The sequence below is a fragment of the Macaca mulatta genome, chromosome 10, assembly GCF_049350105.2.
Source record: "Macaca mulatta isolate MMU2019108-1 chromosome 10, T2T-MMU8v2.0, whole genome shotgun sequence".
Classification (NCBI taxonomy): domain Eukaryota; kingdom Metazoa; phylum Chordata; class Mammalia; order Primates; family Cercopithecidae; genus Macaca; species Macaca mulatta.
Window position 1 is genome coordinate 76,279,879 of NC_133415.1, and position 72,089 is coordinate 76,351,967.

At 37.2% G+C, this 72,089-nt stretch overlaps 1 long non-coding RNA gene across 1 annotated transcript; it reads left to right on the plus strand.

The window, feature by feature from the left end:
* The first annotated feature begins 1,262 nt into the window (after positions 1 to 1,262).
* LOC144331555 (uncharacterized) lies at positions 1,263 to 31,434 on the plus strand. Its single transcript, XR_013398841.1, has 3 exons — positions 1,263 to 1,336; positions 22,721 to 22,892; positions 31,313 to 31,434. It is a non-coding gene; the product is annotated as an uncharacterized LOC144331555 (long non-coding RNA).
* The last annotated feature ends 40,655 nt before the right edge of the window (positions 31,435 to 72,089 follow it).

Below are 72,089 nucleotides of genomic sequence, written 5' to 3' on the forward strand. Positions count from 1 at the left end.
AATTAGCAACAAGATCAGTTCAAAACATTTATAAAGTTTGTGTACTGGGCTTAGCATCTCATTCTTCTGAGTCAAGGGACCCAGTCATTCACTACATAAGAGCTCTCTCAAGCCTTCAGATTTCTAGTCAATATAGTGGGGACAAAACGTAAATATGCACCACTTAACTAAGAATTTAACCCATGTATGCCTAAGGTTGCAATTTTTTGAATTTTTGCAATCAGACCTTGACTATGACCTTGCGCAGTAGGATATAAATAACTCCCACATGCTTAGAGTTCCAATAATGGAACACTAGGCATAAATAGACTGTCATAGGTTAGTCCTTTAAAAATTATATCAAGAGTAGAATCATTACTTTCCTTGTCTTACTTAAGGGAGTTGCTGAAAGTTGTAGTGTTCCTTCAATTATAGAACTATAATGTTTTAGAACTTTGGGCAGTTTATCAACGATAACCGTCCAATCTAGTAGTTAAGGTTACACAAGTACACAAGTGTTAGTTAAGAATTGTGAGAGTGCAGTGAATTGGTTGCTGAGCTAAGGAGCAGAGTACTAACCAGTACTTGTAAGAGAAACTTTCAAATCTATTTCACACCCATATCTGATTATAACAGAATTCCTATTCTGTTTATTCCTGATACTAAAATTTAGTGGTCCCTAATAGTTGTTTAAAGGTTTTCAACAAAATATATTAGCTCAGAAATGGCATTGAAAGGCATAGCTTAATACTTTTTTTAAAAAACTAATCAACAGAATATATTGGCTAATTTGGTATCCTTATCAAGGAACAATTTTATCTCCTCCCTACTTCCCTCCTTCCCTTCGTCCCTCCCTCCCTGCCTCCCTCCACCCATCTATCCATCCACCCATCATTAGGTACTTGTACATTCAGTATATGTGCAGTGGTGTGTTTGCACTAGATAGCAAGAGCTAATTCTGTGCATCTTGTCCCAATTTTACATTCAGTAGCCTCAAGGTGGTAGCGTGAAATTGAACGTAACGAGACTCTTTTTACACCACAGAAAGTAGCAAATGCTCTAAATCAGCAGTGCCCTCTACCCACCACACACACCTCCTCACCCCCAACACACAGTGTCCTGGCTGTTAAACATTTACTAGCCGAGCACTGTCATGCCACTAAGTCCATTTGGGATTGGTTTAAAAATTAAACACAGTGCAAAATAGATGATTAACCTGAGGTTAATGGGGTGTAAACTAAAGTAAGCTGTGAATTGCACATAAAATTTAAAGACAAATTTGGTTTAAAAATCATAAACCAACAAATTTGAGGAAAAGAAAAACTATTTCCCTGAAACTGACCTGAGAAATAACCACGTATGTTTTTTCTTTAATGTTATAAAAGCCACTATTGAAATGGGCAATTCTTTGGGTAATGATATACAAAGTTATAATATTTTGATAAAAAGTTATAATATTTAAAAAGACATAATTATTTTTAAAGATTGTAATTGTACTACATTTCAGTATATCAAATTTTTATTTTTCCAGCTCTTTGAATCAAATTTATATTAATATTTATATTAATATTGTTAAAATATTATTTTCTATTGAGTATAGGTTTACAAAACGTTTCATAAATTTTTATATATATTCCTTAACAATTATCATTATTGTTATTTTCTAAATTCTCTAAAGCTTTAGCTTTAATTTTTTTATTTGGCCAAATATTTACTTAGGAGATTCATTTGTTAACGTTCTAAGTAGTTTGAGTCTTAACCGTGATTCTTCTCTTTTTAAGTTCTAGTTTTATTTTGGTATGATCAAAGTATGTGGCTAAGTTCTACACTTTAGAATATAATAAGATTTTTTTAAACTACAGTAGAATTGGTTTTTACATATGTTTCATGAATATGTGTATGATGTGTGTGTATGTAGCTACTTAATCAGCTCATTTTTAAAATCATGAAATTTATATGATGTTTTAAATATAATTTTTATCTGTTGTATCTAGCATTGATGAAGATATAGCAATGTCAGATCATTTTAATTATATATAGGTATAATTTTAATTTACTTAAGTGTAATTATTTGTGTTTTACATATATTTTGAATGTTATCTGATGCCTAACAGTTTATTACTTCTTCACTGTGAACTATACCTTTATCAATGTAAAACGTTCCTCTTTTTTAAATTTAGTAATTTTGCCTAGACTTCTACTTTTTCTTGTACTGCTTCACTGTCTTTGTTTTTTTTTGTCTACAGTTTCCTGTCATAGTTTGCCCATTCATCTATTTTGCTGAAAATATTGTCATCACATTTTATTAGTGTCTCCTGTTTACATCTAGAAATAGTTTAATGTAATCTAAAAATCACTTTCTTTTAACAAATGTCAAATCTATACAAGTTTACTGAAATTTCTCATGAACTTCGTTTCATGATTTTTGCATTTATTGCTTCCTTGTTTCCCATCTGATCTTTATTTCTGTTTTTTGAGATATTGCTTAAACTTACTTAACCCTTTACTCCCTATAGTGATTTTAAGTTATATATACTATCTTTACCGTCTTTATTTTCACATTAAAAACAATCTAATTTGTTAATTAAATTGTATGCACTGTGAATAGAGAGCCAGTCCTGCTTGTTAATCTCTGCCACACCAACTTTGAGCCAGATCTTTGCACAGGAAAATGCTAAACAAGTATTTGCTAAATGGGTAAATAAATCAATAAACATTATTGATAAAACATAATTCATTTACTATATCAGAATAAGAAGTTTAGAATACTTCTATTTCTTCCCTCTTCCTCAGTCCTGTTACTATTCTTATTTTATTGAAATAAAACTGGATATTGCTGTTAATTTGTTTTTAACAATATGTTCTTTTCCATCCATGATTTAGTTTTTGACATCTGTCAAGTTTCATAACTATGTTTATAACAATTACTCAGACACCAACTCTGTGTTGAGTTCATTACTCACTGCCTTTTCCTTTGAACCACACATACCCTCAAATTGAGTTAATTTATTGGTTTTGATTCATTTCTTGGTTGAATGAAGCACTTCCTTGAGTAATCTTTTCAAGACAGATAAATGGGTAGCATACTTCCTGAGTCATTTTGTGTCTGAGAAGGTTGTTCTGCTCTCACTAATGAATGTTGATTTGGCGGAGGTTAGAAATCTTAGGTCACAAACTTTTCTCCTGAAACTCTAAAAATACTTCTCCAATGCCCCATTTTATACAGTGCTGTGGAAGAAAAGTCTGATGGTATCTCAATAGCTCTCACTTTATTCTGCATGGAAGCTTTTATTAATATCTTCGTATTCAAAGTAACACAAAATAAGTCACCATTCATCTAATTGTAGGTTGATTTTTATTACTATCTGGCATTCTTAGGTCCTTGAACTAAATGTTGAACTTTTATATTAAACTGCTGTATTTTTTCACATATCATTGAATTTTCTGCACACACAGGATTATAGAGTATAATGTGTAGTAGTACAATATGTGATTTGAAGTCCATTCTGTTAGATACTGTATGGGTCATTAACACATGCACAAACATAATTCCTAAGAAGAAAATATGTCTCTGTTATTTTCTATATAGTTTCTTAAAAACACTGCTTTAGGATTTAATAGGCCATGAAACACAGTGGAAAAGCTCTTGAAGTTCAGTGTGCTGTGGGGAAATTCACAGGGGACCTATTTGCTTTCTACTCAGCTGCTCTGCTAATGGACATGTGGGTGTCTTTCTCAAAGTTCTACATGAAATTTTTGTGCCTTGTATTGACTGAGCCTTGTCTATATTTAATTTCATCTCTTGTGAATAATTTTAAGACATTAGCTGTGTGTGACAGAAATCCCAAATAACAGTAGCTTCCATGAATTGGCTTCTATTTTTTTCTTTCATTGTTAAATGAATGAACAGTCAATGGGAGCATAGTAAGGTATTTTGAGAAAGGGAGAAAGAAGCAGGATCAGGCACTCAGTTATGGTTTCTGAGCTAGAATGAAGGAAAACTGGAGGCCTTAGAAAAGAAATTTAAGTCAAAATAGCCTCAATGATTGATTTTACAAGAACACTTGACTATTAGCTGTGCAGCTCACTCCTACTTGAAACTATTTTATCATTATCATCCACAGATATGGAAGTCGTATTAGGCAGTGTGGTGATCAGGAATATGGGCAAGACATTCTGGCAGATTAGATCTGAATCTTGTCTTTGCCACTCTGCTAGCCCTGGGGCCTTTAGCAAGCTACAGCACCAGTCTGTGCCTCAGGCTCCCCACATGTGAAAGGAGTAAATAGACACTCTTACAGCATTATGAACACATGAAAAGTCACATGTAAAGTCAAGTCTGGCACAGAGGAAGTACTCATCAAATTTAGACGTTATTGTGACCATATATGCTTACAAAGCTATGTAGTAGGCATGTAGGTGATCACTAAGCCAGAAGGAAAAGAATCTTGTGAAAGTGTGAGATTGAGAATAGTAGTCCTGTATCCTCAGTTTTTAGACTGTTCTGATAAATACCCCAGATTACATTTAATGGAATGTAGAACATGAATAATTTCTAAGAACTTCCACATAAAAGAGTACATGATTCTCGCTTGTGACCAAGGGTTTTCCGAATTTATCTTTACAGTGGAGTCAGTTAGGAATCTCTTAATTCCAAAGCCCAGGTTACACTCTGGACCAAATAAACCATAATTTGTGGGGCTAGGATGGAGGCGTCAATATTTTTGAAGCTCTCCAGGTGATTCTAATATGCATGTAACTGTGGAAAACCACTATTCTAACATATATCTTTAGTTTCCTTATTTGTAAAATGGAAGTAATAACACATCTACAAAAAGGTGGACTTTAGGATTAAATGAGAGATGTGAAAACAAATTTCTAAGTATCACGTAACAGTTGGCTCAATGAAAAATGGTTGAATTCTACAAACTTAATTTTCTTTCAGTAAATACTTTAAACAATTTGAAGCCATTTAGATAGGCTTGAGTTTTATATCTTTCGATATAAAAATAATTTATATCCTCTTCTTAAAATCTTCAATGAATGAAAAATGTTAGTGCCCATAATCATGTTGAAAATTCCAATTTTTAAGTTTGCTCACATGTCCTTTTGTCTGTAAGAACAGTAAAAATGTTTACCAACTCTGACTGAAGAGTGAGCAAGATGTTGAGTACTCTTTACAAGAGAAATATCGCATCATCCAGCGCACCATACTTTACTGACGTCAATGTCCTGAAACAATTTGTTTGCTGAAAGTCTCGCCAAATCAATGACAGTAAAAGTCGCAAGAATTTTCTTTAAATGTGGTTTGTGGCCAGTGGCAAAACCACAAAATATCTACGGATGTCTAGAACTGTAATTGTTTTTTTTTTTTTTTTTTTGTAAAACGATCTGCCCACAAAACAGGTAAAAGTACATTTGAAAAATGGCAGGCACTATTATTTATTTTCAAAATGAGAGCATCTGTCATCTTTGTTTTCTTAACATTATGAATTTCCATCTGTAATATCTACATTCGTGACACATGGCATGGACAAGAGTATAAAGAGGAAAAAGTAGACCACCTAGGACCACTGAGGAGTTCCTCTATTGTAGGTAATAGCAAGGATTTAGTACATAATATCTTTACAAAACATTTTAGTCTTTTGTAGGACAAGAACCTGAGATCAAGTAACATCTCTGGGGATTAATTTGTTAAATATATTTTTGGCATTATCCCCAGTGTCACTTCTCTAATTTCACTTAACTAAATGGAACTGATGTGTATTTAGTTAGAATCAAATTAAACTACCCTCAAACATTATATCTACTACAAACTTTGAAGAAAACAAATATGGAGTCAGAATGTGTTGCTGATTTGGGACAAGTTAAAATAAATATCCTGGCTGGGCACGGTGGCTCATGCCTGTAATCTCAGCACTTTGGGAAGCCGAGGCGGGTGGATCACCCGAGGTCAGGAGTTCAAGAATAGCCTGGCCAACATAGCGAAACTCCGTCTCTACTAAAAATACAAAAAATTAGCCTGGCATTGTGGTGGGCACCTGTAATCCTAGCTACTTGGGAGGCTGAGGCAGGAGAATTGCTTGAACCCAGGAGGCAGAAGTTGCAGTGAGCTGAGATTGTGCCATTGCACTCCAGTCTGGGTGACAGAGCAAGACTCCATCTCAAAATAAAATAAATAAATAAATTAACTAAATAAACAAATATCATTTCACTTAATAGTCTCAAATATGTCAAAGGCCCAGTAGGAAAATGAACCACTAGAAGGAATTATTTTATATTTAACAAGATAAATAAACTGTTGATAAACTCAAATTAAGTAGCCTGCAAATTCCAGTATGAAATTGTTTATCTGCATTTCTCTTAGGTCCAATATATAATTGTAACATTCTTAATTTTAATTTTGATAGAGAAATTTAGATTCCATAATTAGTGGGCATTTTATTATATGCCTGAGCTTTCTTTAAATTAAAGTAAAACTATTTAAAAAGGAATTAGAATTTCTAACATGGTTATAGGCTGTTCCTCAGGAAGGGGGACAGGCTTTTGAAATTTATCAGGGGTACAAGTTTCCTCCCACCACATTGACATTAGTTTTAACTGCCAGGTGGAGAGAATACTGAAAATAGATTGTGCTACACAATTTAGAGTATATGCAAACAAAGCATGGTAAAAAATGTTACCCCAACATCAAACATTTCTCTTGTAAGAAACTGCAATAATCCTTATTATTGCAGTATCTCCTTTGAAAGAAATATTTTGTCATATTGAGAAATACATTCCCACCCTTCTGAGACAACAATTATGTAGAAATGGCGCATTGCAGGAAATGGAGTTAGGCGTATTGGGAACTGTGGTGCTGGGCTGCACAGTCAGCAGAAATTCCTTCAGAAAATGGGCACTCAGAAAAATCTGCTTTCTTACTTACAGGTTTCTCTTCTTCCTTTTTTAATACTGGACATTCTCAGACCAGGTTATTCTTTACATTCTCATCTCACTGCACAGTGCAAAGCCATGGAAGGGCTCATTTTTCAGACAATGTGGGATGATGTTCAAGACTTGACACATAATCAACAGTAAGACCAGCGCTCTGGCCAACAGAGTGGAAATATTCACTTTGAAAAGGCAAATCATAAACCAGAGTATGAGAATCACATTAAAGTATGCATCTATAAAACACAACCTCTGTCCCCGAAGCTGACATTTGACCTGCAATACTTGCACATGAGAAATTATTTTCTGCCTCCCAAACATGTGTTTCAGAAATTGATCTGAGGAGAATTGGCGAACCTTTCATATATAGATAGAATTTCAGAAAGCCATGCTTCTCTCCCAGTTCAGTTTCATTTACTCTCACCTACGAAGCGGAAGAACTAGAAGCTTAGGTCTAATAGAAATATAATAAGACCTGCCCAGTGACGTTTATCTTCATGCTAAGAGAGTTGGTTTATGTACTTGTCCTCCACTTTCAGATGGTGTTGAATTCAACCGTATTAGACCCCTCTCCTTATCTTCCATTGTTTTCCATAATTAATATGCTTGCTTATCACTTAAAATCTGTTAAATATTGATGTAATAGAGAGGAAAGGTATACCTTTTATTTTTATTCTATTGTTATGTTTTATTCAAAATTTATTCTGATACATTTTAGAAATAGGAATACTAAGTAATGGGGACCCCTTTTTTTGTAGGGATCCTTAAGTCAATTGTATGGTTAAGGTTTAATCGAATTTGTAGACTCTCTTGTCATATGTCACTTGTGTCACCATAGTATGGTGGGAATAAAAATGACTGTGGAAACTGATGCCTTGGATTTGAATCATAGGTGCTTGTCCTTTAGATATATGGCCTTGAGCAGTTTGTCCTGCCTCAGTAATTTCCAATTTTCCAGTGTGTAAAATCGGAGTGATAACCCCTGCCTACTGCAGACAGGTGTAGTTGAGACTTTAGTACTTACACAAAGTGCAGTACCCTTATATAAATGTACAAGGGTGGGAAGAATATGATAAAAATGGAGATATAAATTCTGCTGCTTTCTGATGTTACTCATGCTGCTCTGTAAGCAGGAAGGAGAACACGAGAGTGGACCTGGCGTGATGCAGCTGATAACATGAGCGACCTGCTCAGGTCCCTTCCACCTCACCTGTGTGATGCTCAATGGCCCAGCTTCCCAGTGCCTGAGGGTTTTCTCTGGTGAGCTCTGAGCGTAGTCTGCTCAACTATAGGCATGCTGTTGTGAGGTGCTGGGAAATTAATGTTTCACCCTCCCCTAAACAATACCCTTCAATCCAAGAGTACTGAGAAATAATGAGTGAAGACACCGGCTGCTTTGCCCCTTGGGTGAGATACTTCCGAGGTATGTGCCCTTCACCGGATCCCCATTCCCTGGCAGCTGGAGGAAGCTCAGGTGCCCGCAGTGGTGACTTGCTTGGTAACCCATTCTTGCTCTTCCTTTCTCTATCACTTCTCTCTGGTGTTTCCTGGGATCACCTCCAAGTGGAACCTTTGTCTCATGGTCTGCTTCTGAGGAACCCAAACAAAGACAAGAGACTTCTACTGTCTCTCAGAGCCCTTCAGGCTTAAACCCCTCCAGGGTCCTTCTTCACCTTTGCTGAATTCCTTTCAGTCCCGTAAATTTCTTCCAATTCCTCTAGGATATTCAGCTTGATCCTTTCTCAGAGCCATTGCCCACACTGTTTCCCCTCACTGGTTTGAGTTCTACCCTGTATCACTTTCACAACAGTTAATGGCAACTCATTTTTTTCTGATATCAGTCTGAACATTTATTTTTCAGGGAAGTTTTTCTTGACATTCCAGCCTACACTGGTTTCTAGTTTTATATACTGCCTTATCCTTTAATCCACATAGAATTTGTTATAGTTCATAATTATATACATGTGGAGATATTTGACTCTCTCTCCCAAAGCAGCATAGAACTCTTAAGAGGACATAGATTATTTCTATTTTACTCACTAATTTTTCCCTAACTCCTGGCAGAGTGATGACTGTTTATTGAATGAAGTAGTAATATAATCAATAGGTTGAGTATATATGTGTGTACGTGTAACTATATACATTTATTTAATTTTAGTGCAAAGTCTGCTCCCAGTAGTTTCACTTAATAGCCTTACTTTTAGAACAAAAGACTCCTGGCTCTAAAATTGCCATAGGTCTGCCATGATAAAAGTGAACACCTTTATGGTCAGACCTTTGTCTACAGTAAAGTTGATTGGGCAGATTGTGTGCCAGGTTGTGTGGTATGGAGACAACGGCTGTCATAGTAGCTCTGATGGGCAGGTGGCTGGAAGGTGAAAAGAAAGTGGACAGTCTGATGGAGTTAGAGGCTTGCGTTTAGGGGCTTACTTTTTCTTCACTACCCCCACCACAGAATTACTCAGAGCATATTTTTTCTTTTTAATTTTTATTATTTATTTATTTATTTGAAACAGAGTCTCACTCTGTGACCCAGGCTTGAGAGCAGTGACACGATCGTGGCTCACTGCAGTTTTGACCTTGCAGGTTCAAGTGATCTTCCAGCCTCAGCCTCCTGAGGAGCTGGGACTATAGGCGCATGCCACCATGCCTGCCTAATTTCTTTTATTTTTTGTAAAGATGAGGTCTTGCTATGTTGCTCAGGCTTGTCTTGAAATCCTGGCCTTAAGCGAACCTCCCACCTTGGCCTCCCAAGGTGCTGGGATTACAGGTGTGAGCCATCGTGCTCAGCCCTCAGTGCATGTTTTAATTCGTGTATCAGAATTTGCACACATGAGACATGTGTTATCTTAGAGTTTCCTTGGCCCCTTAGACCCTTCCTGATTGCATGGTTTCAGGCTATGGGTACAAACTATGTTTAAAAGAAATTGTTTAAAACAAAGGAACATATGCTGGAATGTTCAACTATTCAAGTGAAATATCAGAATCCCAAATAAAATTATTCATTCTAAAATGTAAAACAAAATGTTATCATAAACAAAAAAATTTTTTAAAGTATACGAACAATGCTCAATATAATTCATTATCAGGGAAATGCCAATTAAAATAACAAAATATCATCTCACACCTGTCAGAATGGCTATTATCACAAAGACAAAGGCTGGGCATGGTGGCTCACAACTATAATGTTAGCACTTTGGGAGGCTGAGGTGGGAGGATCACTTGAGCCCAGTTGTTAGAGACCAGCAGCCTGAGCAACATGGTGAGATCACATCTTACTGCAGTCCTGGCTGCTCTGGAGGTTGAGGCTGGAGTACTGCTTGAGCCATGATTGAACCACTGCACTGTAGCCTGGGCAACAGAGCAAGACCGTGTCTTCAAAAGAAAACAACAAAAGATAAGTCTTGGCAAGAGGTGAGAAAAGGAAACCCTTGCACACTGCTGGTGGGAATGTAAGTTAGTACAGCCATTATAGAAAACCGTATGGAGATTCCCAAAGAGCTTAAAAATAAAATTATCATATGAGCCAGCCACCTCACTACTTGATACACATCCAAAGGAAAGAAAATTGGTATGCCCAAGAGACGTCTGCACTCCCATGTTTATTGCAGCACTATTCACAATAGCCAAAATGTGGAATCAGCCCAAGTGTCTATCAACAGATGACTGGATGAAGAAAATGTAGGATATATACGCAATGGAATACAATTCACTTATAAAAGAGAAAGAAATCCTGCCATTTGTGACAACATGGGTGAACCTAGAGGACATTATGTAAAATAGGCCAGGCATGTGACAAATACCACATGATCTCGCTCCCATGTGGAGTCTAAGAACGTTGATCTCATAGAAGCAGAGAGTGGAATGGTGGTTTCAAGGGGCTGGGGTGTTAGAGGAGGGTAATGGGGACCTGTTGGTAAAAAGTTACAAAACTTCAGTTACATAAGAAGAATATCTTTAAGAGCTCCATTCTATAACACAGAGGTTATAGCTCATCACAATGTATTATATTCTTGAAAAATGCTAAGAGAGTAGATTTTAAATATGCTTACTACAAAAATGACAACTATGTAAGGTAATGTGCCATATTAATTAGCTTAATTTAGCTATCCTACAATGTACATATATTTTAAAACATCCTGTTGTACATAGTAGGTATATACAGTTTTTTCTGTCAAATTTTAAAAAGAAAAAAGATGTTTCTAACTTTTCTACCAAATTAATCATGGAGGATTGTATGTAGACATCCTTTGAATAGATAAAGTATTAATTCCAGCAGTTCATCCTTCTGGAGGCTTCAGTAGGACAGCTTCTTATTGACTATGCAAATGAGAGGCAATGTCTGTCTTATTCAGTGTTTCTACATGTCAAATTTATATGGGAAAAAAATCTACTCAACTATTGGGATAATACAATTTACTCTCTCCAGCCCTTGTCCCAGAAATCTCCAGATATCTGAAACAAAATGACAAAAAATTGTTTTCTATTTTTCTATTTTGCTTGAACAATGGCCTCATTCTCGACTTTGTGTGTGTTGACACTGTCCTTCTGCTCTGAACAGTTGTGCATGATCAGCTGCACCAATTAAGAGAATCATTCCCCCAGCTTGGTAGTCAGAAATGCAGGGGAAGTTTAGAATGAGCCCTGGGGGAAGAACTCACATGTACAAATGAAATTATGGTAATATCAGTAGAGAGGATACCTGTTGTATTTTCTTTTTTTCTTAGTGCAAAAGGAATCTTAGGGGAACTGAACACCTGGTGAAATGGTTTGCTCAAATTCATTTAGCAATTTTTTTTCATTCCTATAGGGGAATTAGCAGAGTGCTAAAGGTTTTAAAGAATTCAGATGAAAAGCCATCTGTTCCCTGGGCTTTGTTCAATGTCAATTTAAGGATGGCTTTGGAGATTTCCTATTCCCTAATTAATTCCTCTAGATGAGCTCGTGGGGTTGGCTCAATTTATTTTTTGAAAGATGGAAAAAATGCTCCCATCAATTAGTCCTTTGTTATGTTGTGACTGAGATGGAAATAGCTTTTTGCCAAATGGAGCGAGGAGCTGAGAGATGCTTGTGTTTGCCGTGGCCAGGTGTCCTTTGTCATTAGGACTGGCTTTGATGTAAGTACCATTCTCTGGGCCTTTCAGATAATTGGTGAGAAAGCACCTGGCCTCGCAGAAATCTGAGTAATATTTAGCCTGAAGCACAAAGACAGGGAAACCAAAGCAGTGAATAGGAGTCGTATTTTAAATAGAATAACTGTTCTAATAATTTTTTGCATTACCACACGTAATGCATTTTAGTCGGAGGCTGTTTGAGTACTGTTCTCTAGAACCAGATTTCTCGTGTGGACAAGGACTAGGGGGCAGGGAAAGGGTTAACTGGGGTGTTTAGGGAAACAGAAAAGGGAAATAGAGGAAAAGAAGAGGGGGGAAAAAGAGACACATGAGAGGAGAGGTGATGGGTGTCATGTAAAAGTGTACAGATCTGCCTGCTTAAATTCTGTCTCCTCAAAGATTGGACCATTGAGCCAGTGGCGTGAGCAGGAATCTCCATCCAGGACAAGACACAAAGATGTTTGAGCCTCTCTGCTCTCACTCGTTGGGAGACTAGGCTCATTGGGAGTCTAAGATCATTCTACCTAGCACATTGAAAGAAATGATTTTCAAGGAAAAATGATGATGTGAGAGTATTATTTTTATAATATTAACTAACAGGCTATCATCCTCCAATGTCCTTATTCCCAAGGTGTCTGATAATTCTTTACTGAGGTCATGTCTGGTTTACCTAAATCATAGGTTGTTTCACTATTAGGTTAAGCCTTGAACTTTAGTATGCCAGTAGGAAGGAGGGTATGACAGGGGAAATGCCAGCCAGAAGGGAATAGGATGGGAATATCCCAGAACTTCTGCCTGTGTGGATTGTAGGAAAGAGAAGGGAATCAATGAGAAGGGAGAGCAGCAGGTCAGATTCATGCAGTGCCTTTACATTCCTGTCTGAAATCTTGTAGGGTGCCTTTCTCAATCAGTTAAAGGAAAGAAAACAAGTGCCGTTACTGTTTTTCCCATTTGGGATTTTGGGAAGACACTGCCTCTCAGGATGTCCCGGTAAGAGGGAGATGCATATTGTTAGCAATGTGACTTGCCCTGTGTGTGTGTGTGTGTGTGTGTGTGTGTGTGTGTGTGTGTGTGAGAACAGGCATGATGCAGTAGCAGCTGCAGTTTCCTGCTTGTGTCATTATGGAGTGGAAGCCATTGCCGATGACAGCTAGAGAGGAGGAACGTCATGGGGTAGAAATAGAAACCTCTGTCGTCGAGAGTTTCAGGGTTGACTGCCTGGCTAAGGTCGGGCAAGAGTCATGGTCAGGCATCTGTAGGAAGGTTGCCAGCAAAAGCCAAGAAAGATCTAAGTCAGCAGGAGGGAACATCATTCTTTGACTAGGATTAGAAAGCATGGATCACAGTCAGGAGCAGTAACTATCACAGTAATGCTAGCCAGGCAAGCAATGAAAAGGCAGATTCAAGACCTTATTGCCATAGTAGCTCCTGGATAGCCAGACGTCATCACAGCACCCTCCCCTGCCACCACACACATGTCCTCAAGTCAAGATGGAACACAAGAGCTCTCCCTGTGTGGGGAGAAGAGGGGGAGATAGAACACAGAATGGGCAAATAGGAGCAGCTGTAAAATTCGAGAAAAAGGAGATATGACATTTATATCTCGTTTAAGTTGACATTTGTACATAAGAAAGATCAAATCAATTGTAAAAACAATCACTTAAAATGCTCTGTTATCTCTGTTCATCTGTATGTAGTATACGAAAATGTGTGACTCTACACCACAGGATCATTTCAAATATGGAAGAAACAAGATTGAGGGAAAAAAAAAAGTTATTTGGAAAGAACATTTTAAAAAATTGAGGAATAAATAATTTTGAAAATTTTGCTTCAAAACTTTTTTTCACTACCCAGTGTCTTAAGATGAAATTTACATTCCTCTGCATGCGTCTTCAGAGCTTACAGGACCTGTTCCTCGCTTGTCTTGTGTCTATTAATCACATTGCTTCCCTCCATGCTCTTCCTCTCTGGCAGGATCCAGAGACTCAGGACATTTGTCTCTCCCAATGCTTGCTGCTCTGGTGTTGCACACTCTGTTCCCTCTGCCTGGAACACCATTTATTTGTTTCTCATAAACAAGCAACCTCTCTCTTCCCACCTCCACTTGCAATCCCGTGGGCTACCCGGTCCCCCGAGCATCTACCTACTGCTCTGAAGGGTTCTTCCTCTTTTGGAATCATAGACCCATGTGACATTTGGTCATGATGATGAATCCTTCCCAGTGTAGTGTTCTAAATGCATAAAATAAACTAGGCAAAGGGAACAGGTCCTATTGAAATAAACCTATCAAAATACTAGAGGAAATAAAATTTGATATATGTGCATCTTTATTAATGTTTTAAGTGACACCATGTAGTGGTGGAACTAATAACCTCTAATTTCAACGTGATAATAAGCGTAAATAATGTTTAGACGTATTTCCTATAGTTGTGATGTGATGTGAAAATAGCTATAATTTTTATTCTGTGATCACAGATTCTGCTGCTACTGTGGTTTGTTGCCTACAGGCATTACAGAAGGAAACGTTAAGTTTTAGTTAGTTATTGAAAATAAAGATGTAATATTTTTCTTAATGCAAGTGCATGGCTCTAGGTGAGGAGCCCCTGATTTTTTCACCTGCTCTTCCTGACCCCACATGTCTGGATTAAACTGTTTCTCTGTCCTCATGGCATGCAGGACCACTCCTTTCTTACCACATAGCACGCTAGGTTGGAACCATTTCTTTATTGTCTAAGAACTGTCACTAGATTTTAAGGTTTATGAAGGCAGCTTTATCTGGTCCTGATGTCGTTATGTTCATCAGTACTGAAATTCAGGAGAAGGTTCCCCATATAGAACTGTGGCATTAAATGGAGCCTTTATTTGATCTGATCATGTTTTAAAAGTATGCATAATCTTAGCCCTCAGTTCCACACATCGTGGCCTTTTAAAATAGTTTTTGACGTTTAAATCACAGATTCTGTTTGTAAAGACATGTTGAAAATATCTTAGACTGCCTTTAGAGGTTTATGTAAATAATGTAAAGGATGTCAGCTCATCGACATTATTATCAGCTCATTGATAATAACAATCTCGATTATATTCGCGAATTCATTTAATAACCTCAGTTTGGAATATTTGCCCCTTGGATGTGACATTACTGAAGGTGAGACTTTGGGTAAGTGACAATAGCACAAACCAGGGCAAAACCTCAGCAGTGCTTACATACAGGTCTGCAGGAGCAGCACTCACTGGACAAATTCACTGCCCTAGGATCAGTAGTAGGTGTTCATATCCCCTGGTAGCCTCATTGTGTTGAGGCAGTGACCTAGGATTTGGTAGAGCCTGATTTCTGACTTTGCAAGAGTGATTCCGACCCTTGGGCCATGGAGCTCTGAAGCTGCATGGTTAGAGAAACACTGGCCTTCTCGTGGTGTGATGAGGGACCAGGATATGATAGCAAAATGATGTGGCAGAAACTGTGCCCCTCTTTTACCAGCTCAGTAGTGGTGACTGGCAGTGGAGGGAGGCACAAGTTCCTGTCCTGCTGTCATTAAGATTCCAGAAGCTGAAATTGCAGATGGATTACATGGTGAACTAGGACAGAGGTGTTCTTGTTAGTAAGCTAGCAACAACACTGGTGTTATTGGTTCTTGAAGCATAAACCTCTCCTCTGGCATATTGAGGGTAGGAGGAGGGAGAGTTGGGGTTCAAGCTTCAGCATTGCTCAGCACCGATTGGCTTAAAGGTTGCTCAGAGTGGGTTTCCCATAGAACATTGCAGAAGGAAAATTCCCTTTCTGAGAAGCCAGGCTGCAGGGGTCAGTCTTGGACAAGTTAGCCCCTATCTCTCAACTACTAACTTATCACTTCCTAAATTTCATCTCCTTTAAAGACAGGAATGTAATGACACTCTTTTCTAGAACTGTTGGAAAAAGTAAATTAAATAATGCATATAAAACCCTTGGCATGACTCTTGGCAGGTAATCAGAACTCAAATTTTATTATTATTTTTCTAAAATAGTTCGTACAATATTGTTGAGGACTTGCTTATAATATTTAAGAAAATTACAATATTTAAGAAAATCAGACTTTCTTTAATACCAAGATTTTTTAGAATACTATATCCATCTTTTCTATTCTTTCTTGAGAGTCCAACTTCCTAAGTAGTATATTTAGGTTCCATATGTATTACTCTGTTCTCTATTGGTTTCCTATGTATGTTCTGATTTCCTAACTAGATTGTAGAACTTATACTTCTGCCATGCCTCTCGCCCCTGGATCCATACCTTTGTTTAGACCAGAGAGCAAAGAAGCTCAGCAAATATGTATTTATGGTTAGGATAGATATAAGTCTCTTAAAATAGATTCCTTGAAGAAAAGCCAAGGAGAAATTCTGCTATATAAATTTGGTATATTTCATTTGGGTTTTGGGATGCACTTTAATATATTTATACATTTGAAATTAAGTTTTTTCAACCTTTTGGTGTTTTAGTCCCTCGTACTACTACTACAAAATACTGTAGGCTGGGTAATTTACAAAGAAGAGGAATTTATATTCTCACAGTTCTCAAGGCTGGGAAGTCTAAGTTCAAGGTGGTGGCAGGTTTGGTTGTCTGGTGAGGGCTGATCCCTTGATCCCTGCTTCCTTGTTGACACCTTGTTGCTGCATCCTCCCAACAGGAGGAAGGCTCTATCCTCACATGGCAGAATAGCTGCAGGGTAAGCCAACAGAACACTGCGTGAAGCCTCTTTTATAAAGGTCATAATCCCATTCATGAGAGAAGGAGTCCTCATGACCGAATCACCTCTTAAGGGGGCCGCCTTTTTTTTTTTTTTATTATTATACTTTAAGTTCTAGGGTACATGTGCACAATGTGCAGGTTTGTTACATATGTATAAATGTGCCATGTTGGTGTGGTGCACTCATTAACTCGTCATTTACATTAGGTATATCTCCTAATGCTATCCTTCCCTCCTCTCCCCTCCCCACAGTAGGACCCGTGGGGGCCACCTCTTAATATCATCACATTAACTGTTAAGTTTCAACACCTAAATTTTGTAGGGGACACATTCAAACCATAGCATTTGGTCTTTTTACTAATCCCAGTGGCCACAGCTTAATTTGTTACATTTTTACAAATGTTTTTCTTTTAAATATGTAATGTCATGTTTAATACTTCTCCAGATATATATTTAACTTGCCAGACTTTAACAGATTCACATCAATGGCTTCTTCTTTTTTTAAATCTTATTCAAGGAATCTAGCAATTTTTTTTAAAGGTGCTGCATCCCACTTCTCTTTCCCCTTCCCTGTATGGGGGGATGCTGTCAACTCACATTAGTGATGGTCCTGAAATTGACAACCATGGATACCCTTCTTCTCTCATCAGTCCTTTTTCCAGGATGTGTCTACACTTCCGACCATGCCATTTCCATGCCACTATACCCCAATCTACTGAGGCAGATATGGCTCTCATGACATCTAGTCCTTCATTCTGCCAGCTCATCTGCAAATCTGTTCCTCCTGTGACATCTAAACTAATGGAATTGATTCACCTACCTGGAAATTTACCAAATACTTTCCATATGCATAATTGTTCATGCTTTCTTTCCTCTATCTTCTGAATAAAACTAGTAACTCCTTAAGAGATCTAGTTCCAAAATCCCAGTTCTTCCATTTATCAGCTTGATGGACATCAGCAGACTATTTAATTTTCCCACAGCTGAAAGCTCTCATCTTTAAATTTTTATAAACACCTACCTCATTTTTCTTATCTGGAGATGAAATGAGAACATGTATAAATTCTCCTAGATGAAATATTACAAAAAAATCACACTTACATGTCCTCTCCTCCACCCTCAGCCTTATCCCCACTAAATTTTTTTGTATCTTTGCTGCAAAATATGCCACTATGATTGGTGAGACACGTTAGCTGTTTTTTTTTTATAACTTTTATCATACTCTCGACATTACTTTATTCTTAGCAATATTAATGTAGCTTGCATATAAATGTTTCCATACTTTTCCCTCTCTTTACCCCCTTCACACTCTGTTTCTTAAGGATAGAGAAAGGGTTAGCAAATGAAATGGAAAATGGAAAGAGAAAGAAAGTGTGGGGAGAAAGAGGGAGAGAGGAAGGAAAAGAAAGAGAGAGAGCCAGCACATTATGGACACCATGGTACATAGAAAGAATGTGTGTATTTGTTAGTGGAGATTAGACATATGGGTTGGAGTCGACAGTGATAAAAGAGGAGGAGTATTCAGGGTGACCTAAAGTCTTGGTTTGCCTGGGACTGAGGGGCTTCTCGGGACGCAGGACATTTCAGTGGCAAGGATAATGAGTTGGTCACTTTAGGTGGAATGGAAGTGCAGTAGGCCAAATTCAATAACTAGAAACTAATTCAGAAGGCAATGTTGGTTGTTTTGGAGAGTGGATTCAGACACTCAAACCACTGGTTGTTAAAACATTTCTTAATACTAAAAGGAAAAATTATGGTAAATCCTTTAAGAATGGAAGCCAAAACTAATTTCCATAAAAGGGGACCTGAAGATGAAAGAGGGAGCTCTCCCTGACTTGTGGTCAAAGAACCACTGTCACCAAAGTGTGAGGAGTAAGCAGACAGAGGCCAGAGTGCCAGAATAATCAGGCCAGAGCAAGGTACAGTGGAGACCCAGAAAGTCAAGTCCAAGTCATTGCTCCATTTGTGAGTCAACCCCAAGGACCAATTACACACAGAGAAAACCTCAGGCGAGGCTATGAATGCTATTCTTCCTGATTTCTGGTGCTGCTTATTGGAAAAAAAACCAAATTAGTGTCAACCTTCTTCATCACCACTGATTTAGCCTTCTTGATTTACCTGGGGCATTATCACTGTCTCAGGCTTTGCCACAAACATTAATTTCTTAATATAAAACTGCTACAAACAAAATGGAAAATGTCTCTGGAGAAGAATTTTAATATTTCTGATCCAAAGACACAAGGAAAAGCATGGTACTTATGAATCTGAAGTCAGGGTTTAAAAGTCCTCAGATCCCTTGGAAAAGGATCATTTTCGGCTCTGTTTGTTTTTTTCCATGAAAGAATAATGGTAATTTTTAAAAGGATTTTCAAAGCATGCGGTGATATCATCAAGTGAACAAGCTAGAAGGCCTAACATTAAAAACCCATAGAATGATCTTGAACTATCATTAGTGCTGGAGGCAGGCCTGTGATCTGCTCAAACTGCTTGCCTTTGCTTCCAGTTCCGATACACATTTTAGTTTATTTTTTCAATATCAAGAGCTGATAGAACTGGGGAAGTCCAGATTCCTTTCTATAAGTCACTGGCCTCATGACAAGCTATATTAGACATGCCCTTGTGGTGAGGGGATTAAAATATTACTAGCTTTGTTTTGAAACAGTGACACAGAGTGTGTTTTTGGAATCTTTCTGAGGTGGTTTGGGCCATCAGCTTGCCTGGTAACCACAGCTTCTGGACTAATCCGACTCACAGTTTGGGAATTTCCAAAGTGACTATTAACAGGGGGCCTTGGTTTATGTAACTGTCTGTTCTAGTCTATAGCTTGCCTTCTAACAGGTGAGCAGACCCTTTCTTTAACCAGCAGGTGGGGGACTTACTTACATTTCACCTCCAGACAGCAGATTTGGAGTGCATTTCTTATGCCAAAGCTTCTCCAACTTTAATGGACACCCAGGTCACAGAATCTTCTGGAAACCTTGCTGAATAGTTAAGCAAAGCATTTCCAGTCCGGTGATGGTGCTGCTATGAGTCCATAAACGATTCTCTGCAAAATAAAGTGTGCTTGTGGCCGCAAGGACACTCAGAATTTATGAGTCTAATTTGCCCTTAGGGACCAGTGCAGCAACGTCAAATCAAGTAAATGTCTTTGGCTCTAATAAACTTGTCTGAATTTACGTATTATGAAAATGCCTCTGGAGATCATTTTCTTCATGACATTTACATTCTCTGTTAAAGTTTTGTGGTATCTCTCCTCTGCTACTCAATGTGATGGTGGGTGTTGCACATTTGATTTGCTGAGCTAAGGTTTGCTGTCCTTGCTGATTATTACACAGAGGAATTGGTAGTTCACAGTCTGACTCAACACATGGGCTTCCTAATCCTCTAGCTAGAGAGGAATAGGTACAAAATACCCATCCTCAGATTAAATGAAACAGATGGCTCTTATTCAAAGAAACTCTTACTCAAATGGAATGAACATTTAAATACATGTGGTTATCACTGTGAAGAGAATATAAAATGAAAATTAAAAAGTGGAAAGCATATATTCAAAGACAAAGCCAATGAGTTAAAACAGTGGTCCTGTTTCCTCTTTATTCTATCTGGCCTCATGAAGAAAGCACCCCAGAGAGCCACCCACCATGTCACCTACCCTGAGCCTTAAGGCATAGGAATTAGGTTGAAATACTTTTGGATCAGAAGCAGGAGACTTAAGTTGTAGAGTTAGAATTTACACACTTTATTCCGTGTGTGAACGGTGTGTTTCTGACAGCTGAATGTGGGCTGAACTTTGGCTAGTTTCTTTAAGTCACGTGATCACTTGGAGATCATTTCTTTTTTTTTCAATAATTTAGTTCACAGCTATTCTCAACAGCTGAGACCTGTCAAATATTACTGAATTTAAAGGAATCGCTTAATGCCAGCCTTCATCCTCTCCTAATTCACCGTGGTGGTTAGTAGCAGGCTTTCAGATTTGCCATTTTCCTTCAATATATAATGGAGTGGAAAGCTGTTTCCTAGCAAGTCTTATTACTCTATTTCTGTGTAGTTATTAATCAGAGGACAAATGAACACTCACTAGAGCCCTCTGTTTGCACATAAAATAAGAGTCTTGTGGTCATGAGTGTTTTTGTGCTAACCAAAATAGAAACCCAAATGGAACAGAGGGCACAGGGGTTATTTAATTGTATATAATTACATGATAAACCTATGTGAATATACCTCTTGAATATGCATTAATTTTTTATCTTCTTCATGCAAAGGTGATCAATTTCAGTTTCTAAGTTTTTCTCATCCACTCACCAGCCATTTCTCCCTTTTCCATGACTCCAACTTCTAGCTGAACAACAGAAGAGTTGAATCATAAAAGAAGAGTCCAAAAAAACTTTTATTTGTTTGAAGAAAATTCTTTCCATGTGTTCTGCTTCTTCTTTTGCTAATTTGGGTCATGTGCTTTGCTTTAGTCATCTATCCCAGGCAGAGAATGGCCTGGGTCCTCCTCTCCTCACCACAGAGAGGTCTGGAGGTCTACAAGTGGTAACTGAAGACTGCTGGACTCACCACATCCTACAAAAACTGTAATAGCTGCTTTAGGCTAAGAGGTTCCACTGGAATTTGAGGCTAAGAACACAAAGTAAGCCAAAAGACTAAAAGGACTGCAAGTCAGGATGTGTGTTGATTGAAGGAGAGAAGGAAAAGGAGGAGGGAAGAACAAGAAAGAACCAATATCAAGAGTATAGAGGATGGGCCAGGATAAAGCAAGAGAGCTTCATGTTTGCATAACAATTTGTGTTCTGCACACCTGGAGAAAAAGGATGTAGTTTCATATTAAGGATGAAAGTCAAACTATTAGTGCAGATTGCTGCTTCTGAAGATAACATTACATGTGTGTTAGGTAAACAGAAGGACTAACTTGCAAAAGTTTAGAATTCACCTAGGTTTGTACCTAACTTCTATATGACCTGCTCTTTAAAAGTTTGGGGGAAATAAAGGGTTTCTCTGTAATTTTCTAGTTTGCTTTAGGGAAACTGGATAATGCTTTTTGGAAGCCATGGTTAACTCTTTTCAGTGATTTTTCTCTGCAGATCTCATGAAAACATTCCTTGCCTTTGCTACTTTTTGGCCATAATTCAAGGTCCATTGTGATGTACATTGTTGTACTCTATTCTAGTATTTTTTTCTTAGTCCTTGCATTCTTATTTGAATTTTGTTCTAGTTTTTGAATTCTGGTTTTCTTTGTGCCTAGAGGAATTTGTTTTAAAATATGTCTATGCATTCTTTTATATCCTCATTTGGAGGCAGCCTACATTCTCCCTTACATTGAATCTAGGTAGGCTTGTGATTGCTTTGATTAACAGAATACAGCAAAAGTGATACTTACCACCAAAAACACAGAGCTGTAAAACCACGATCTACTTCCAACAGTGTATCTCAAAAGACCATGTAGACTTAGCCTTGTTTGCTGGTCAGATTCACTCTTGGTACCCTGAAATACTATATTTAAAATTTGGCCAACCTGACACCACAATGCTGTAGCAGCTACCTGCAGGTATTTCAGTTGATAGTCCTTGCTGTGTTGGTCCTTTAGTCATCACAATGCAGGCACAGATCTGTGCATGAAGATGTTATATTGAAAGACTATCCTCTAGCCACAGCCTTTACAATTAGCCTAGCTGAGGCCCCATACACCATGGAGCAGAGAAGCTATAGTTGCCACACCTCTCTGTGAGCATAATGCAATGGTTGTGGTTTTACAGCACTATGTATTTAGGTAGTTTGCTACATAGCAATAGATAACTGGAATGCAAGAGAAAAACTCATAAAAAGTACATTTTTCATTGACCTGAGGGTAGTTTCAGCCAGTAATTATTGGGTAGACTTGAGGGTGAGAGTAGGAGACAAACCAAGATATTTATCTCTCTCTCTGTGCATCAGGCAACGTCTTGTGTGACTGTGTCTCTTTTATGGTTCCAGCTCCTGGCAGGTTGTCCTTGAAGTGGTTTTGGCAACTACCTGGAGATGCCAGCTCCTGGTCTCTAGGAACAACCTCTTTCCTTTGACTACCTCATCCTAGTGTTACCAGAAAGGGATCCCAATCCAGACCCCAAGAGAGGGTTTTTGGACCTCACGCAAGAAAGAATTTGGGGTGAGTCCACAGAGTGAAGTGAAATCAAATTGATTTAAAAAGTAAAGGAATAATGAATGTCTACTCCCTATGCAGAGCAGGCGCAGTGGCATGGGCTGCTCAACTGAGTATACTCATAGTTATTTCTTTATTATACGCTAAACGAGTGTGGATTAGTCATGAGTTTTTTGGGAACAGAATGGTCAATTCCCAGAACTGAGGGTTCCTCCCCTTTTTAGACCATATAGGGTAACTTCCTGACATTGCCATGGCATTTGTAAACTGTCATGGCACTGATGGGAGTGTCTTTTAGCATGCTAATGCATTATAATTAATATATAATGAGCAGTGAGGAAGAACAGAAGTAACATTCATCAGCATCTTGGTTTTCGTGGGTTTTGGCTGGCTTCTTTACTGCATGCTGTTTTATCTGCAAGGTCTTTGTGACCTTTATCTTGTGCTCCTATCTCATGCTATGACTAAGAATTCCTAATCTCCTGGGAATTCAGCCCAGTAGGTCTCAGCCTTATTTTACCCAACCCTGATTCAAGGTGGAGTCACGCTGGTTCAAACTCCTCTGACAGTAGAGGCTGTCTGTTATTGTTCGTCTCTGAATTGTCCTCCTGTCCCCTCGCTTACCTTTCAACTCTCTTTTTAAGCTAGTTGCCAATATTTTTCTTTCTGTTAAACTACTTTTTTGCTTCACTGTCTCTAGTTGATACAGGCTGTGGAAGTTATATTTTTTTACATACTCAACTGAACACAGAAAATATGTAACTGATTTTAGTTGGTTGATTACATACATACCAGTTTGCAGAAAAGTCATCCTAATGAGGTGGGATTAGAGATTCCCTTGTAGTATCAAGCTGACTGTAATCCTTCCAGAAGTCTACCATTACACTTATACTTGAGTATGATTTTATAAGAACTCCTCTGCACTCAGTCAATTCCCTTGCAGAAGCAGATTGACAAAAGTTTTAATGAGTCTCTTTTTTGATATGGAAGGAGGTTACTTGAGCCACTGTTCTCTAACTGGTGCTTCCAGCTTAAATTTTGATTTTTTTGAAGGCAAGAGAATACACAGCACAGGTTTATAACTGCTCTGCTTGAGCTATAGGACTTACTCATCTCATTGGTATATATTTAAAAGAACTTAGCTCTTATACAAATTTATCTATATATTTATATTATATAAAATTGTGATTGAGGCAGATAAGATATCCATGGAAAGTTTGATTCCTTCTAACCTCAACAGATTAGCTAATATATGGAAAGTACTATGAAAGTAGCTTGAATGACCTGTTATAGTAACACAGAGTCAAGAGTAAATGTCCCCTTTTCCGTCCTGTAGTATTACATTTGCTGTAGAGGGCTGCAGTCATAGATCTGCAAGACCTGCTATGTAACCATGCTTGAATTACTTATTTTATTTTTGATCCATGAAGTTCGTATGTATAAAGTGAAAGGTTAGTGTATTGGGCCATTTTTGCATTGCTATAAAGAAATACCTGAGACTGAGTAACTTGTAAAGAAAGATGTTTAATGTCCTCATGACTCCATAGGCTGTACAGAAAGCATGATGCTGGTATCTGTTTGGCTTCTTGGAAGCCCTCAGGAAACTTACAATCATGGCAGAAGGTGAAGGGGGAGCAGCACTTCTCATAGTCAGAGAAGGAGCACAAGAGAGAGGGAGGAGGTGCTACACACTTTTAAACAACCAGATCTTGTAAGAACTCACTCACTATCGTGACAACAGCACCAAGAGGATGGTGCTAAACCATTCATGAAGGAGCTACCCCATGATCCAATCACCTCCAACCAGGTCTCACTTCCAACACTGGGGATTACAATTTGACATGAGATTTGGGTGGGAACATGGATCCAAACCATATCATTTGTACTCACCCCTCAGATCACTTTAACTTAAACATTCTGAATCATTCAGTCTTAGTACCTGATTTCATGCTCTTTCCCAGGTGGCTTCCTTCCTTATTGTTATTTTTTAACCATTATGAAAGCATTATTTCCTTATGCAAATAAAGCAATACATTCATTGCTATCTTAGTTCATTTTGTGCTGATACCAAAATACCAGAGACTAGGTAAAGTATAATGAACAGAAATTTATTTCTCACAATTCTGGAGGCTGGGGTTTCCAGGATCAGTGTGCCAGCATCTGGCAAGGGCTCTCTTCCTGCAGTCTCACGTGGTGGAAGGAAAAAGGGCAAGAGAGGACCAACTCCCTCTGTGAAGCCCCTTTGTAAGGGAACCTAATCCCATTCATGGAGGAAGTGTCACATTGACAACACATAGATATTGGACAGAAAACTTTCAAACCATAGCATTATTTTCCTGCTCCTCAAGATTTATGTTCCTTTCCCATACAAAATACATTCATTCCACCCCAATGGGTCTAACTCATTCCAACATTAACTTTAAAGTCTAAGCACAAAGTCTTATCTAAATCAAATATAGGTGAGACTCAGGGCATAATTCGTGCTGAGGCAAATTTTCCTTCAGAGGCAAGCCTGTGAAGTCAAACAGATTATGTGTTTTCCAAAGACACTGGTGGGATAGGCATTCACACATTCCCAAAAGGAGAACTAGGAAAGAGGAATGAAGTACCAGGTTCCAAGTAAATCCAAAATCCAACAGGGCAAGGAACATTAAATCTTAAGGCTTGAGGATTCTCATATTTGGTCTTATGTCCCACCTTTCAGGCACAATAGGGTGTTGGTTCAGCCCCCCAAAAACTTGGGTAGCCTTGCCTGATGGCTTTGCTGAAAGCATTTCTTACTTCAGGTTTCATGCATCGAATTCACATGCCTGTGGCTTTCCCAGGCTGGCACTACATGCTTGTGGTTCTACAGTACTGAGGGTTTGGGGGCAGCTCCACATTTATAGCTTCATTTGGCATTGCCTTAGTGGGGACTCTTCATCATCCCTTGAAATCTAAGTGGAAAAAGTCGTGCCTCCAACACTCTTGCACTCTGTGCTCCTGCAGAATTAGCACATGTGGACACTGCCAAGGCTCACCACTTGTACCTCCAGAGTGGCAGCCTGAGCTGCACCTGGACTTGCTTGAGCCACAGCTGGAGTGCCCAAAAGGCATGGTGCCAGAATGTGGAAAGCAGAGCTCCTTGGCAGCAATTGCAGTAAGCCCTGAGGTCCCAGGGTTCCCTGGATCCATGTGTTTAAATCTTTCTGCCCTTAAGGCCCTAACACTGTGGGCCTGTGATGGAAAGAACAACCTGAAGACCTCTGAAATGCCTTTGGGATCGTTCTCCCATTGTCTTGATGAATAACACTTTGCTTTCTTCTATCCATTCTAATCTCAAATGATCACTTGTCCACATTCTTTGTTTTCTTTCTTAAACACCTTTTTTCACTCTTTACATATGGCTGGGCTGAGAATTTCCCAAATCTTTATGTATGGTTTCCCTTTTAATTATAGATTCCATCTTTAAACAATTTCTGTCTTCTCTTCGTTTACTGTAAGAAGTTAAGAGAAGCCATGAGGCACCATGAATGCTTTGGTGCTTAGAGATTTCTTCCAGCAAATATCCTAGTTTGTTGCTCTTAAGTTGCTCCTTAAGTCCTAAAACTGGACATAATTCAGCCAAGAGCTTAGCCTCTTTGTAACAAAGATGACCTTTCCTCCAGTGTTCGACACCTTGTTCCTCATTTTCATCTGAGACTTCATCAGCATAGTTTCCATTGTCAGGACCTCTTAAGTAAGAAGATTTAGGCTTTCTTCTTCTGAGCCCTCACCAGAATCACTTTTAATGCTTTATTCTTGTCAAAAGAGACTTTCTCCAGTGTTCACTCAGAAATTGTTCTAGCCTCTATCTATTACCCAGTTTCAAAGCCACTTCCAGAATTTTCATTATTTATTATAGCAGCACCTCACTTCTGACACAATTTTTGCCTTAGTTTCTTCTGTGCTGCTATAGCAGAGTACCATTGACTAAGTAACAAAGAACAAAAAATTATTTCTCACAGTTCTAGTGGCTGCAAAGTCCGAGATTAAGGATTCGGCATCTGGTGAAGGCTTTCTTGCTGCATCTTCACATGGCAGAAGGTAGAAGGGCAAAAGACCAAATCTATAGATTCATTATTATCCTTATCAAAATACCAATATAATTTTTCACTGAATTAAACAAAATCAATTCTAAAATTTATATGAAACCAAAGGAGAACCCAAATAATCAAAGCAATCCTAAGCAAAAAGAACAAAGCTGGAGGCATCGCATTACCTGGCTTCAAATTACACAGCTACAAGGCTATAGTAACCAAAACAACAGGATGCTGGTGTAAAAACAGACACATAGATCAGCAGAACAGAATAGAGACCCCAGAAATAAAGCCACATATCTACAGTCAGCTGATATTTTACCAAGTTGACAAAAACATACACTGAGGAAAGGGCATCCTTGTGCTGGAAAAATTGAATTGCCATATGCAGAAGAATGAAACTGGACCCGTATCTCTCACCATATACTAAAATTAACACTAGATGAATTAAAGACTTAAATGTAAGTCCTAAAACCATTAAAATACTAGATAAAACCTAGCAAAAACTCTTTTGGACATTTGTCTAGGCAAATAATTAAAGACTAAGACCTCAGAAACACAAGCAACAAAAACAAAAATAGACAAATGGAACTGAAAAAGCTTCTGCTCAGCAAGAGAAATACTTAACAGAGTGAACATACAACCTGCAGAATAGAAGGAAATATTTGCAAAGTATGCATCTGACAGGTACTGATATCTAGAACTTAGGAGAAACTCAAACAACTCAACAACTACAACAAAAATAACCCCATTAAAAAGTGGGCAAAGGACATGATAGACGGTTTTTTTTTTTTTTTTTGAGATGGAGTCTTGCTCTGTCGCCCAGGCAGGAATGCAGTGGCGTAATCTCAGCTCACTGCAAGCTCCGCTTCCCGGGGTCATGCCATTCTCCTGCCTCAGCCTCCGAGTAGCTGGGACTACAGGCGCGCACCACCACGCCCGGCTAAGTTTTTGTATTTTTAGTAGAGACGGGGTTTCGCCGTGTTAGCCAGGATGGTCTTGATCTCCTGACCTCGTGATCCGCCCGCTTACAGGCGTGAGCCACCGTGCCCGGCCGATAGACAGTTTTTAAAAGAAGACATACAAATGGTCAACAGGCATCTGAAAAAATGCTCAGCATCACTACTTATAAGAGAAATGCAAATTAAAACCACCATGAACTGACCAGATCTGTGCTCTGCAAATCAAAGTTGAATCTAATCAGCAGCAATTCTGGGTGCTTACATTTATGCAATAAAAACAAAGAAAAAACCCCTTAGAAATCATTAAAGGGATGATTATTTTTATGTTTACTGCTAGAAATTTAGAAAATATAGAATACCTCAGAAAATAGTGAAATAAATATATATGTACAATATTCAGATTTAACAAATAGTCACTTTTCATGTATTTTAAATAAAGGAATTAGGGCATTAAAGGTAAACTTTCTACTTTTCCCTCCCCCATCTTATTTTCTGAGGCAACCATTATGGTGAGTTTGGTGTACATCTTTCTAGTCCATGCTTTTATAATTTTCCTTGCTAGATTCATAATTTATTCATAAATAACACGTCTTAATTTGCATTTTAACATTTACATAGATGTTATCATACTCTATGTATCATTTTGTGACTACATATTTCAATGTCAATATTCTTTTGATATTCCAGGTTACTGCAAATATATATAATCATATATCTATATAAATAAATGCATGTATTTTATTTAAATACTGTATATTGCGTTATATAATTTTAACATAATATCTTTATCCATTTCCCTTTTGAAGAACATTTGCTTTCTGATTTTTTACTGCTACATAAAATGTTACACTAAGAATAAAGCAATAAACACCTGAAACTAATGTGTAAAGAAGCTAATGAGTAAACACATGAAACTAATGTGCTTTTTACCATTTTTTATATTGTGTGAAATCCAGTTTACTTTTCTTCCTGACAGTTATACTCTAAAGTACCCTACATTTTCTTGAAAACAAAACATAATACAGTACAAACTAGAAAAATGATGTCTCTGAATGAACCAACTGGGAAAAGAGTGGCAGGCCATTAGCATTTGAAGAGAAAAGACGATATTTTTCTGAATGAGATCAGAAATATTCTATGTCTGTGTTGGAGAAATGAACTGCAGCTGCGGTAGAGGATGTTCTCATGCAAGCATTTTAATTACTTCATCCCAACTAACTGTAACTAACCTCAACACTGTGTGTTTTCTTAACAATTCTACTTTTAAAGTCAATGTTTCAGTAAGACCAAAAAGGAAATGTTCCCCCACTTTTCTTAAAGTGTAGATATTTCCAAAATGTTATTTTAAAATATTCTTCTCTTTGTTACATAACCACCAGTTAACATTTCCTGACATGACTACCAATAAAATGGTTTATTCTCATGGGGGCACTTGGCTTCATTTTTTTTTTCTTCTTCTATCTCTTTTCTTCAAGTTACCTCAAACATTTGATTTCACATTAGTCTATTGCAATTTTACTATCTAAAGAAAACTGAAAATATCTGGATATATCTTTCCATTAATTTAAAGTGTACAAATTTTCATAAAAATTAAGCAAGAATATACACTATCCTAACATAAAAACCTCACCTAATGGGGTGATATTTTAAGCATGCGGGAAGATGACTTATTTATGTCTGTAAAGTAGGACAGGAAATGCTATAAATTGATACTTATGTAATCTTAGAGTACACATCAACTGAGTCTTCTGGTTAAATTTGCAATAGCTGCCTTCCTGGTTGAGGTAGAAGAGAAACGCTTCATGTTTTTCATTGATGAAATAAAAATATATGCAACTTTCTCCTCTGCAGTCCTCAAAAATTATTTTGCCATTACTCCTATAAGAATAAATGTCTATTATAATTGGAGTTTTCTTAAGTCCCAATTTTAAATACTTTTGTCAAGGGAGAGAAGAAGGCAGAGAAGAAAAGATGATTCTGTAAATTTTTAAAACAAGAATGTTCCTGAATGAATTTATTTTTAACCAGCATTATATAGGACTTATCCCATGCCAGGCACTGTTTAAAGCACTTTACAAATATAATGACATTTAACCCTTATAATATCTCTATGACATCCTCGTTTAAAGAATAAGTAAGTTGAGGCACAGAGAAATAAATTAACTTGCTCAGGATCACACAGATAGTAAGTGGCAGAGCTGGAATTTTAACCTAGGTAGCCCATATTCACCATCCCTAAACGACACTGGTTAACAACATACCTAAACAGCTTTGGGGATCACAATCCTTACTAAAGAAGAGAAAACCCGCCAAGTGCAGTGACTCAAGCCTGTAATCTCAACAATTTGGGAGGCCAAGGCAGCAGGATCACTTGAGCCCAGGAGTTTGAGACCAGCCTGGGCAACATAGCTAGACCTTGTCTCTACAAAAAATAGTAATAATAAATAATTAGCTGGACTTGGTGGTGCACACCTGTAGTTCCAGCTACTCACTCAGGTGGCTGAGGTAGGAGGATTGCTTGAGCCTGGGATGCTGAGGCTACAGTGAGCTATGATCATGGCATGCACTCCAATCTGGGTGATAGAGTGAAATCCTGTCTCAAAAAAAAAAAAAAAAAAAGACATACATTGGTGAAGGTGTGCCAGATCTAGATAGGAAACTGGGAAAGTTAATTTTCATAAATAAGAAAATACAGAATGAAAGAAAGTATTAAAAAATTTTTTAAGAATAATTTTACTTAAGTCTAAGTTAGCAATTCCTAGGTATTAGGGTCATTATTAAGGCTGGTAAACCTCATTTCTATTAGGTTTGAATGTGACCATTCCTAGAGGTAAGAGGTGAATAAGAGGGTTTATTACTATTAATTCTAACCTGAGGGGTTTTAAAATCAGTGCGAACTTGGTGTGTTTAGGTATTGGCCTGGGATCCTGCTTTCCCTAAAGTTTGCATCTACCAAGACTCTTGGATCTCAAATATTACTCTAAATATTTACCATATTTTACTTAAATATTTTTATTCTGATCAAATACATATATGTGTGTGTGAATGTGTGTATGTATACACAGCTTTTTAAAAGGACCAGACTTAGTTTTATTATCTTGCCTTCAGTGTTGTATTCCTGAATTAAACTCTCTTAGATTCACTTAGACCTAGACTCCTATGAACTAAGATTTTCTTTGTTTTTTCTAAATATCTTTATTTTCATGAATTTATACACACACACGCACACACACATATAACATGTGAATAATTTGTTGATGGATTTCATTTCTCAATATGACAATTATTGACAGAATAATATGATTCTCAAGATCCAACTGCGTTTGCAGCAGTGTTGGTATATTGTAAAATAATTGAACTGCAATTGGTGATGGTAGTTTTTTTTTTTTTTTTTTTTCTGAGACAGTGTCTCACTCTGGTCCCTAGACTGGACTGCAGTGAGGTGATCTCGGCTCATGGCAAACTCCGCCTCCCGGGTTCACGCCATTCTCCTGCCTCAGCCTCCCTAGTAGCTGGGACTACAGGTATGTGCCACCATGCCGGCTAATTTTTTGTATTTTTAATAGAGACAGGGTTTCACCGTGTTGGCCAGGATGGTCTCGATCTCCTGACCTCGTGATCCGCCCACCTCGGCCTCCCAAAGTGCAGGGATTACAGGCGTGAGCTACTGCGCCTGGCCTGGTGATGGCAGTTTTGTTTATCTTTATAATAATACATTTAGGTTGTATCGTGTCTGGTTAAACTGCAAGCTGTTGGCCAGTGACTGGATGGGTTTTGCTGTATCAGGAGCTAATTTGCCATAGACATGCCTACCAGTTGAGCAAAAATAAATAAATAAATAAATAATTTATGTAATTCTGGGGTTAAAAGTGGATTAAATATGTCCACCCAATATTGTAAAATTTATTAATTAAATAAATGGAGATCATTGGTTAAGGTTAATTTTAAGGGCTAATACACTTTTTTTTTGTTGTTGTTCTAAATCTTTCCAAGTGAATGGGGTATTTATTACCTAGGACATATTTTAATGGTGGCATATTTCATCAGATTTGTTTAAAACGGGCCCTTATGCTGTATAGTAGAATAATATATTCTGCATGATTTCAATTTTTTTCCAATTTTTTGAGATTTGCTTTATGGTCCAGAATATGATCTATCTTCGTAAGTGTCCCATTTCTACTTAAAAAGAATGTGTGTTTTCTTGTGGCTGAGTGGAGTGTTCTTGAAATATCAGTTTGGATACAGTAATGGAAAAGGTTCATATATGCAATATCCTTATTGATTTTCTGTACACTTGTTTCTGATAATCACTAATATTTGTTTCATTTTCCTTTTGATTCAGTGAATTTTTGATTCATGCATTTTGCAGCTTTGTAACTTAGGGTCATTATATATTCTCGATGAATTGAACCTTTTTTCATTATGAAATGTTCCTTTTATCTCTGGTAATATTCCCTGCCCTGAAGTATATTTTGTCTTTTATTAAGATAGCCACTCCAGCTTTATGGTTACTCTTTTTTAGGTATGTTTTTTCATTTTTGTAACCTAATTATGTCATTTTAATTTGAGTGGTTTTATTGTACATAGCAAGTGCGTTTTTCTTTTTTATTCAGTCTGGAAATCTCTACCTTTTAAAGGGAATGTTAGGCCATCTGTATTCAATATAATTATTGATGTAAAGATGCTTAAATCTATCTTCTTGGTTTTACCTTTCAATTGTCTACAAATTTGTTTCTCTTTTCTTTTCATCCTGCTTTATTTTAGCCAATGACTAAGTTTCATACTTCATTTTGTCTCCACTACTGGCTTATTCTCTATATATCTTTGCTACATTTTTGAGTAGTCATTGTCTCGGGTGTATAATTTGCATTTTTATTTACAGTGTTCCTTCAAATAACGTCACATGCCTTCAAGTGTAATGTAATAACCTTGTAAATGGTATACTCCCACATCTCTTCTCCTGTTCTTTGTGTGACCTTCCATACATTTTATTTTTACATATGTTGCAGACTACACTGGATTGTAGTTATTGTTCTTTAAATTAGTGGTCTGCCATTTTTTCCCTAAAGGGCCAGATAGTGAATATTTTAGGCTGTGCAGACCACTCTGTCTCTGTCAAAACTGTTGAATTCTGCCACTGTAGTGTGAAAGTAGTCATAGATAATATGTAAATAAATAGGTGTGCCAGTGTGCCAATTAAATTTTATGTACAAAAGGATGAAGGGGGACATATCCGATAGGAAACAGTTTTCTGACCCCTGCTTAAATTAATTATTTAATCAATTATCTTCTGTTGACACTAAAACAAAAGTAAACAACAAGAACAACAAAACCCTCACAAAACATATTCACCACTTTTGGCTCTTTTTATTTCTTTGAATGAGTCTGAGTTTCAATCTGACATAATTTTTCTTCTTCATGAAGAATTTATTATGCCATTTTTCTGGAAAATAGTCAATAAACAAACAAAACTTGTCAGAATACAAACAAATGACAAGTTTTCAGCATTCTAACAGACAGTTCTCAAAAGACATTCATACAGCCAACAGACACATGAAAAAATGCTCATCATCACTGGCCATCAGAGAAATGCAAATCAAAACCACAATGAGATACCATCTCATACCAGTTAGAATGGCAATCATTAAAAAGTCAGGAAACAACAGGTGCTGGAGAGGATGTGGAGAAATAGGAACACTTTTACACTGTTGGTGAGACTGTAAACTAGTTCAACCGTTATGGAAAACAGTATGGCAATTCCTCAAGGATCTAGAACTAGACGTACCAAATGTTTTTATTTTATTTTAGTTTTTGAAAGATACATTCAGGGATAAGGATATTTTTATGTAGTAAAAAAGCATTGTTTTCTTTCAGTATTTCAAATATTCTTTGATTTTTGTTTTGTATTGTTTCTGGCAAAAAGTCTGTGGAAATTCTAATCTTTGTTTCCCTGTAAGAAACGTGCCTTCCCTCCTCTCTCATGTTCCCTTTCCTCTGGCTGCTTGTAAGATTTTCTCTTTGTCACTGCTTTTCAAAAATTTGATATGATGTTTCTTGATGTTGTTTATCCTTCTTAATTTATTGTACTTGTTGCGTTTTTGAATTTACATTTTTTATCAAATTAAGAAAATTGTATGGCCAGGCATGGTGGCCCACACCTGTAATCCCAACACTTTGGGAGACTAAGGCGGGAGGATTGCTTGAGCCCAGGAGTTCCAGAGCAGCCTGGACAATTTAGTGAGACCATATCTTTATAGGAAAAAAAAAAAAAATAGCTGGGCAAGTAGGTGCATGCCTGTAGTCCCAGCTACTTGGGAGGCTAAGGAGGGTAGATTCAAGCTCCAGGAGTTTGAGGCTGCAGAGAGCTATGGTTGTGCCACTGCACTCCAGTCGGGGCCACAGAGCAAGACCCTGTCCTTTAAAAAAAAAATTGTTTGGGACTTTTTATTTTTTTCCAAATGTTTTTTCTGCCCGTTCCCTCTCTCTTCTTCTGTGACTCCATAATAGACTGAGTAATGGCTCTCCCATTCCCTAATCCCTGGAACCTGTAAATATGTTGCTTTAGATGGTAAAGTGAACTTTTCAGATGTGATTAGCTTAAGGATTTGAATATGGGACAGTTATCCTGGATTATCTGGGCAAGTCCAGTATAATCACAAGGATCCCTATAAGAGGGATACAGGAGGATGAGAGTGAGAAGGTGATGTGATGACCAAAGCAGAAGCTGGAGTGATACACTTTAAAAATGGAAGAAGGGGTCAGAAGCCCGGAAATGCAAGTGACCTCTAGATGGAAAAGGCCAAGAAGTCGCCTCCTTCCTGGATCCTGCAGAAGTCATGCAGCTCCCCCAATTCCTTGATTTTAGCCCAAAAGATTCATTCCTGATTTCTGACCTCCAGAACTCGTAATGTTTTTTAGCCGTTATGTTTATTACAATTTCTTACAGCAGCAATAGGAAACTAATACAGGCTCCAATTTTAGGTATGTTAGACTGCTTGATATTGTCTCATAGGTAACTGGCTCTTCTCGTTTTTTGGCAGTCTTTTAAATTCTGTGTTTTATATTAAATGGCTTCTTTGATTATGCCTCAACATTCTCTTATCTTTTCTTTTGCAATTTCTAATCATCTGGCAAGCCCATCTCATGATTTTTAACAAAAAATATATGTATGCTTCTTGTTTTTCTCCAGAAGTTTTATTTGATTTGTTTATATATATTGCTTCTTTCTTTGATATAAAAACATACATATCAAAACATAACTTGGTATTTATGTTTTTCTTTAAATCTTTGAGCTTATTCAGAGGTCTTTAAAAATCCCTCTCAGTACTATTATCTTTATTTCTACTATTTCTATTGGCAGATTTTTTTTTCCTTCTGGTTATGTGTCATAATTTCCTGATTCTTTGTATGTCTCACTGTGTTTGATTACATAACAGATATTGGTAAATTCAATGCTTTTGAGAGTCTAGATTTTGTTGTTTACCTTTAAAAAAAGTTGAACTTTGTTTGGACAGTGGTTAAGTAACTTACAAATCAGTTCAATCACTTCTCTGCTGGTTTTTAAGATTTGTTAGGACTTGTCTATACTATCTTTTATCATAGTCTTGAGTCTTACTCCTAAAGTTAACTCTAATGTGCTTCCTACAAAATATTTGATGTATTCATTGAAATAACTGCATTCTTCTAGATAAAACTTTAATGTCTTCCAGTCCTGTTTACACTTTTGTAATTGTTCAAGTTAAAACATCCTGATAATCATTTGCCAGGCATCAGGAAATACCATTCTATTTATGTGGATCTTAGTACTTAGAAATAGGCTCAAAAGAACCCCTATGCTGATATCTGGAACTCACTCTCTCTGTGTAGCTCCTTCCTCTATGGTATTCTGTTCCACAAAATCAAACTGTTCCCATCATTCCAGATCTTATCTCTTTTTCTCTCATCTCAATGGGATCTTCTAGCTCTGCTTTGGGTCTGCCTTGCTGTGTCACAGTCTGTGGTATGAATCCAGGCAAAAAGCTGGTAGATTTTAGAGCTGATCTCATTTGTTTTACCTTCTGTTATATATCACATTCATGCACAGATAGTTGTTCAGTGTCTGAGAGGCACTCTTTTGCATATATTTTTTAATCTTCTAGTTATTTCCACTGGGAGGGCAAGTTCAGATTCAGTTACTCTAACATGGCAAGTAGTGGAGATCTCTGTATTCTAACCAGTGATTTTTATTTCAGGTCCTTTCAAGAAGGATTTGGATTAACCATAAATTGTGTCATAATTACCTAATTTCTTAATGTTTCAATATTCCAAAGTCAATGTGAATTATATAAACAATATGCCTATATTTTTTCTTAAACCTTGGTGAAGGATTTCATTTCTTGGCTCAAAAATTTTTACTATTCATAAATTTGACACTCAAAACAATTGAAAATGAAAAAATGCAAATATATGATCTTTTATGCCTTGTTTTCAGCAAGAAGCTCATCCTTGGGGAATATCTTTCAAAGAGGGGGAAGAATAAACCTTTTGGCAATGTTATGCAAATACATGGCCACTTAATGAAATTTTAAATTGATTTTTGAAAATGTGGTTTTTGCCAAAGACAGGTTAATTCTTCCCTAACCTTCTTCTTCCTCTTTTGGTAAAAAGTAGTTTAAACATGGCATTCCTATCCCACTGTTCCATATAAATAAGTTTCTTTTGAGGCCCATATTGGCTCTGTATGAGCATCACATACTTATTTTTTTAGTCACTCAATGCTTTGTTGGTTGATCTGGGTCCCAATTTTCTTCATGACCTGTAAAATTGTCTTTTCCAACTTCTTGGCAGCAGCCTCTTACAGCGTTGATGATGTTTCATGTGGCCTGCCCCTTTTCTTGGCTAAGCTCAGATCATATGTCCATCATCGGAAGTATACACAATGTGGTCTAACCACGAAAGAGACTTCCAAGACAAAATCATAAATAGAGATGCTTTACTTTAGAAAGCCAAAATATCTGTACCATCTGTGAATGCAGAATTTGCCAAAGAAAAATAAGTGGGAAATATATGGTTTTCCTTTTGAACTTCCATATTAAAATGAGTTCAGTGTTGAGGTTATTTAGCCATGAAATATATTTTTAAAAATAGTGTTAATTATTGTTATGCTGGCTTTCCATACACCATTTTCTTCTGTCATCATAACACAAACAGTTCTGTGGTTTCATTTTTTCTTACAATATCAAAAAATTCTTAAAGCATCTTCTGAGCAAAGAACAAAAATAATAATAGTTGTTAGTGTGATGGTCATTTACTGTACCATGCCCTTTATGTATTGCTTTATTTTATGGTAAGAATGTTAGGGAGTTGATAATATAATTATGTAATTACTAGTACAAACCATTAGTGCCAAAGATGAGCTATAAAAAATTAATTATCCTTTTTAAAAAATTATGGCTTGCAGTATTACACACTGGCTGGATGAAGTCAAGAAGTGCTTGAAGTAATCTGATAGGGAGGGCTAGCAGAAGGAATATTTCTACCTAGAAATTCTACTATAACTATTCAGATCTGACTAATGGCACATGGTTAGGTATCTTGGAAAATCTTGCTCTTTTTAGCTGTCAGATATTTTACATATGTTTAAAGTTAAAAAATATTTTTAATTAAAATAAACAGGTGAAATGGCCAAAACATTAAAAAATGTAAATAAGCTGCTGCTTAGAAAGTAAAATCTCTCCTGGTGTTTTTTGACTTATCAATTAAAAGTTTGGTTGGTGTACTATATCTCATTTAAGATTTAGTTTAACTGTTTCATTAGATAAAAATTTAGACAATATAAAACAACATGAAAAATAATTATTTCTGTAGTCATTACTGCTAGCTGCTGTAACAAACAGTCTTTAGATTATAATGCACATCATAATAAATGTTATTTCTTTCTATATCATAGTCTAACATAGGACATGCAGCTTTTCTGGCTGGCCTTTCTCCAAGTGCTAATTTAGGGATCTAATTAGCGAGTGAATTCAGCTTTCACTGTTATCCCTGCTCTTTCCTTGGCCTCCTTAGAATCCAGTGCAGACTCCCCACATTCAGTAGAATCAATGAGTAAAGAGAGGGGAATGTGGAAAGAAGGCACTCTGGTTTCTTAATCACTTCAATCTGAAACGGACACACTTAGCTTCTTCTCATACATCCTTGGCCAGAACTTGTTATATAATACAAATCTATTTAATAACTGAAGAAAGAAAGGGAATGTCTCTGTATGTGAAAGAAGTTGAAACAGCATCTAAGAAATCTCTGGTACCTTCCGCCTCCTCAATTCCTCAGTCCTTAATGCCCACGTGTCTCCCTTTTAGAAGGAAATGTGTATTTGTGTATATGTATGTATTCATATTTGTCTTTTCTTTAAACCAAAGTTGTACCCTAGGCCGGGCACACAGCTCCCCCTGTCACTCCAACACTTTTGGAGGCCGAGGTGGGTGGATCACTTGAGGCCAACATGGCAAAACCCCGTTTCTACTAAAAATGTGTAATTCATCTGGGTATGGTGGCACACGCCTGTAATCCCGAGAATCACTTGAACTCAGGAGGCGAAGGTTGCAGTTAGCCAAGATCGCGCCACTGCACTCCAACCTGGGAGACAGAATAAGATTCTGTCTCAAAAAAAAAAAAAAAAAAAAAAAAGGAGTAGGAGTACCCCAATACATTATTCTTTCTATTATAATTTCCTTTATCATTTAATTAATCCTATTAATATATTGATCAGTCTTTATATAGACAAATATACATATATGTTATGTAAATATATTTCTCTTTCTTATTTTTAATGGCCATATAGTATTACATTGTAGAAATATGGCATATTTAACTATTTCACTATCGATAATCATTTAGGTTAATTTAACCATTAACTAACAATTTAAAATATTAACAAATAACATTTTGTAAGAGTTAATATGCATCATGTAACGAACTAAGTGCTTCTCATTAATTGTTTTGTTTAATCTTTAATTCTCTGATGAATTAATATTATCCCCATTTTATGGTAGATGAGACTGAAGTTTAGAGATTCTTAGTAATTGCGTTCAATAAATCAGAGAAAGTAGGTGGTAGAATTGCCATATAGAACCAAAAGTTTTATTCAAAGTCAGCAATCATGAGTGCTGACCACACTGACTCTCAAGCTTTACATACATAATAGGTTTCAGTCTTATAATTAGCTATTATAAAATGAGTCTATGGTTTCCTTTTATATTCAAATTGTTGAATATAAAATATACTCATGGGACCTCTTGCCCATGAGTATATTTATGGGAAAAAAACTACCTCAAGGTGTTGTGTGCTACCCATATTTCCTCGCCTCCAACCAGCTGCATCTGAAGATTTTTCTGTATTTGCATCTTCTCCCATGGATTGTGTAACAAATCCTTAGTTTCCATCATCCACGGGGCCATTTGTTGCCTTTTTTGCTCATTTCTCATGGGTGAGAATTAGGTTGAATCAATACCTAGCTGCAAGGAGGTCTGATTGAGTCACTAAAATTGAGTATTCCATTTCATGACGTGAACATCCAGTTGCAAGGTTGTCTAAAAAATGGAGTGTTAAACATTGCCTTCTAGCTTAAGTGGTCTAGCAACGTAATTCCTGTTAAAAAGCTATATACAGAAATTTCTTAATCACAGCAGTGTTTGTCCTCTGAGATCCTGTCTCCATTTTCAGAAAGAAAGTGCTTCTCTTCAAATGTGCTATAGCAATATTAAGAGCCTGTGAGGCACACAGTGATCAGAAAGTCTCTAGTGATTTTTCTGGCCTCTTTTCACGATAGGAGGGATTTTAATGACTCAAAGTTTCTAAAATTATTCTTCTCCCAGTGCTAACAAATGCATGTTAACCAAATAATTGATTTTTATTTTTATTATTTGACTATTGGCTGACCAGAAAAGTATTCTTTTTAGAAAAAAAATTGAAATAAACAAAAGTCCTGAACTCTATTATCACTCCTGGAGCTGAAAGAAAGGGAAGTAATAAGAATTAGCAGAGTCAAGGAGGATGTAGAACTCACAAGGAAAGACTGAAAGTCAGAAGCAGAGGTTGCAGCAACTGCTGGAAATGCATTGTTAACTGTGGGAGAAAGAGAAAGAGACATTACAAGCAAGTACCTGACATTGGCCAAATTCAATTGCAAGCCCAAGAGCAAAGGAGCCCAGATGGCAAACTCTGCAGCTTCCGTGACAGAGTTGATCAGCGGAGGGTGGAGAATGGATCTTGGGGAAGAGAGAAATCAAGAATAACCATCACATAGGAGAAAGTCTCTTGAGGTACAGGACACTTCTGATTTCTCCCCAAATATCAATATATAGAGAGAGGCAACTTCACTTAACATAGGATGAAAGAGGTTTTGATATTTTTATAAGTGGACTTTGTAGGACCAAAGCTCTGATTTCATTGCATTCTTTTCAGTGTTTAATACTTGTGAAGTGGATCTGGGTGTGTAATTTTAAAAGTTAGAAAAGTTGTTCTAACTTTAAAATGTCTTGTGGACTAGATTGAAGGTGGTATAAAAACTTGCTTCTGTTCCTCCTATTGAGAGGTGGAATGTATTTCCCTGCTTCCTTGAATCTAGACTAGTGACTTGTTAGACCAATAAACATTGCAGAAGTGATGTTTGGGGCTTCAGAGGCTCAGACATAGGAGGCCTTTGTGACTTTCATGTTGGTCTCTGAGAATATTTGCTCTTGAGACAGTCCCCCTCCAATCACAGCTGTTATACTTTGAGAAAATAAAGCCACATGTGCAGCCCATATATAGGTGGTGCAGTCAACCTCTTTAGCTGTCAACAGCCCATGTCTACTCTCCACCATGTGGGCCAGCCATCTTGGACATCTAACCAATAGAGTCTTCAGGTGACTGTAGTCACAGTCGCCATGTGACTGTAACTGCCTGGGAGGCCTCAAATAACAACTCCCCAGCTGAACTCTGTCAACCTGCAGAACCATGAAAGATAATTATGAATTGTAGTTTTAAGCCAGTAAGTTTCAAGTGGCTTTTACTCAGCAATGAATAAGTGGCAAAATCTTCAAAGAAAGATTCGAATTCTGGAAAAGCTCAGCAAAATATCCAAGATCATTTCTCCTATCACTTATGGAGAGAAACAACTTTAGGATTTGTTTTCAAATGATATTTTTATCCGAAACTTAGAAAATCTTTTAAAATAATAAGCTTATTGACTCTCCAAACTAGGGCAATTCTTATTTTCAAACCATTCACAGCCTGGCCATATATTTTATGAATTTTATGATGAACTCTTCATGCAAATTATAGTCTTGTCCTTTCTTTTGTCTTCCAAAGATGGACTCGATGCTGTTACACATGATTCATACATAACAACAGATACTCTAGAAGTGGGCAGTTTGACCATGTTTGCACCCATTCTCAACAGAGTCACTAATTCTCCATATGTCTCTAACTTCAATATTTGTATTATTTACATGGGGATCTTGTGAAAATACAGATTCTAATTTGTATTTCTGGGGTAGTTCCTGAGAATCTATACTTCTAATATTTTCAAGTGGTATCTGTGTTGATGTTATGGGTTCACATTAAGGAACATGGACTTCGAGGACATCACACTTGAAAAAAAGTAACTATATTCAAAAAGAAATGACTTTTACTCTTGGAGGAAAAGCAACTCACCAACAGGCAAATGATTGTTATGAGTCAGATTTTATAACATTCAGTTGGCCATATTACTAGTAGCTGATATAGCCATTGCACGTTTACATGCTTCCTGAACTTGGCATATTCCTTAAATATCAAGACTTATCATCATATCTACCCTCTGTTTTCAGCTTCAATTTGCTGTTAGAGATTGAAGATTATGCAAAGTTCAGAACACAGGTGTATTACATTTTGACTGTCTTCCTGACTAGCACGATCATACTCTTGAGTACCCACTGTTCTCCTACAGAGAGTTTATGAAGACAGGAAAGTTTGATATTTAACTAATGTTTATAAATTGCTTAGATAATTCGCAGAAAAGTAGACTACTGTTTATTACATAAAATCTATATACATATATGTTCAAGACCCTGATAGTAGAGCTAACATGGTTTATGATTACAAATCAGTCTGGAGGGGTTGGTAGCACTGATGGTCTGTTTAAGATATAAAGTAACCAAATGAAAAATTAAAATCAAATCTACAATTTCATCCCAAATTGTATTATTTGTTCTTCCTACATATCCATCTCCCTTCTGCTCTGCCTAACCAAATTTCCATTTTATTTTTCATCTGTCAAAATGGCAAACAGTTTTTAGAAGTTATGGTTTAAAAAATCTCAAAGGACTTGGCATTTTCAAATGTTGCTAATGGAAGTTCAAATAGGTTCAATATTTGAGGGTGAGGGGCAGAATAGGAAGAGTTATCAAATTTTTAAATAAATGTATGTTTTATTTCTAAGACTTTAAGAAAACAATCATGGATATATGTGAAGATTTATCAAGAATGGTCATAACCTAATTTAAAAGAGTCAAACACAAATAGGAAGAGGGAACTGCTTTAAAAAATTATGGTGCATTTACGTACAAAGAAATACCAAGAAGTTAATTTTTAGGATGCATAAAAAAGACTATCCAATGACCTTAATATATCGTCTTATAGGAAATTAAAAAGTCGGTAAGCATATGAACTGATTGTTGCCTGTTTCTTAAAATTCCTATGTAAACTTCATAAAAAATATCAAGAGTATATTCAACTATTCACAGAGGTAGCATTTAAAGCATGCAACTGTGGATGACTTTCTTTCCTTATTTCTCCTTTATATATACTCTCTGTCGTTTTTAATGGGTAGGCTTCTTTGACAATCATAATTAAAAATAATTTTAAGCAGCTTTGAAACACTAACAATAAAACATTTCTTCCATCTGATTTCTATTTTCCTTCTTTCCTTTCTTGGCAAATTTGCCCTGAAAAAACGCAGTTTTGTAATCTTATCTTTTGTATCTCTAATAACTTCTCTTCAGATGCTGGGAATGTACTCTCCTCAAATCTTTCACTTTTACTTTAGTTGTTGTTTTTATTTGCTAAATTTGTATTATTATCATATCCATGTGTCATTCATTAACTAAACATCTACTTGAGCACCTACTCTGTGTCATGTGCTGTTCTTGGTTCCAGATCTGTCATCACAGCTTTGTTTTGTTTTCTGTATTTGCTGAATGAATCATCTACTCTTACCTATCCATTTATTCAACAAACATTTTTAATAACACATACTTTGTGCTATGCTCCATTCTAAGTTCCAGGGACACAGAAGCGGGTGAACTAGTGGAAAACCTTGTTCTGCATGAAGCTCCCATTGTAACAGGTGGAGAAAGATAATGAATGCAACAAATAGGCTGGGTGAGGTGGATCATCTCTGTAATCCTAGCAGTTTGGGAGGCCAAAGTTGGCAGATCACTTGAGGTCAGGAGTTTGAGACCAGCCTGACCAACGTGAGTGAAACCTCATCTCTCCTAAAAGTACAAAACTTGCCTGGGTGTGGTGGCTCACGCCTGTAATTCCGGCACTTTGGGAGGCTGAAGCGGGCGGATCACCTGATGTAGGAGTTTGAACCAGCCTGGCCAACATGGTGAAGCCCCGTCTCTGCTAAAAATACAAAAAATTAGCTGGGCGTGGTGGTGGACGCCTGTAGTCCCAGCTACTTAGGAGGCTGAGGCAGGAGAATGGTGTGAACCCAGGAAGTGGAGCTTCCAGTGAGCAGACACTCCAGCCTGGGGGACAGAGCAAGACTCCATCTCAAAACAAAAACAAAAACAAAAAATTAGCTGGGCATAGTGGCACAAGCCTGTAGTCCCAGTCTGTCAGGAGGCTGAGGCAGGAAAATGGCTTGAACTCAGGAGGCAGAGGTTACAGTGAGCAGAGATCATGCCGCTGAACTCCAGCCTGGGTGACAGAGCAAGATTTCATCTCCAAAAAAAAAAAAAAGTACAAAAATTAGCCGGGCATGGTGGCACATGCCTGTAGTCCCAACTACTCTGGACACTGAGGCATGAGAATTGCTTGAGCCCAGGAAGCGGAGGTTGCAGTGGGCCAAGATAGCGCCACTCTACTATGGCCTGGGTGACAGAGTAAGACTCTGTATCAAAAATAAATAAAAATAAACAAATGCAACAGATAATTAAATACATAGTATATCAGAATGACTTGAAGTGGAGCAGGGAAATCAATAGAACCAGGGGTGGGGCAAGATTACAATATAAAACAGAATACATCAAAGAAGGCCTCTTTGAGAAGACATGATTTGAGCAGGCTTGAGGGAGCTGAGGGAAAGACGTGTTAGAGGAAAGAGTTCTTCGTGGGTGCTTATATTGTTATTTAAAATAATTCCCCTCCGCACCCCAGATTTCAGGCTTACCAAATAATTGGTCTATCATTTTTAATTTTTGAATATTGTCTGACCAGAAGAGGATTATTTTGGGAAAAAACATCTTGAAATGGAAAAAAACAAACAAAAACACCCTGAAGGAGACATATTTCATCCTAACACCATCCAGAGGGCTAAATTCACAGAAAGCACGTGTCTGAGACAGGTATCCTTTCCTGAAGACGATGACTGTGACCGTGACAGCACTGTAAACTCTTCGAGAGTCATAACAAGGCAGAAAGACACCAAGTTAAGTGTTGATGAATTGAGTCACTAAAAAGAGATCTTAAAAAGTTGAAAAAGTAAGAGGCTCTTTATAAAACCTCTCTTGAAATTTTCAATCAAGAGTTGGTAACTCATCTTTATGGCATTTCTCTTTAATAGATTATTCAGAATAAATTGCCTGCAATAGCTGAAAGTCCAGATGGACTTCTGTTAAAATCCCCTACTGGGCATTCATTGCTGTAGATGGCTTCCTGTCAGAATGCTGTGTAAATTAGCAGCCTGATGTTCTAAGACTGGGTTAAGTGGTCTGTTTCAGACGGGGAAGAATTTATGGCATGAAAATACAAATGCTTAAGTAATCATAAAAGTATTCCCTTTTCTGAGGCTGATTTTACATTAACACTTGGCCTATCATATAGCTCATCATGTCTTCCCTTGTAATCAGGAAGACATGTGTTCCTTATCATAGAAAAGCATGGGGGCAGTTTGTAATCTTTTTCATGAAAAGAACCTTGTAGTAAGATGGGGAAGGAGGTTAAGAAAACAATAGATGTGTAAATGTCATTGGAGGGTATACATCTGTAAACCATTCCCTCCTGAAATGTTGGAAAGATTGCAATATAAATACAGCTCCATCACATATTTTCCTTTTGTCTCGCTCCTCTGTTGTCTGGAGTCTCGTGAGATGAAATGCACACCCCGAAACAGCATCCCCTACGAATCACAGTGGGAGGATATTACACTATTTTGTGGCCCTGGCTGCTCTATTTTAGCCTCTGGTATTTTTTTTTTTTTTTTTTTTTTTTTCTGCAGGTGCCAGGTCTGGTTCGGGGATGAAGCTCAAAGTTAAAACCAAATCGATTGCATACACAGGTGGTTAGACTAGAATGTGTTTGAATCTGAAAGCCAGAAAAATGCTTTATGTTAGAATGCTTCCAGAAAGTCACAGAAAAAAATCTTCAGGGCAAAATGATGCCAGCGTAAACAATCATGAATTGCTTCAAATGCAACTGACCCTTTTGCTGTTCATTCCTTTTATACATCTACTGTGCTGTCTTTCAAGTTAAGTACAAAGCAGAAAAAGTAGAGTATTTTGAGTACAAAGGAAGGTTAGTTTTACTGTCCAGGCATGATCATTTAGTGTCAATGATTAGTTTCATGTTCAAATTACAAAGATTTTATACAAATGAATAGTGATAGGGTCTCGTATTCAAGTGCCTACATGGGTTATACAGGTTAGACAAACCAATGGTTTTAAGACAGTTGGGATTGGTATAGCCTGTGGCATACTCAAAAGCCCAGACATCACCAAAATAGGTCAGCTACAAATTGGTTGCTTTGTGGAACTATGAGCCCAGTTTTGGCAGATTTTTTAAAGAAGAAACAAGAAGGGCCGGGCGCAGTGGCTCACACCTGTAATCCCAGCACTTTGGGAGGCCGAGGCAGGTGGATCACAAGGTCAGGAGATTGAGACCATCCTGGCCAACATTGTGAAACCCCATCTCTACTAAAAAAAAAAAAATGCAAAAAATTAGCTGGGCGTGGTGGTGGGTGCTTGTAGTCCCAGCTACTCAGGAGGCTGAGGCAGGAGAATGGCTTGAACCTGGGAGGCAGAACTTGCAGTAAGCCAAGATCATGTCACTGCACTCCAAACCTGGGCGACGGAGCAAGACTCCATCTCAAAAAAACAAGAAGAAACAAGAAATCTGATTCTGTGCATGTATGCACATGTGTGCAATTTTCTGTGAGTTTATTGTTTTATTTGACTCTTAGGCAGCCAGATTGAAATCATGTACCGATGGCTGTATTAAAAACCCTTTATGGTCTTCGTGTCTCACCCACAAACCCCCGATTGATTAAGAGTTGAGTAGGCAGGCTAATAGTTGCAACAAATTTAACACATGATGGGCTGAGTTTTATGTTTCTTAGTAAAACTTCAGTTAGTTATCTTTCTATAGAGAAATAAGAGTTCTTTTAACAAAGCTAATATTTTTATTAGTATTTAAATTCAATTGTACATTTCAAAAAACAGGAGTCAAAAAACAGGAGTTAAAAAAATAATTTTCCTGAAACCTTTGGTATCTTAGATCTCAGAATTTTTTTTTCTGAAGGTTCACTAAAATTCCAATGGACTTAATGTGATAATTCAGAGTACAGTTTACAAAAAGTGGATTGTAATTATATGTGTTCATCTTGAAGATAATAGTAATATGCTTGAGACTCAAAAGGATATGGCCACACAGACTACTAAGGACTCACTGGGCAAGGACAATCTAAGCTTTCCAGAGCAAAGAGGTATCTCAATTTAGAAGAGGTCATCAGTAAGCTTATGAAAGAATTGAGCACTAGAGGAACCCACCAAATACAGATCCCACAACTTGTGCTGATCAAACCCCAAGACTGTGCTCAGGGGGCTCAGCAATGTTAATGGAGCCCCGTGAAGAACAATGGAGAGCAGGAGATTCTGAAGATCTCTAGCTCTGCCATAACTCATTTGATAAGCTTATTCAATCCTAATTTTAAATGCAACAGAGTCTGCATCACACTTTTTAGAAGATATGGAGATACCTGCCACATTTAAATCATTGCCAAATTAGTTTTAAAACAGTTACTATTTTGGTTGAGAATTAGCCCTGGAAATAAATTATCTAGGCATTGAACTAAGAGATTTTTTAAGAGCATGTTTAATTGAAACAATCTAGAATCAGTGCAAAAATTTTATTCTGAATTGACCCAGCATTAATCATTATCCGGGTAGGGTTTGTAATCTCTATATTCAGCTTTGTGAATAAAGATAAAGGCAGCCCCTAGGCTAATTTCTCTGCCTTAACACAATGCTGCTTCTTACTCCTGCAACACTTGAAAGTATCTTAGCAAATCTTTATTTTGAGGAATATTTCCTGAAATCTATTCAGAGGTCACCAACAATATGCATGTGAATGGAAGAAATAATTGGCACATATGGAGAATGAAAAGGATAACTAGCAGAAATCCAAGACCATTTCCCATTTGGAAAGAACAACTTCTGCCATCAAATAGATTGGATCACATAATTCTGGTTGGTTCCTGCCAACTTGTCTTTGTTTATATTTAAGGAAATATGGGAAGAGTTACTAAATTAGCTAGAAAACCACTGGGCATAGGCCTCAGATTTCTATTATCTATAAATATTTATCAAGCATATGCCATATGTAAGGCTCAGTGAAGAATGTGGCTATGGTATTGGCTACTGACATTGAACTCTGGAAGCTCTGAAACTAGAGGGGGAGGTGGAAACAGCATGCATCAAGTTTGCTCTTGAGAATATGCCTGAAAAGTGCTTTGACAGCTATAAAGATAGACTTCACAAGGTGCTGGAAGAGCTTTATGATGGAGATAAAGACCTTAGGAAATTACTGAGGAGGAGAAGATGGCGAATCTTCATGGAAGGGTGGACATAATGAGTGATGCTTCTCAGACTGCAGAGTGGCCTGACATTGCCTGCGTTCACTGGATGTCTACACGATGCACGTTGCCTTAGCTCCAGTTATGAATGTTCTTTCTTCTACCCCCACATACTATGCGCTCTCCTACACACTGTGAATATCATTGTAATTTTTTACTAATATTGGGACAATTCTGTTTTTGTAAAAATGTTTGCCTTTGTTCTTTGCAGAAACTTGCTAAAATAAATATCAAAGGAATGCTTGAAATTGAATAGAAGTCACAAAAGGGGTGTCACATGAAGCCTAGGTTGTTTATGAGGTGTGTGAAGTGTGTGTGTGTGTGTGTGTGTGTGTGTGTGTGTCAGAGGGAAAAAAGCGAGAGAGATAGAGACTAATTTTGTAACTTTAGAGCCAATGTTTGCTGACATTTTCTCACTTGGAACTTCCTTAATATTTTTTGTAGACGCATAAACTTTAGACCTTTTTTTTTGTGGAGGAGATTATGTAGTGCAAATGAGACTGCTTGGGTTCCAATACAGGCTCCCTTACTCGTTAGGTTTATTACTTGTGCAAGATACTTAACCTCTCCAGGACTCAAGTCAAAGAATAACTCAGAAAATTATAAATAATTTTGTACTTACAAATATACGAATAAGAGAGAAAAGTAAGTAGATGATTGTCAATGGAAGAAAAGGAGGGATCATAAAAGAGGAGCGAATGGAAAGGAAAAATTACAAACAGTGTGGTAACAGTAAATCTTGCTTTTGTAATTTTGTTATTGTCAATATAGTTGATCCTCCGGCAGCAGCAAAGAGGCCACTTGGTCATGGGAGGTATGTCTTTGAGCAGGCTGGCCGGAGTCATTGATAGCCATAATTTCAGTTGTTGATGTATTCTCAATGGTCCTACCATTCCCCAATCTCCAAACAAAACAAAACAAAACAAAAAAACAAAAGCTTGAGAGCTAAGCTGTAGCGTATACACAATGGACCATTTTCTGTGTGTATTTTTCTGTTAGTATTTCTGCATTAATTAAACAAAGACTTATACCATGTTCTGCATCACTATTCCTTGCTCAGTTTACTCTGGTATCCAATAAAGTCAGTACACATCATGGGTTTCTTTTGTGAGGCTTACATGAGATATTGCAGGCAAAGCCCTGACAATGAAACTTGGCTCAAAATAAGACGTTAGTAAATGTTATTGCATCATCATTATCATCATCATTACCATTACTGAAGGATCCTGATTTAGAGAGCACACAAGAATTATTTCAACATGCCAAATCCTAGAAAACATTCTACTATAGTTCCCATTTCTTGTCTAAGAGAACCTGCCGTCTCTCTGTCTGCAGCATCCCTCCCATGAAAGCCTACACAAAAGGACATTAGAAAGAGAATGATACATTTACCAAGACTCCTTAACAAGAGCATTCTCTGCTCAGGAAGAAGATATCAAATAATCAGAATCTCCTGGAAGTTTAGGATAAATTATTCATGGCTCTAGCTCAAATTTCCATTCTCTGCTTTTTCTACTCTGTAATGGCATGAAATGTTTTCAAAAATATGTTGAAGAGTCAGGTCTTTAAAGGAAGCAAACGGTACAAATATCACCCCAACAAGGCAGAGTCTCCAAACCAAGTCATTCAAGAATGAAATACCATGTCATGAGCAAGGTGCCCATTTTCCTATCCTTTGCCCCAAAGTGAGATGAACCTCACTTGCAAACACTATTGTATTATAACTTCTCCAGAGAACACCGAATCTTGCTGTGTCTAAAAGCCTTGACTACATGATAGGAAAAAATAGTTGGCCCTAGAGTATTGTTTTTCTTCCTGTGTTACCACCTACTTTATTAGTGGCAATGGAAAATACCTGACAAAATAGGTTTGAAAGACTAATATGTTATAAGTACATTTTCCCTCTCAAAATTGTTGTTTGTGTTTTGCTTTGGTTTTGATTTCTGGCTTTGTCCAAGATCTTTTCCTTTTCCTGGAAAAGTCATTGATCTTGCAGCTAATGGAATGCTATTTAATTATTCAAACTTACTATCTCTCTTTCCTTTTCTTTGTCTTTCCTTGCCTCATCCTTCCTTTCCTGTTCTTTCCCTCCTTTCCTCTCTCTTTCTCTTTCTTTTTTTAATAACTTGATTCTGGAAGTAAATATTTAAAAGGGATTCCTGCAGGATGCCACTATTTACAATGAGCAGTTATGAAAAATACCTTTCCTTCTTTGGGGACAATTTAAGTTTTAATTTACCTTGCTGATTATATTGGATACTACTTCTCATTTCATCTGGAGAAAAGCCACACAAAGGGGCTTTTGTCTGATCTTCAGTGCCACTTACCTAACAATTTTCTGACGATGCAGGGAGGAAAGAACCCACTGAAATCTCGTTCACTTCTTTCAATATTGGGTCATAGGATAGATAGCATTGATTCAGTTCTAGAGGCACATAGAATAGAGTAAGAGGTACTAGTAAGGCTGTTTGGCTAACATGTATTGAGCACACACTATCTTCCTGGCAAAAAGTAAGCTTTATGTACTTTACCTTGTTTAATACAAGCCACATTTTAAATACCATAAATTGTATGATAGAAAGCTTAAATATCTTTCCAGAGAGCGATTCTACAAATCTGTTCTCTTAAGTCCTTTAATATATCACCTCTTGTATATTGCTTGTGTTTTTTAAAGCACCAATGTGGCCATAACTTGAGGTAACATTTAAAGAATGATTTACTTGGAGAGCAGCATGATCTGAATGTAATTTTATTAACTATAGATTCTAGGTATTTTGTCATCTCAAGCCCTTATTAGAAGCTTCTGGGACATTGAATAAAGTTGTAGAGATAAAATGAGATTTTTTAGACAATCATTGTAGGATTTGATGATGCTGATAATTGCTTCTTCTTTGTCTTCAATTAGTATTTTGGAAATGCTTATTCACTAACTCATTTCAACAATTAGCTCACCAGCTAAGAAAACTCTAGTCCTTCATTAGCATTTAACTATTTCTGGAACTTCTGAGCTCATTCTGGATCTTTCAGTTACCATTTTATTGACTTCCTCTTGGCATATCATCGTCTTAAAGGATTATAGGGTGGAGAAGGCACCATTGTAGCACAGGACTTCTGTTTTGTTATGTCAATCTTTCTAATCTTGGGCAAATCATAGGGGCTGAGTTTACATGGCTGTTGATTAGACATAGAGTCACCTATTCTGTTGAGCTCACAAGATTATTGTGAGAATTAAATGTCATAAACTATTTGCTTTGGGAAAAAGTGCAAAGTGCTTCAGAGTACAATGATTTTACTCCATTGGAAAGTCTCTCTACAGGTCTTTAACAGCTTTCATTTTTTCAGGCCATACGTTGTATTTAGGAGGGTACCAATAGAAATGACAACATCCACTTCCACTTTAGAATCTATTTACTCCATTCAAAGTTGCCCAAAGAAGCTCTACTTCCATCAGAAATTAATGAGCAAGATGTATGAAGAGGTTTGTTGCTTATTTCGTGAAAATTAATAGGGCTATGGTTAGTGTAGGGCTATGGTTTGTGTAGGGCTATGGTAGCTATCAGAACAACAGCTGCAGTGGAAAAAAATATTTTTATTGCAACAGTCAATTATGTTTTGATTTAAAAGCAAAGGAGGCATAAGTCTGGGTATTACAAGTTCAGGAGTAAGTTGACATTACTTACAGACATGCCTTACATTGTTCTCTCTGTATGCTGATTGCAAGCTCTAGACTTTCATTAATCCAGATGAGCTTGGCAAATGACTAATGTCTGACCTGAATTTTTGCTCTTTAATGATTGAAGGCAGACACATTGATGTGTGTTGTTGCATAAGCCACATAGAGATATGGCCCTATAAATCCCAAGCAATAAAATATATTACAAAAGAGATAGATCATAGGGTAAAGATGAGTTACACATGCAATATATTTTTCATGATTTGTAAAACATCATGCTGCCCTGATTAATGTTTTATTATTTTAGATGTAACTGGCATTATACTAAAATATATATCACATGGCCTCTTGTCTTTATATAATATGCCAGATATAATGAGGCCAGGACCCAGTAATTTAAAAGGAGGTTTGTATGTATTGCACTACTATACTTGTGTCTCAAGAAATAAAAATGTCCTGAGCCACTGAGGGGAAATAGAGTAATTTTGCAACTCTGTAGGTGGAATAAAGCAGATTATGCCCCAAATGGACCACTCCCAGCTCCACCATTCTGGATGTCTCCTAACATCTCAAATTGCAGATGCAGGGAGAACATTTTTACTGGGCTGTCTTCCAACACTTTAAAGTTAAGCATGCAAAAAATAAGACTGTCATTTCTTCTAATGTGTCTCCATTACCAAATGTAAACAAGGATGGAAATCCAGCAATGTGTCAGGTGTTGTGTTCTGATGATACAGCCATGCATATTACAATGCCTGCCAAGTGTAATAAAAGGAAATGTGTTGGAGTCCAATGTATCAGGTTTGAATTTCCCTGACGCTTACTAGTGTGACCATGTCCCTTCCCCCCTTTCCCTTGAATGTTCTTCCTTCTACACTTTAGTCAAAAGTGGCAGCTATCATTTGTGTTATTAGGAGGCTTATGACCTAGAGGGAGGCAAGAGACACGTATGCAAATAACTATAACACAAGGTTTTCATGATGTTAAAAGACATATACAGAGAGCTATGGAAAGTCAGGAAAAGCAGGATGGCTTCCTTTGTAAGGGATTGGATTAAGAACTTTATTGAGATGACAGGGTTTTAGCAGTGATGAGATAGATTAGGGAAAAGATGAGAGTTTCTGACAGGTGAATATGGCTAGGAGGACATTCCAAGTTTACTAACAGATTCAACAAAGTTTAAAAGGATAGAATAGATACAGTTTTACCAACATGAATTTCTACAAATAGGGAATTGCTACTCAAAGTATCATCCATGGAGCAGAATCATTAAAGTAACCTGGAAACTTCTTACAAATGCAAGGTTACCAGCCCCACTCTAGTGCCACTAACTCAGAATCTGAATTTTAACAAGATTCCCAGGTAATTCATATATGAAGTGGGAGAGGCATTGGTTTAGGTTCCATAAAGAGCACCCTGAAAGACAAAGTCAAACAAAATATAAAATGCTAAGTTAGAAAGGTCTTTAGGAGCTGCCTGGTTTGATACTTGGTTAAGGAAACTAGTTAGCAGGTGGTTGAACCTGAAGAATTTAAACTTTCTCTTTTTCTAACACCAGTATAGAGCTTTTATACTGTATTATATTGGTAGCCTACAATGCCAGTCTGAAGGTTTTAGCATGATGTATTAGGAACTGGAGAACAGTTGAAGATTTCTGGTTATATGAGTTAAAAAAAATAAAATTTAGATAGATAATTCTAGTGGTATAAAATAGAGTGGAGAAGAAAGATCCTAAGTTTGAATATATTTAAATAGTCTAGTAGAAGGTAAATAGGAGAGTGAGAGGTAGAGAAATGAGAAATATTTGGAAGATGACGTTCTCCACTTCTTTTGTGTTAAAGCTTATGGATATATTTGACTCTTTCTCTCTTTACTCTCTCCTTACTCAATCCAACATATAAAAAATACCACAATATTTCTTAGATAACAATTCCACCAATTCTGTTTTCCCTCAAGAATATTTAATGACTTCCCATGGCCTCCAAGAGTAAATCTACCTACCATGCATGGTATTCAACCTACCAGCAACTGCCTCAATGACATTATCTCCTCCTGAAACATCTCTGCTGTTGTCCACTAATTACCTAATTCAAACCATTCATCAATTCACTCACCCACTAAAGCATTTATATCACATTGGTTTAATAAATCTTACTGCCTGCCAGGCCCTCTGCTATAATAGGCAATATGAGAGACATGTCTCTATAGAATTTATAGTTTAACACTTAGAGTGCTTCTGCCATGTGTTGATCATATTGCTAGATATGCCAGGTAACTGACGTGATGCCTGAACTTAGATAGGCTCATGGTCTTGTGTGGTGTGCTTGGGATGGAAATCCTGGGCTCAGTGATTATTTACACTGCAAATTATGGTCTGTTATTTGTGGATTTTGTTTTAATCTGCTTCTGTTTACATATGAAGGATTATAAAGTGGATAAATGGGCCTGTTTTTCTGTATTCATACCAACAAGTCCTGTTCAAAGAGGTGAGATTGTCAGATTTATTTACAACCAATACCAAAGCTTATCAACTTTGAATAGCCTACTGGCTAATAGAAATGCAAGATAACTTCTACAATTATGCCCTAGGCCCTCAACCAATAATACATTTTATTGGAAGGTGTTTGTAAGACTGCCAGACTTCTAAATTATTATTTATATAATTTATCATCATTTTGATAAGAAAATTCATAGAAGTTGTTCCTACTTCAGAAGGATTTCATTCATACTGCTTATCTGAAGTGAGAGTCCTTAAACTAAGGGTATTGAGGAGCTGTGATTGACTATGTATGTTTGACTATAGCTCATGCAACTCACCACCCATCAAGCTGCAAGCTTTTGTAAAATTGGACCAGTTTCCTCATATTGGCATAATATTAATGGTGCTTTCTAATATTTCTTAGATTTTTGTGTGTGCCCATATTTTATCTTACCCTCTCAGGAATTGAGGAAATTCTTGCTAGCAAATGGTAAAACATGGGGGAAACCTGGAGATGTGGATTTGTGATCATTTTCTGAGGGACAAAATCCAGTTTTCTGACTTTCCAGTCTAGTTAAATAGTAGGAAATCCTCTGTAGATTTATCTCATTACAGAAGAAGTTTCAGATTACAGATAGCTGAAGTTGTAGAGTAAAACAGTCATTTCTTTTTAATTCTGAAGGAATCTTGTTGAAATTTGGGAAAGTTTGAGTCACTGAGATAGAACAATTTCAATGTCTTATTAGTGGATAGTCTTACTCCCCTGGGTTTAACATCAGCCCTTGCTGTTGTAGGAATAAATGGTATTTTTGGATGTTTTAATTTGGGCAGAGCTGGATATGTAGGCTGAGTGCCTCTTTCAAGTTCAAGAATTTCCATATTATACTTTGACCTTTTGGGATAGAAAATAATGAAGAATTAGCATACACTAGACTACACCCAATTCTGCAAATTACTTTAGAGACAGAGAAGAATGGCTACAGGACATGACCTTGAGGACTGGATATATGTGATAAGAAATGTCCAAGTGTGGAATCTTTCTGAACATACTCAGGGATACAAAAGAATGCTAATCTGTGAGACTAAGGTGATGTGTGGAATGGGGGAGCGATATGTATTTTTAAAACTCTTCTCATTTCTTATATTTTTAATATCTTATATTTACTGAAGGACATTTTCATTCTGGTAACTTATTTCAGTTTCCAAAAACACTTGACATCCTCTTTAAATTCTTTTCCCAAGTAAAGGCTGAATTAATCCTCAAATTATTCTGTTCTTTTCAATTTCCAGCTGTGGAAAAACAATCCACAGTTAGATGGATAATTGTGTTTATCTCAAAAATTTTTTACATGGTTCTCAGTGAATGTGGTCCCAAAATATATGAGGAAACAGTAAAAGAAAAGACAACATAATAAGATATTTTCATCTTTTAAATAAATCTTATCTTTCCAAATGAAAAAAATAAAATTAAGAAAGAGTACTTTAAAGACGTTTCCTTTTCCACAAATTGTCTTTTCTTTAGCGGAATCAATATCACCTTCTGTCAGTTTTATTGAATAAAAAGGAAGACATCACAAAAGCAAATATAAAGTCAAAACCCTGAAAGACATATTTCCTTCCTTTATTTTGGACAAGATAAACTGAACTGAGACCAACATTTACTTACTAAATGGTCACAAAGCTTGTGACAGGACCTGACAGGACTGAGCAGGATTTTCTCTGAAAGGAAACAGTCACACCGGGGTAAAAATAGACCTGTTTAGGAAAGCAAGGAGGGCTGGAAGCGGCAGTTTAAGAAAGTGGCAGTTTAAAGAGCCTTTGGGTGGATGGTGGGCAAATACCTAACTTGGAAGGGGGTAGTTCACTCTTAATAAGTCTACAAGTTCAATGGCTTCCGATAGCTCATATATGAACCAGGATGTGTAGAAAGGTCTCCAATGGATAGTGGTGAAATTAGAAAAACAATGATTAATTCAGGATATCAGATTTATTTTAATTTTTAAGACCTTTCCTCTTTTATTCTGAGAATAGTTTATAGGTTAAATTGCCCTTTCTTTTAGAAAATGGCTTTGGTAGTTGATGGCTGGTGGAGTGTGTGTGTGCATGCATGTGTGTGTGTGTGTATTTGGCCAACTAGAATATTACACACATGCACACGTTTTATTATAAATAAAATTAGTAATCCATGAAATCCAAAATTCTAGGGAATGCTGCCCTATTTTGCCCAATGATAGTCTGTTAAAGGAATCAGAAATTTTTTTCTTTAATTTTTATGTTCCTTAGTGAGAAAGGGAACCAGCATTTAGAAAGTTGGTTAATATATAAATAATTTCTATGATCACTTGTGTTTTGGAAATAGTTGAACTGAACAAGAAGTTAAGTTCAGATTTTAAAATTATGGCATTAAGAAACCACAATCGTAGGAGAAATTCTAAGGATTTTGTTATTTTATGAGATAAAAATAAAGAAGAAAATATTTGAGTATCATGAAAATGGTACAGAAATACTGCCAATTTTTATGTTTGCTGTAAGTAATAGTAATAACAATTGTAGGCTGCCCTTTGTTTAGGAAGATTGGGGAGGGGTCTTGCAGTCATTGTCTCAGTGCTCACAGTAGCTCCTGAGAAGAAGAAAAGATGGGAATTTCTTGCTAAGCCCACTGTACAAAGAGGGAAATCAAGGTGGAGACAGTTGAAGAGACTTTTCCCAGGGCACAGACCAAGACCAGAGTTCAGAATTGGGTCATCTGTCTCAAGTCCCATCCTGAGGTAAGTCTATTAATTTAACAAAAATCAATGAGGGAGAGCTATGAAAATCATTTCAACCTTTATTTTACTGAAATTTAAAGATTCGCTTTTCATTTCTGTCAAGCCGTTGCCATTAATTTTATCATGAAATTCAACAGAGAGTTTAAGTCTTCTTTACAATTAAGTAAAGTGTGTTTGCAGCCCTTTGTTTCTTTTCTTTCCTTTTAAGCCACTTCTCCAAAATGTGGTGTTTAACTTCAAAACAGGGGACTTTGGAAGGGTACAGCTATGGATTGTGATGACAGCCCTGGATTATATATGAAGTTGGATGAATTATATAACTTCTCTGACCCTCAGTTGTCTCTTTTGTGAAAATTACTGTAATTGTATGAAAGATGCTGAGCACAGGTGCTCCAAAAGGTGGCTCATGACCTTCATTGATCATATTAAAATAAGGCAATCTCAGAAATGCAGGTCAGAATTGATGAAAGAAGAGAAGGAAGGGAGACAAATCGAAGGTTCTCTCCTTTTTAATTGGGGAAACAAGTGCTGAATGGAGAAAACAATCATCTATCTTGGAGAAATGAAATATGAGACATAAAACAAATCAGGAAAGATGAGAAATTCAACTTCAGAATCCAGAGTTGATCTACTAATTTGAACTTCCGTCCACCTCAGTCCATGGCAGAAATTTCACAGGTAGGAATTTTAGTGAAATTGATAGTATGGAAATGTTCTATTTTCTTCTATCTTATTTTCATTTTCAGTCTCCTATCCTACTTCCCACCTCCCAATTTCTGGTTCCAATACACTTCTTATTTTACCTCCTAGTTCTCTAATATCATCTTCCTCGCCTCCATAAATACTGCTCCCATTCTTTTTGCTCAATGAAAAATGAGTATTAATGGTATCAACCATTAGCTGACAACATCAGTGATTTCAAAATAAACTCATCAGGTGTGAGATTTCATTATTTAAAATAACTACTTATTTTGAAAACTGTTAAATCTACAGAAAGGTTGCACAAGTGGTGAAATGCATCACCAACTTTTGCCACATTTGATTTACACCTTTCTGTCTCTCTTTCTATGTCTTTCTCTCTTTCTTTCTGTCTCTTTCTCTCTATTAGAGTCTATTTCTCATGTTAAAAATATTCAGTGAATCCTCATCAGAGAGAAACTGTGATTTTATTTTTATTCATTCATGTTAACTATGATAATACTCCTTGCAATAGATTTAGAAATGAAGCGTACCCTTCACCTTCTCCCTCCACACTCCCATTTCCTGTGACTCCCAGGTTCTCAGAAAGAGAAGCTTAAATCTCATTGAAATACTTCATAATGAAATGTGAATGAAGCCCAACCACCTGAGAGAGCATTTGCACTTAATAAGATTACACTGTTAATCAACTTAAACCTGTAATTTTGGATAAGATGTGGGTTTGTTAGATGATATATTTGAGTGACAAACTCCTGGTGATCCTTGCCTTCTCCAGTCCAAAATTATGTCTTCTGGGTCTTTCCCACATGGAATATCCATTTTAACTGCACACTAATATTCCCTGTATCCCCAACTGATCTTTGAGAGTAGCTTTTGATCTTCATGTGGCAAATCAAAAATGGAACATGGACTTTAAAAATCAGAACTGACAAAGGAAATCCATTTTGTGTGTGGTTCTTGTGTCTAAATGCCTAGGTGATATAGTCATCTTTTGGGGATAAATTATGGTTTGGAGAGATAGGCAAACATTTGCAATAGCAAATCACTAATCTAGGTATGAAGAGGGCCCTGTGTATTTCATTAAAGGAAGGCATGCCTGTGTTCCCATTTCCCACAAGCATTTTGGTTAAATGGCCCTTCGTGTGAACCAGAGTTTGGGCTTCCTCTCAGACACGCTGACTTGGGCCTCCTAGCACAGCTGTAAGCGTCTAAAGAGGTTGCACTGCAGAATGATCCTACATATCTGATGAACCACAGGATGTCAACAAGGCACACCCATTGTCCCACATTTGGCAGGCTCTAAAAAAAGAATGCAGCAAGAGCTTGTAGCAAGCCAAACCAACCCTGACCAGAGTAATAGGCTCTTCCAAATGGGTGCGGCCAAGTGGATCACATTGAAAAAGAACAGGCCCTAGGTTAAATCTGTATTTAAAAAAGCAAAACAGGGCTTAACTGTCACAAAGAATGAAAAAGCTATGGACCCTTTCATCCTCACCAGGGTTTGAAAGGGTGTTGACTGAACAATATTGTTCCAGCCTCAAGCTTTTTCCTTGAATTGAGAATCTTAAGAGTAAAGGGAGGTGGCTTAAATTCATGCTGGTCATACCACACCTCAAAATTCAGGATAGGGCGAGGTTCTTAAGTTGTAGCTTCATGAGAAAGGCCCCAATGACTTTTTAATTTGGACTCAGAAAAAAGGAAAGGTCACGTCTCTTAACTACTATTCACTGTAATATACAAGGGAAATAGAAATACATTCATCTTCCATTTTTATGCTCTTCATCTGTGGCTGTTTATCCTCTTGTCACACACACATGCACACACATTCAACACACAGATTGGTACTAAGGAATGGGTGTAAGATTGTATGAGCATTATAGATACAAGTGAACACACAGGTAAACACCATGTTATTCCACCTCACATATGCAGAGGAGAGAAGAAACACATATCACACAGTCATTAAGAAAAAAGTTCTTGCTCCAAAAGTTTGTCTAATCTGAATGTGGACTGGGAGCAAAAGATATGTTTGTATCCATTGTCTTGAAGAGTTTTATGAACCATCAAAAAAGATGTGAATTTGTGTTCTTATAGTTTGAGCTCTAAATCTAATTAATTGTGTCCTGAAAACTTAAAATTGATTCATCCAGGCGAGTACTTCTGCTAAAGTACTCTGCTAAATCTGAGCTAAGTCCTCCGTCTTTGTCAGTGGTCTTACCCTGCTCTTTCCCATGTCCAGCCTACATCAAAAGTCAATCTTCCATTATTCTGTATCATCATATTTCCCATTTCATTAGTCAGGAAATTTTGATACTTGTTTCTATCAAATGTCCCTGGAGCCTTTTCTCTTTCCATTTAAAGTTCCATCAGCCAATTCAGACACTTGTAACTTCAACCTTGACAGAAGCATTTGGCTGGCCTTCTCTTCCTCAGTTTCCCAAACTTCAGATCCTTACTCATTTCTCAGATCACAATAATTGTGTTTAATCCACTTATTTGAAATATGTTAATGCTGTACTGAGAAATCATTTGTCACTGAATATTTTATATGACAGCTAGTCCAACATCTTTTGCCTGGTGTGTTAGACCATTCTTGCATTGCTATAAAGAAATACCTTAGGCTGGGTAATTTATAAAGAAAAGAGGTTTAATTGATTCACAGTGCTATGGGCTGTACAGGAAGCATGGTGCCAGCACCTGCTCTGCTTCCAAGGAGGCCTCAAGGAGCTTTTACTCAAGGCAGAAGTCAAAGTGGGAGCCAGTATGTCACATGGTGGGAGTGGGAGAAAGAGAGAAAAGGAGGAAGGGATGCCACACATTTTTAAACAACCAGATCTCATGAGAATTCCCTCACTATCTGAGGACAGCACCAAGGGGATGGTGCTAAACCATTCATGGGAAATCTACACTCATGATCCAATCACCTTCCATCAGGCCCCACCTCAAACATTGGGGATTACATTACAACATGACATTTGGGGGGACAAACATCTAAATTGTACCCTGTGGTTTTCAAGGCCCCTTCTTGTTTGTTTGCAGCACAGTAATGCAAACATTTCCCCCACTAGTATGTAACACATACAACACGCATTGTGGTTGTAGTCTAGGTTTATTCAACAACTCCTGGGCATAAAATGGTCATTTCTGTCTAACAGCCTATGCTCCACTTTTCTTGCAACAATGTGTAATCTCCCATGGCCTTCATAAATACTTGCCAGTTTTTCAGCCCAGATAAAATCTGTGTTCTGGAAAGCCTTCTAGGACTACAACAGCTCTCATTTATGTGCTTCTCTGCTAAAATGTTTACCAATGGTAATCTCAGCCAAACAAATTACCCACAGACAAACATGCATATATTACCTTCAAATGTTCACTGTAGTTTCAGAATGGGTTTGTCTGACCATTAGAGATGGGAAATTATTTTAGAGAAAGAAGAATGTCATATAAACATATTTCCCTGCAAATACTCTAAAGCAATAAGCACAATATATACAGCGCACAACATTTAGTGAATGCTTATTTTGGAATAAATTAGGATTGACTATAAACAATAATATTTATTTAAAAAAAATCACATCACCTTAACCAAACTATGTCAAATCTAACTTTGCTCTGGACAAGTACAGTTTTGATCTATGTATGTAATAATACTGAAAAATACTATCAGTTTTCATTATAATTTGGAGTTTTCTAAGAGCCTTCCTGTGGAGTAGAACACTTTTTCCACATAAGAGCACTGTAAGGTGAATGTTATTGATGGCAGTGATGACCTTTCTGGAACAGCCACTGCCATGATGCCACTTGCAGTGGGGAAGGCATGGCCAGGGCTGTGTACCCTGTGGAGCCAGCAGGAGCTGGGATCAGGCAGGAGCCTCACCCTTCTAGGCTCAGCTTCAGCCACTCAGCTGCAGCTGCAGATCCGGGAATCTCTGTACTCTCAGGGGCCCAGGAAGCTCCCCTTCCCTGTCAGCTTGGAAGTGCCTGCTCTCACTGCCTGGCCTTTCCCCACTCCTGATGCCTCCTCCAGTTATGAAGCAAAGTTGAAGCTGAACTTGGGTGCTGTTGCAACTCGGCTGTGTGTATGCATGCTTGGGGCAGTTCTGACATGCCAGCCCCCTGCCACCTTGGCTCCCTCTGAACTTTGGGCACCAAAGAGCATCGGAGGGAGGCCGAGCAGAGGGGTAAGGGCAGCTTGGCATGGGCCTGCAGGCACCTGGGCACTGTGGACTGTAGGTTGATGGCAGCAGGAGGCAAACAGACTCCTGTGCAGAAAGGGGTGGGTCCCCAGGAAAGACCCACCTTCAGGCCCAGGATGGCCTGAAGCTTAGGGGTCAGACTGCCGGTTCTGCTGATGGAATGAGAATTTATGGTGCTCTTTCCAGACCCACCCATGGTCACCCATGGACCAATCAGCACACACCTCCTTCTCTCTGAAGCCCATAAAAACCTTGGACTCAGCCAGACTCCAGCAGATGTCTGGACAACCTGCCTGTGGAAAGGAGCTAGCCGCTTCTAGTTTCGTGAGAGCTGTGCTGCTGCTCAATAAAGCACCTCTTTGCCTTGATCACCCTCCTGTTGTCTATGTACCTCATTCTTCCTGGATGCAGACCCACTGAATGATGGGACTGGGACTGAAAGAGCTATAATACAAAAGGGGTTGAAACATGCCCCCTTGCTTGCTACATTGTGGGTGATGTGAAGAAGAGAAGAGAGAAGGAATGAAGAGCTGTTGCCCTTTGGGGAGCTCAAACCTAGAAGCTCCCTGAGCTAGGGCTGTGACACCCTCTTTGGGACTGCGGTTCTGCATGTTTCCAAGCTTCTGGGCACCACCATGTTCCCCAGTGCCCACAGTGGAAGCCACTAGCAGTATGCCTGGTCTAGCCACAGCCTCTCAGGGAGGCAGCACCCATTCCAGCACCTGGAGCTGCCTACCCCACTGCAGCTGGCATGCCTGGCTTTGCACAGTGGCTGGACCCCACACTTGCTCACTCACACACCCCTCACTGCTCCATGCCTGGCTCATTCTTGGCAGATGTGGAATCGGGGCTGGTAGTGTGAGCTGAGTTCAGCTTGCCAGGCCAAGTTGGCGGAACGAGCCCAGCAGGCCCAACCAAAACTCAGGCAAAGGTGCCACCGGCCACAGAGGTTTCTAGCTGGTGAAGCAACACCCCAAGGATCCTGTGACATTGTCATCATTTTAGAGAAGAGGAAACTGTTTCAGAGAATGTGATTTGGTCAAGATCACACTCTAACTCTCACCTAACCCTTACCCTAGTCTTGACATTGTTCCTAATATAACTCAAATCGTAACATTAGGTTTAAATCTCACCCTGACCTAATGCCAGATCTCATCCCTGATTTAACCCAGATCCTAGCTTAACTCTAAACTTAGCCCTAAACCTAGCCCTAGCTCTGGCTCTAACCCTAAACATAGCTCTATTTCAGTTCTAACCTAACTTTAACCCTAACAGTAATCCTATCCTAGTTCTAAACATACCCTTAACCCTTAATTATAGTCCTAATCCTAGTCCTAGCCTTAACACCATTCATACGCCTAACCCTTAGCCCTAAGCCTACCCTCAAAGTCACATAACTAATGTATAATTAAAATCAAGAAAGTCTGCAAAGAGAAACATGGACAAAAGAGGGGAGCTGGTTCACATATGTCAGTGCCAGAAATATTTGAAAAGTAAGCATCACTCTTTTCTCAATAAATATCTGACTTGCAAAAAGAGAAAACTCAAGTGGAGAATTCTTTTTCATAAGTAAATGTGTTTATATATGTTCTCAATAGGTTTTCCAGTGCCTGTGACACAAAATTAACTTTTTCTCACATTTAGGGGTCTGTGGCTTGACTGTAACTAAATTAGGCAAAGTGGATTTAGACTCAGCAATTTCTAATTGCTGTGAAAAAGATTAATGAAAAATTGACCAGAAACTTCAGACGGACATTGTAGTAGGTTGAATGGCGACTCCCAAAATATATGTCCGTGTCAAAATCTGGAATCTGTGAATTTTACCTTATTTTGAAAAAAGAGTCTTTGCAAATGTAATTAAGTTAACAATCTTGAGATGAGATCATCCCAAATCCAATGACAGTTCTCCTAATAAGAAACAATAGGAGAAGGCAATGTGACCACATGAATAGAGACTGGAGTGAAGCAGCCAGAGGAGGTGAGAAGCAGAATCCTCCCTAAAGCCTCTGGAAGGAGCACAACCCTCTTGACACCTTGATTTTGGACTTCTGGCCTCCAGAATTGTGAGAAAATAAATTTCTATTGAATTTTAAGCCAATGAGTTTCTAGTAAGTTGTTGCAGTAGCCCTTGGAAACTAAGAAACATGCCCTGATATGGCCAACTATATAAAAAAATAGAGAGGTAAGATTTGTGAATTTGCTAGGCTAATGTTCCTGTAATAAACTGCTAGGCAAAGAAAGCTTAATCAGAAAAAAGATTGCTAGTGGTGAAGCTTCTGCTCTAATGATAATGAATCAGTGCTTAAGATTTTTACATGAAAGATGGTCTATAATTTTACCACCTTTACTACCTACTACAGACCATACATGCCACTATTGAGACAAGAATAAAATGACAAAGCTGCTGCTCTTAAGGATTTCACAGACCAGGGAAGGAATAAATGTGTAACACATAAATTTAAAGAGAATATTACCATCAAATGAGTAGGAAACCCAGACAACTTTATCTCCAAGGCGAGGGTTAGGGGGAAGGCAGACTACTGGAGAAAAAGCAAAGTAGAAGTGGGATGTCACTAAGAAGTTAATTTCTCAAAAGATATCACTGACTGGGAACGTGGAGAAGTCAGTTCCAAATTTGCTGCTTATATAATCTTTTTTTAACTTATGAAATTGACTTGATTAATCATTCATGTACATGTATTTATCTTTTATTGTCCCTCTTTTAATGTCAATATTTTCTATTATTAATCATGCCATTTACGAACACTTAAAACAAGATGGGTGATACTCATTCCATGAGTGATTTTTCATATTGAGTCTTATATAAAGGAAGGGAAGTTGCAGCATTGATTATGCTTTAGAATTGCTGACAATATAGCTATGATTTCCCCATGTGGTTTTGGGAAACTTAACATCTGATCAGCAAATGCTACTGGCACAATAATATTCCTATAGTATGGCTTCATTCATACAGTGTACCTGCTCAGAGACTGTCAACACATTCCCCCTCTCGGCCATGTTATCTTGACCTGGAATTTGAGGACTCCCATCCGACTCCTTTCTAGATGTGTCATGGTTCTTGACATGTCACTACTTCAACCTTCTATTAAATGTGTGCTTCAGCATTCGTTTGGTGTCCTTTTTACATGGATACTTTAAATTTTCATGGAATCTTACCTGACCTTTGAGGAAATATTTTGTGACTCTCAACTCAAAGCTTCCCTTTCTCCATCTTCCCCAACCTGAATTCTTTCAACATATATTTATTTAGTGCTTATCATTTGCCAGATACTGGGCTAGGTGCAGGAAATACAGAGTTCCCAAATTTTTACCTTCCAAAAATGATCTACAAATCTTCATCATCAATTATTGTTTCTCCCACTAGAAGACAAGCAAATAATCTTGATGACAGGAAGCATCTTCTTTTTGTTCACTTATTTGTTTCCACTTCTCCTGTGACTGGCACATAGTAGGTATTCAGTAACTTTGAATGAATGAATGAGTAAACCTGGACATTGGTATTTGTATTAATCATAGAGAACTTATAACTGTTTTCTTGAGAAAAGACCAATTTATTAGAATCATCAGCCTGTATGAAACATGGAAAATACCTGGGCAAAGGATAGACTCAATTTACAGTAGCCAATCCTGTTCTCTTCCTTAAGTAACTGACTTTATTCTAAGTGAACCATACTTGGTAAATATCACTTGAATCACTCAGAGATAATTTAATTTGTTGAGCTTAAAAATCAGGAGTGACTTACTTTATTATTTCCCATAAATAAGAACAAAAACCGCAATTACTTTTGCACCAACCTAAAAGTAATCAGAAAGTTACTCCTCATGGTAGAAAATGGGAAGACAGAGTTGTATTTACCTTTTTATAGTGATACTGCGTTTGTTCACTTTTGAGCAGAAAACACCAGCTTTAGATATCTACATCAATGATTTTTAAAGTTATTTCAGTCACATGCCCTTTATTAACTGGAATCTTTCATGAGCAAATACATAAAATAAATGAAAGCAGAGATGCTCTATGTGAAGTGGAGGCTGAATAGTTTAGTAATCTTGATCCTCTGCTCTTTTGATGACATTCTGTTAGCTCCAGCAAAGCCCCCAACCTTCAAAATATTTAGTTTAAAGACTCTAAAGTAGCACATAAGACCGAGAGATAAGAAAATATCAATGCTTTAAATCAGTGGACAGTTTAAATACATATGGCAGAACAAAAACATCTCTGTCTTGCTATGTTCACTGAAATGATGAAAATAAGAAGCAGAAAACTGAAGATCATGAATCTTCTAAACGATCGGAAAACAAACATTCAGACCATAGAACCCAAAAAAATGCACAAATCATAGCAAAAATTAAAAACGCAAATGAAGCATTAAAAACAGAAAGCATAAAATATGATGGTGAACCTAAGAAAATACATTTAACTTAGCAATGAATACATATAAAATAAACATACTTGTGAAAAGAAAACTATTCCCAGATTACATTAAAAAATCAGAACTGTATCAAAGCACTTTAAATAAAAGGCATTTAAAATAGTGAGAGATAAATGTATAGTAAAACGATGGACAAAGACACAGTAGAAAAGGGCAAGGAAAAAGAAAAGCAAGAGTAATAGTATCCAACAAGGTTGAATTCATGTGACAAGGATAGCCATTCAAAAATGAAAGTGGCATAAATTACAATGAATATATGCCATGATTTTTTTTAGCCAAATCACATAGCCCAAAAAATCTGAAGAAAAACAACCCCCCAAAAAAGGAAAATACATTTTTAGAAAATACTGGCTGAGATTTTTACCTACCTCATTCAGAGCAAAACATAGCAACCGTGCAAAAATAGTACAGATATTTAAGATATAAAGATATTAATAACATGTTCAATGAAGTATATGCAACTATATAACCAGAAAATCAAAAAGTCACCTGCTTTTCATGTGTCCGTAAATTATTTACAAAATTCTACCTTGTATTAGGTCATAACAATTCTCAGTGACATTCTGTGCGTAATAAGTCTAGAAATTTATTTAAATAAAGAGAAAACAACCTTACCAGAAAAAATGTTAAGGAAATTTTCTCCTTAACTTTCGGGTCAAAATTAATATCAGAAATTAAACTACAACACACTTAGAAAAATAAGGGTTGGAAAAATCTATGCATCAAAATGGAAGGGGTATGGTTAAAGCAGTCTTCAGGGGAAAACTATTAGTCTTAATTCCTAAAGATAGTACTTTGGGAGGTCAAGGCAGGTAAATCACCTGAGGTCAGGGGTTTGAGACCAGCCTGGCCAACATGGCGAAACCCCATCTCTACTAAAAGTACAAAAATTAGCCAGACATGGTGGCATGTGCCTGTAATCCCAGCTACTGGGGGACTGTAGACAGGAGGATCACTCGAACCTGGGAGGTGGAGGTTGCAGTGAGTCGAGATTGTGCCACTGCACTCCAGCCTGGGCAACAGAGCAAGACTCTGTCAAAAAAGAAAAAAAAAAAAAGATTACCTAGTACTGTACAAATTTAGCTCCCTAAACCAGAAAGAATAAAAATGAAATACTCAACAACTTAGCATTAAACCCAGGAAACTAAGAAACAAAAAAGGAGAGGAAAAAAAAAAAAAAAAGACAAATTTACCAATATGAATAAATCTAAGATCTGATTCTTTGAAAAAACAAGTTAAGTAAACTATTAACTAAATGTATTAGGAAAAAAAGTAGTATAAATATATACAATTAGGAAAAAACAGAGAAATAACCATGGATGTAGAAAAAAATCACAAGCATGCTAGAGAATACTTTTCTCAATCTTATGTGAATACATTTAAAACATGGATGAAATGCATGATTTTCTAGAAAAAATAATGATAACTTTAGAAAAGAGGGCAAATTTCTTTGGAACAAATTGACATACTTGACAAAAAACTTACTACCTACTCTTCCTTTCTTCCCCTCAAAGGTACTAGGCTCATATGATTTTACTTATAAACATAAACATTCTCTTAAACCTTTCAGAAATAGGATTTCAAAGATAATTAAACAGTTTTAGACCTTAGAGAGAAAAACTTTCAAATTACTATTATGACATCAAATATAACATAGAGAAAGTTAGTGTCACATTAAAGAAACTACATAAACTGTGCACGATGAATTTATAAATATCAATGTTGACAATGTTGATATACTAATATACTATTAGCAAGTAGAATCCAGTAGCACTTTAAAAGAATGATAAAATTCTAAGTAAGATGGCACAATAAAGGCACAGATAATTACTAGAAACATTATTCAGAATTTTCCTGCATGCATGATAATAAATGTAATGCTGAGTTTTGAATTGTGAATCATATATGTTCTCATTTTGTTTGCATAATTGCATATGCATGAAAAATGGAGAAGTATACACAAGAAATAGTTATCATTGTAGTACATGCTAAAGCTGTGGTTTGAAAGGAAGAATTGGCTACCATATCTTATTAAATTTAATTACCAATTACTATAAGATATATTAGTAGTGTAGTCCTAAGAAGAAATATTTAAATTATAATGCACCATGAATTTCTACATCTTCATTATTATTATTATTTTATTTATTTATTTCAGAAATAATAAAATATGAAAAATGCTTTTTAGGATTGGTGAAAATTAGTATTATTGTATCCTTTCATTACTTCTTGAAGTTTTTACAAATATATTTATTTCATCAATAAATAACTAAACAGCAATTTCACTAATACTACGGTAAGAACAATAAATCATTATAGGGCCTCCTCAAATTGTGTACCTTAGGAGTAAGTACTTTTATTTCCTCAAATTTGGTTTTGAAGAAGAAACTGGTAAAAAGACCTTGGACCTCCCTTATATTTATATTAGTTCTGAAGCCTTTTAAAATCTGGTGACCTCTCACTGGAGTCTCCTATTCTGTACTTTTCAGGACTGTATGAAACTCTCTTGCTTCCATATCAACCAAACCTCAGCTCAGAATTGCAGAACAGGGAGAATGAAAATTAGAAGAACCCCGGTGGTGGGCAGTAGCCATATCCTGCTAAGGGTCATCAGAGGAATTGAGCTTTCTCTCAAAGGAAGGTTTTAAATAGTGACTGTCATGATTGGATTTTCATTACAAAATCCATATTGGTGGGTAGATAGCATTTTGGTTTTAGTGTAAAAAATCAATTAGAAGAAAGGAAAATAGAGGCGAGGGACTTGAAATCAAGTTTTCAGTCTCAATTTCTGTATGTTCAGATTATCTCTTGAGCAGGACAAATTTTACAAAAAGTTCAAGTAGGAAATCCACTCTTACTTGTCATAAGTTTAAGGGATTCTGAGAAGCGAGGGCCCTAAACTTGGCTCCCATTTCTAACGGTGCTGGGCTTTGATATTCTGACGTCAAAGCATTTTGTAACCTTAAGGATTCAAATTATATGAAAATTAAAATAACACTAAGATCTTTTACCTTGGGAAAGTGGATTAATCAAATATTTCCTAAATTTCTGAAGAGATTATCTGAAAGGGCATTAAGACACTCAAGTAATCATGCAAAGTAGGTGTTCAATCTTTAAATGAACGAAGGAAAAAAAATGAAGAAAATAAAAGGATAAATTAAAAGCAATATTTGGGAGTTGGGTGGTGGTGGCAGTGCAGTAGTTGCCTCTGAGAGAGAAAGTGAGAACATCTGAGCTTAAATTCCTATCTTGTCACAGATTTGCTCCGGACAAGTCTTGCTGAATAAGAATACCTTCTATCCAGCACATACCAGGAGTATCCCCCAAAATAAAAATAAATTAACTAAATAAAAAAGTGAAGCAGAAGAGTTTAGTGGATATTGGTGTAGGTATACAATGGGAAAGCTGTTCAATTCAAAAATAGGGCGGTCACAAATGAAACCCTAGATTTTCTACTTCTCCCCTCTTGCAACACCTCTCCCCACTTTTGCTCCTGTAATTTTTATTTTTTGTTTTACTTCGCGCTAGATTTTTCTTCAGGGTCTGGGTTTAACCTGGAGGAAAGCGGGGGAAGAAATAAAGCCTTAAGAAATATTCCTTACTAAACACAGGAACTGCTCCACATTGCCTAGGATGCAGGGCTCCCCATGAATTCAGGCTCTGTTTTTGAAAGTCAGAAGGATTGCAGGCAGGCAGGTTTACTTTAGATAAGCATCCGGATTTGGGGATGGTTATCTGAAGCACTACCTGTCGTTACATTTCACAGCAGTGAAAGAAAATCTACTCATAGGTTCTAAATCAATGAAGAAGATTCAATGAACATTTCGACTTGTTTTCTTGCCCAAGTCACTGTAATATTTTCCAGATTTGCACTTTGCCTGTCCAAGAGTGTGGGTATCAGTGTGTGATCAGTACTTCCCATCCTGTTTGTAGCTACATTGCTTCCTACCCAGACAAGGGCCTCTTAACTGATCCTCAAAATAGAGGTCAGGATGAAAAGGTGTCTTTGCTGTTTCTCACGAAGGGCGTTTTAACGGCGAGAGTTCTAGATGCTGAGAAGCTAAAATAACAAAAGGAATTATTTGGAAAAGAAGGTGAGAACCTTCTTATCACGAGGTATCATTGCAAGACTGGCACATCCCTTAAATTGAAGGATAACTACCAGGACAAGCATTCAGGGATAATAAGATAGCATTAGAATGAATATAGTCAGAATAAATTAGCTACAAATGTGAATGGCTTCTGAATTAATTCCAGTTCAGCTGTGCCTTCAAAAAGGTATTAGATAAAACTGTGACCGTGAAATGGGGCTTCAGAGTAGCTTCTAAGAGGCAGGTAAAGTTTGGTTTCTCAGGTGTTCTCAGTTAGAGAAAAATGAATCAAGTTTATGACATATATACACCTTTAAGTATGAATGTTATGTATGTCAACAAAGAGTCAAAAATCTGTAAAATACTTAAAGATATATCGATGGCTTATGACAAAGCCCTCAGGAGATCCTGGGAACATGTGTCCAAGGTGGTGGAGGAACAACCTAGTTTTACACATTTTATGGAGACACGAGACATCAATCAAATACGTGTAATATATACAGTGGTTTGGTCCAGAAAAGAAGGACAACTCAAAGTGGTGGTAGTTGGGGGGACCGGTGGGCTCCCAGGTTATAGGTATATTTTAAAATTTTCTGATTGGCAATTGGTTAAAAGAGTTGTTACCAATGGAAAGGAATGTCTGGGTTATAATAAGGGGTTGTGGAGACCAAGGTTTTATCATGAGGATGAAGCTTCCAGGTAGCAGGCTTCAAAGAGAATGATTGTAAATGTTTCTTATCAGACCTAAGGGCTGTATAGATGTTAAATGCTGGTTGGCTTTTCCTAAATTCCAAAAGGGAGTAGGGTATCATGAGGTATGTCTGACCCTCCCTTCCTGTCATAGCCTGAGCCAGCATTTTAGGTTAAATTTGGAGTGCCCTGGGTGAGAGGAGGCATCTGCTCAGATGGTTGGGGGACCTTAGAATTTTACTTTTCGTTTACATATGTCAATAAAAATAAAACCTGCAATGTATTTATTTGGGGTACCTATAGAAAGTCATCACTACACTTCTCAAAACAGCATTCCATTTTACATCCCACTCAATGCCTACTGCTCGTATTGCACTCCTGAATATTGTTTCCCCCTAAAACTGGGTTTTAGAGTATCCTTTGGGTAATGTACATTCATAGAATTATGGCAATAATTTTTGTGCAAGATCAGTGAAGAAAGAAAGATGGGTCGTAGAACACTGTTAAACTTCATTGTTGTTACATATTAAGGAGCCAGAGGATGATGGAATAGCTACCCCCTAATGTAATAAATGTGAAAACAACAATATATTATGCTTGCTTGCAGTGGGTGCCTGTAGAGCTGTTGAGAACTGATATTATCTCTTGCTAGAAGGGTGGGGATATTATGCCCATTATGTGTGGGCAGGATGTGGACAGCTATAGAAAAACACTCTGCAGCAGATAAGATCTAGAAATCCTTTTTTCATTGCTCCTCAAATCCTTTTACCCACCCTATGTGTCCCTGGAGATATCTAGTTTGGTGGATTTCTCCTTGTGAGTTACGACTAATTTCTTTCAACAGTTGTCTCTCCATTGTCCTGGTAATGTGAAACCGTATCTTGCTTCTTCACTGTTTTGTTTGTTCTTCTAGACTGTAATCACCTCTCCAATGGTGGTGTAAAGGCCAAATCAAAGCCAGATGATCCAGAGAAGAATTTTTTAATTCAAATGGATCTGTGAGTGAGTTTCATCAACTCATCCCAAGAACCCCTGAAATTCTATGCAAATATTCTGTGTATA